Raw genomic sequence first — 72,089 nt, 5'->3', positions numbered from 1 at the left:
TATCAGAGACATTCAATAAATATATCAAAAATAAACATACAAGAAGGAACACGGATAATTATTTTTGTTGGTTTTATAAATAAAAAGGATTCCTGTTTTGGGTTTTTTTGCAAGTCAATAGTAAGTTCCAGTTGCCTTCAGTTTTGCCAAGGTTTCGTTCAAGGGCTGTGTACTAATGAAAACATTGTGAAAATGCATGAATAATATTTTTCACATACTCAACACTTCCCATCTTGCCGAATTAGAAAGTAGCCATGATTTTCTTGGTTTATTCTAAATGTTCCTCTTTATATGTGTCTATGAACATCTGTTCCGATTTTATTATTCTGGTATCAACACAAGTTCTCTTTGTTCAAACAGAATTTTACTGTATTCCACCAGAAATCACTACTGTCATCAAATCTCACAATGCCTTCACATATTTCACAAATTATATTGTTGGTCTGACTTGGCATACTCTAGAGTATGGGTTTATGCTTAGAAAAAGAATTCTGTTTTTAATTTGAAGAATTTAAAATAAAGAACCTGTCAAAAATTAAAAATACAGCATTTTAAGGATTCTTAATATATTTAGCATTCTTATTTTTGAAGTATATCTGAATGTATTAAAAGCATCAAAGGATTGTTTCAGAGCTGTTTAGATATATTTTCTGGGTCTAGTTTTATCTTATGGCACTGGCAGACTTCATATTAGTAATGCAGAGCGTAGCAGTAGGTAAAACTCTGTGTCATGATCTTTCAGATGACTAGATATAATTTAGATCTATAGATATAGTTTAAATGAATAATGTGTGTGAAGTAAGATGAAGTTGCAACAAATTTAATGAGTTTATTATCCTTTCCCGGAATCTGGAGATTTGATTCATGTAATGTAGTTCAATTCATGTAACGTAGTTACAGAAATCAAACAGAATTTTCAAAAATTTCAAATAAGCATTCTGTTGCAATCTAAGCCTTCTCTAAACATTGTGACAAGTCAGTGACAGACTTAAATATGAAAGCATGGTTTAGAGGTTCTTCTCCATTACATTTTGTTCATGAACAGGTTGCCTTATTAGTGATAACTCTCTTCCATACCTGGTTGCTATTTCAAGCATGTATTCATCTTCTGATCAGTCAGAAATGCTAAGGATTAACAAGTCTGAGGAAGCCATTTAGTGCTTAGGGAGTTGTCCTGGTGTGAGCAGTAGCAATCATTTTTCTCCTTCTTGGTAGCTGGTGCAGTGCTGTGTTTTGACTTTTGGACTGAGAACGGTTGCTGATAGCAAGCATGTTTTGAGTTACTGCTCAAATGTTTGGTTTGTCCAAGGCCTTTTCTGAGCACGTGCTCTGCCAGGGAGGAGGGGAGGACAGGAAGAAGGAGAGACAGGACACCTTACCCAGGCTAGCCAAAGAGGTATTCCATACCATAGCACGTCATACCCAGGATGTAACCGGGGGAGACCCAGAAGGGCTGGAGCTCTGAGGAGATGGAGGAGTCTAACAGTATGTCTGGGAAAGCAGGACAAAATAACAAAGCTACTTTTTACGTTTTGGGATTAGAGTTGTAGAGAAAAGCAGAACCTGGGTTTGTGGCAAGTATTTAAACGAATATATTCACAAGTTTATACTGAATGGTGCTACACTTATCATCATTAACTCTCTAGAAGTACAGTATATTTTGCTAACAGGAGTTCTGATAGATGTTAGGACTTCTTCATTAGAAGACAGTTTCCTGCCTTTGATTTTATTTTATTTTTATTACCCCTCTGTAGAAGCCTACCATTGATTTCAGTAGGAACTTCAGCACATGCAAATTAATGTTAGGGTGTGTACTGGTGATGTAGCTGCTAAGAGCAACAGTAAGTACTTTTGTGTGAGCATTTTCAATTTACAGAGGCTTTAGAAAAGAAAACAAATAAATTACTTTGAAAAAAGCCATAATTGTTTGCATAGGGAGCCATGAGAAAGAAGCAATAAAGAAAAATAATACTTCTGGGGAAGGATTCTTGGATGGCATGGTTTAGTGTGAGGTGTCCCTGCCCATGGCATGGGGGTTGGAACTAGATGATCTTAAGGTCCTTTCCAATCCTAACTATTCTATGATTCTAATATAATAATTTTTCTGATAAGAAGAAAATATACTAGTGATTTCCTGAAGTGCATTATTCTTAGAGGACATGCCAAATTTGTTGTTTGTTTCCTAACTTGTGATAATCTTGCTGTAATCTTACATTAAACTGCCATAAATGCCTCTACTAGGCATAAAAGTTTCTGTAACGAAGGGATTGTTGTATGCATTAGACCAGCTTGGGAAAACTGATCCTTACAGAACAGTTTCCCAAACTGAGAAAATAAAATTATTGTTGTTATAAAGAGCTTAACAAATAAAAAAAATTGCATATGGATGTTTTTGATATTGTAACTATTGCTACATTATGTCAAAGCTATATAAGATGGAGATGTGAAATTCTAAACATGTAAACTCATACCTATAGAACCTCTAAAGGAAATGTTAATATGTATTGCCATAGATCTACTGAGACAAAAATTAGTTCTCTTTTCAGCTTTGTAACATTCAGTGCTTTTGTGGTAATATGGATTTAATTTTAAGTATGTCTTCAGTTTCCTATTTTTGTGCTCACTTTAGATGCACAGAATCACATATTTAACCAAAATTCCTATTGAAATCATGTTGCCATTCATAAAAGGCAAGTAGTCCTTTCTCACAGAAAGGTACCTGTGCATATAGGACACAGTTTCTTTTAAGGAGGTTATCTCTTCATTGAATAAGTAATCACATTTGGCCTCAATTAAAAGACTGAACTGAAAGTTTATTAAGGTAGTTCAGATCAAGATAATATCTGGCTGCATTAGAGCAACTATACAGGGTGGAAGGGAAATGATTACTTACTATTTTCCTAGCTGTGCAAATTTTGGATTCCATCTCCAATGTGGATTTGTCCTTGAACCAGCAGAATAAATCAGGCACAGGTAATGCTGGTAACCCAACAAGGCTTCTCATCAGCTCTTCCTGTGGTTGTTAATAGAATATCTAGTTTTTCCAAAAGACGTTGTAATGGAAGTCTCATGTGAACAATTGCTAAGTGACACTGTTATTGACATAAAGTATTTCACCTTGACTGGCAACTGGGGATTGCTGATGACAGAAGGTTTTCAAATACATTTTATAGCACTATCAAGCTATCATTTTCAGGCCAAGAATACAGTGGGACTTTTGTCGTTTCTATGCAATCTGTAAGTGAAGATGCCTGAAAGAAAACTAAATTCTCAATAGGTGAATATTTGGGAAAGTAAATCCATTTGATATTGCTGTTAGGGTCAAAGCCAATTGATATAGGTGGATTCTTTCTTCCGGATGTATTCCTTTTTCATTTTCTTTGGAAACACATCTAAATCTGTGAGCACTCATAGCTGCCAAATGAAAGATTTCTTATATTAGTAGTTCTTCTTACATTTAAAACTGCAACAAAATTTCTTAATGAAGAGCTAGTATCATGTTGCAAAGCATGATGTATTATCCAGATCACTTTCACTCAAGCATCACTGAGTGATAACTAAGCTTACACCTCAGTTTAGTTCTATAGGTATAACAGTACTGTGTTAATTGCAGTTTTGTGGTATTTTTACAGTTTGTCATTATTGTCCTAAAACACAGATGGTACTAACAAGCTACATACAGCTAAAATATTCCTGAAATTGTGTATTAAAATGAATAAATGACAGTAATGCAAGTACAGAGCCAGGTAGGCTGTTCTTCCCAGTTTAGTCATGATCCTGTGCCTGCATGTCTGGTTCAAGTCTGCCTCTTCTCAGCTCTGAGAGCTGGAAGCATTTGGAGAAATGAAAATGAACAGTCCAACAATTAAAAGTGGAAAATTGTTGTCACAAGAATCAGGCCAGAATAAACTGCTTTTTCCTGATCCTTGCTATAACAAAATTGACCTGCATGGCTGAAAAGACCTGATCTAGGTCAGGAATGGAATAATCATAAAGGTATGTGTGGTATTAATTGTTCTCTTATCTAAATCTCATTTATAGATTTAATTCATGGTGATCAATTTCCCATCTGTCTTTGGGACAGGTATGTGGGACTAATTCCTGCATGTCTTAAATCTGTATTAACCAGATGTCAAAAGCTATGCTCCAAATTTCTCTTCTGTGGTTGTAGCCTTCTATATTCCTGTGCATAACTTGACAAGGTACAGATAAAACTGCTTTTATACATATTTATTTTTTATGTTTTCTGTTGAGTAAATATTATCTATACTATATCCAAAACAAGGGAAAGAGATGTTAATAGGAAGGCCAGTAAATATAATTTAGTTTTAATATGTAGTTTCAAAAGCCAAGAAGTTTCTAAATTAACATTATAATAATTTTTAGGATATATAGGATGCCAGGGCTAAGAAGCTATCATACTGAAAATAATCGTATTTGTAATGCTGAGGAACAGATGAAGGAGTAGAAATGATATTTTTTTGTTCAGAGGAGAAATGTGATGTGCTCACACTCAGAAAAGTAGCCTTGAGGGTAGAAGAGGATTTGAAGGAAATAAAAAAAAAAAATAAAAAAAATCTTGGACTACTTGAACTATAATTAATAAAAGTTTCTCCTGCATATTTTCTGATTTAAAAATTAGAATACCTAAGAATTCCAGTGTCATCTAAATGCTGAAATATTTGACAATGAGAATTTTTGTTCATTGATGACCAGCACGTCCAAACTAACATTAATCATCTAAGGTCATCTGAGTGAGTGTCAGAGGCTAATTTACACCAAAAGGCCTGCATCAGAAAGTGTCTGTTTCGGTACCTATCTGACCTGGATAAAGTCAGTCAGTTACTGAGTTCCACTTGAAAATGCAAGTAGAAAAATCAAATGAGGTATGTTATATCTTCTGCTGAAGTCAATGGAACTGTCTGCAGTCTCTTCTCTGATGCAATAGAGCTTGTCCTATAAAGATGCTATTAGGTTTTGCTGGGGAGCAACACATATCGTAAACCATGGCTTCATCATTGATTAAGAAGATGAAGATATCATAAGAAAACTGAAGCTGTTAAAAATGCAAGACAGCTAAATAATTCATAAATTGCCGTCTCTGTAGCCTTTATTAGGCAATTAAATTCATAACAATATTACTTTCATCTGAGATATCACATTTGGCTTCAAAAAGTCTAGCCCTGTCATCACGTGATAGAATTTTTAACTACTTCTGCCTGTTCTCTGTTACTATTTAGGTACTCTTAATTCGTTGTCTTACTTTCATGATTTGACAGTGTAAGTTACATCTCTGTTGCTCAGCTGTTAAGTGACTCTCCATACTAGAAATTATTTATTATACTGGCACATTGTATATCATCTGTCATGTCTAAGTAGAGGAAATATCTTCTTACAATGTCTTTTCTGCTCTTTAATCTTTTTATGGAAATCTCCAACTTTCCCTTCAGACTACTAAAGAGAACGCTTGAACATTTCTTTCAAGCTGAAGAGTTTCCCCCACAGATGTATTGGGCCCACATTTCATTCTCTGGGGCTGCAGCAGCAGAAGTTAATCACATAATAAATACATTTTCAAGTGTTTTGAGGTTAAATATAGTTACTAAAATTTGAGCTGAATATTTGTACATGAAAGGCATTTCAGTTCAAAATTTTCAAGAGTTCTATGGAAATTAAAAATAAAATTATTGTAAATGTATGATGTTTTAGAGGGAACACAGGCTCTCTACTTTGCTACCGATAGTATAAACCTTAATGTTTTGCTAATGAACATATTTCAGTTGGTTTGAAGACATGTTTTATTTCCTTTATCTTCACTAAATGAACGGAAGATTATTTTGTCCAAAGGCAAAGGGTTTCACAGAGATCTGCTTAATTTGTTGGGTGAAGTTTAACTTGATAATCTCTTTTCAGCATTAGAGTTTTCTCCATAATACTTGTTAAAACCTCCTTTTACTGCCAGACTGTATACTGTAATATTACTTTTTGTGCCCATTCTGCCTTACTAAAGATACAAATATATTCAGTATATTCCTTATGAATATTATAATTCAAATTGTACTAACTTTCTGTAAAAGGGTTTTGGGTTTGGTTGCATTTCCTGCCCCTTTGTGTGTCCCATTATGCCCCGCAGTTCTACTTTTAAATTGCTAATAACATGGGAATTGTTTCAATTTTTTAATGAAATATTATCTAGGGTAACCAATTTGTAGTATTCTATAATTTAAGTGTACTATACATAGGTCAGAGACTACCAGGGTTTTATAGCTGCAGTTACTCATAATGGATTATATTCTTCCAGTCACTGTTTTCCTTTTTAGCAAATTTCTAAAATCTCTAACAGATTAGTAAATGTTAAAACAACTGGAAAGGAAAAAAAAAAAGTCAAGTTCATGGATATTTCACAAGGTTTTTATCTTTGCTCTATTTTGGTCAAGTGTGTTGACACAAATGAGCACATGCTCTGCTTTATGCAATTATTTTTTTTTTATTTCTGATTGTGTATGGCTTAAGCCAAACATGTTGCTTCTCTGTTGATTGCAGAAGTTGTTTGTTATGTAGGAGGTATTTTACATAATCTTCATTCATTCTCAGAGTGGAAATCTGTTACTGCAGTATTTATGTCAATATCTCTGCATTAGATAAGCATATATTCTCCCTCCTGTTTACATCCTCAGGTACAAACTGCAGTGCACTAATTAGGTCCTGCATGCTCCTACTATCCAGATACTTGCACACATGGAAAAAAAAAGAAAAAAATAATATTGGTTTCTATAACCAATTACGATCAACAGTGCTTATCCAGATCAAAAAATTATTGTATTATTGTATGCTTGCTATGCTTGCTAATTTTGCATGAACAAAGAGAACTAAAACAGTCCAGAAATTAAAGATTTTATATCCCAGTAATTACTTCTCATATTTCCTTAATGTTTTTAAACTACCACCAGCTTATTTGAGCATCTCATTCCAACAGAAGGTACTCCTGGATTTTTAGGAAAGATGCCTAGGGTCATGTTTTTCCAGCTTCCAGGAAATGCTTCTATCTTGAACAAGAAGGGTGCATGGGTATTTTTGTTTGATAGCAAATACTAAACCTAGGTTCCTTGAACTTTTCTCATCCCTCTTTGAACCCATATAACCTTTTACCTTCATAAATTTTTGTGTCAAATGCATTGGTTACATGAGAGAATACTCTTTGGTTTAAAGCCACTGTCTGATGGTGTCACTGAATGAACCCAAATTCTTGTGCTTTGGGAAAGAGCACAGCCATTTGCTGCTTGCATCCATAGCAGCTTTCAGATCTCTATCATATTCCTTTCCCAGTCTTTTCTTAGTGACAGGGAAGTTATCTGTAGCCTATGCAATTTCCTCTTCCATGCTTCTGATCTTACTAGCTGCATTTGTCCATACTTATTTTAGCTGTTAAACTCATTTGAAAGCTAATGAAAATAAAGGAAAAGTCACTAAGCAATTCAGTGACAAAGCCATGCACAGTATAAATCTCCAAACCATTCTTTCTAAATGGATTATATATTTGGAAGAACTGCAAAGTAAGCATCAGATAGGGATTTGCCTGCAGTCTTCAATCTTTAATTATGCCTTGGTGATGTAGATTAGTTATCTAATTTGTATTCTGGTGACTGAAGTAGACATACATTTCACCAGATTTTGGTATTGCTGTGGCTTGGCATCTGGTTCCTCAGTGAGAAAATAAAGCAATGAAAGTTAGAATACCCCTAGGAGGATCAGCAACATCTGCTGAAGTGAGATAGGTATGTAGCCCAGGTGAAAATTCACGAGGTGTCCCATTATAAGTAAGAAGACACATTTCTAAGATTAGTATTTACACTGGCCTAATTATTTCTTGGGGATATTTTTATGTTCTGCAAAGCAATGTCATAGTACGAACAAAACTAAATAAAAGAAATATCAAGGCCCTTAAGGAAAAGTAGATCACAGAGTGAATCGCAAACACCAAAGCAATATATTTTGAGAAGACTGTATTGAGATCAAGTTTTTCAGATGTACTAGTTATGTATTTTTCCATAAGACATAAGCAGACAATAAAACAGCAGCCTTCTGTAAACCATAAACTGAGTTAATAGCTTTAACCCATGTAGCGTTTCTTCATTTGAGTAAGTGTCTAGAACAAATTGCACCAAGCAATATCACATAACTTGGGGACATCAAGACTTGTGATCTATGAGATGAAAATATTGGTAAATGAAGAAAATATGTTTTAGACAGACTTTAGATTGTTGAGTTCTCCACCAGCCAGCATAAAGGGAGGTGAATATAGTATCTTTCACTTTTTACTGATGCTTCTGTGCTTGCAGCACCTTGCATGCAAAACAACACAAACACTGTAACACCTACATGTGATACTGGAGCTCCCAACGCAAGATACTCCCAGGTAAGCTAATCAGACACTGGTGAGTATCCACCTCCAGTCCTGAGCAATTCCCTGAATTCCACTGCTCTGTTTGTTAGAAAAGGGTGAAAATAATTATATTTGAAAATTTGTATATCAATAGAAGACCTTTATATATTAACAAGCTGTAATTTGCTGTTCTGTACCTTAGTTGTAACTTTGCTGTTCTGTACCTTAGTTGTAATTTAGGCATGGGTGGATTTAAGAAAGTATTGTAAAACCTTATCCAAGCAGAACATACAGACTGACCAGATGCAGCCAAGTGAAAGCAAGAGAATACTGGCATCCACATAATGGTTGGGGCTTGTCCAAAGAACGAACAGGTGAAAAGGACAAAGCGAGGAAGACTTCTTACTTCATGAGGATGACTCCTTACTTCATCAGGACGACCACCAGAGGGCGACTACACAAGCACAGAAGAGGCTGATGTCGTAATAGACTGATGAGGCAATCCCTGATGCATATGTATTAGTTACGGTAGCAATTTAGGTTTAATATGCATTAATTGCGAAACTTTTGATGTATAAATTGCGAGCGCGATGTGACGGGGTAGAAGTCAGATTTGGGCGAGTGCCCCTGGTTTCCCAGTGCTGCAATAAAGCACCTGATATAACCATTCCAGTGGTTATGTGTGCATTCTTACGCTAACATGTTCATCTTCCTGTCTATTTTATATCAACAAGGACTTTCATAGTCTAATTTTGTAATACCTGACAGGTTTTCAGTATTGAACATGACTTGGGCAAAGAGTTGGTTTTATGTTCCCCAAAGTGCTCAGATACCACCTAGGCATCTGCAAGACTGGATTGCTTAGTACTGTTTGTAGGCTGCCAGTTTGCCTGTACACATTGGTTGTACCCACATCCAAGCAGTCTATTCAGATATCACACAAACGTGGCTCCCATGACTTCAGAATGTCTCCATTTGAATGGTAACTTCCCTACTGAATGACAGTGTGCTAAGCATTTTGTGTTTTAGTCTTGGTTATTTTCTTTTTTTTTTTTCATGTGGCTGTGGCTGCAACAAGTAGTGGCCTGACAACCACCTGTAAGTGACAAAAATCAAGTAAGCTTTATTGGAGCACTAAGTACTTGTCATGGTTTAAACCAAGTCCCCCAACTGCTGGAGAGTTAGGAAGGAAAATCCAAAGAATGTAGCCCACACGGATTGAGATAAGAACGGTTTAATAGCTAAGGCATAACACAAAATCACTACTGCCATTACTACTATAAATAATAATGATACAGCCAATAACAAGTGAAGAGAATACAACACCCCACCAGCCACCGACCCATAACTCACTCCACCCTGCCCGGCTGAGCACTGCGTGCTACCTCCTCCATTTCTCCCCAGAGCTCCACCCTTCCAGCTCTCTGTCCCAGTTCCATCCTGGGCATCACGTGCTATGGTATGGAATACCTCATTGGCTAGCCTGGGTCAGGTGTCCTGTCTCTCCTTCCTCCCAGCTTCCCCTCCTCCCTGGCAGAGCACGTGCTCAGAAAAGGCCCTGAACAAAAAACACCCCCAAGACATGCTTGCTACCAAGCAACTGCTCCCAGCCCAGAACTCAAAACACAACACTGCACCAGCTACAAGAAGGAGGAAAAATGACTGCTACGGCTCAACCCATGACAGTACTCTGTGCCATACTGGAGGAAACTAGTCAAATATAAGAATGATCTACATTTATAGGAATTGTAAATTTGCTTTCTAAAGAAAATTAAAGATAAGAATGCCTCCATCATTTACTATGAAATCACTCTGAAAAGGATTAGTATACACTGTGGTGATTACCAAGTTCATCTTGCAAAGACAGGGGATGTTGACAATATCATTATTTTTATTTAGATAAGATGATTAACAAGGTAATATTGTAGACAATTCTTATTATAGGAAAAACAGGCCTGTATGTATCTGGAAGAACAAGCAATTTGCTCAGTATCAGGAAACGTATAATTGGTTACTGCAGGTATGTAGTATTAGTGCTCTGCTGTCAGAGGAACTGAAAAAAAATCAACCTAAACCCAAACCAGAATTTGTTTATATTATGATATAAACTTATATAAATTTATATTATTATATAAACATTATTTAAACTACTTTTGTTTTCCTATAATTATTTATCATGTCTTCCGACAGTTACCGAATTTCACCTGTCTTACATCATTCTACTTTACATCAGTGGAGTTTGTGTATGGCAGATATTAAATAGTGCCATGAAAACTTATTGCATGTAAAGCATTTTAAGAAAAGGGCTAAATTTGGGTAGTTTTTGAAAAAAAAGAGAGTTTCATGTGAGTTTTTCAGCCTAAGTTATGACAAATTTTTGGGAAATACGTCATCTACTGCATTATTTTCTCCACTAAGTTAACATGGTCTAACACTTCGGCCTGTCTTTCTCTTCATATTGATACTTATACCTGGAACTGAATTTTTGTGTTCTGCTATTGTAAATACAGTTCCCAACATGCAAGTCTCTGGTGATAGCAGATTTGTAGGGGAAAGACGGATGGAGAACTAGTAATTGTATTCTATGCATGATAAGTCTAAATGTGTCAGCAGCTTAATTCTGACATGAAAGCTTATGACTGGTTTATCATTGATTTCTTAAGGATTAAGAGTTAGACCGAGACTGAATCTTTGAAATCACAAACTCTATCTAATTACTTCTATATGGTAGACATCTACAGCAAAATTCTGCCATTGGATTAACTCTGACTTAACTCAGTACTATCACAGAAGTGTCACTGAATTTGGACCCAGTTAATATTGCAACTAAAATTTCATCTTTTTTGGTGACACTAGTTTTTATTTTACAGTTCCGACATATAATTCATTCAAAAAACCTCATTTTTAATTAAGTATTGAAGTCACATTAATGAAAACAAGTGCTTTCAAAGCAAAATATTATTGCTTCAAGGAAAATAGATTATTTTTTCTTTAAAGGAAATGAGAAGATAAATATTTAATAATAAGTTGAATATGTTGCTCAGCATTTAATCTTTAACATCTGTTGAAACCTAAGGGATTACTAGGAGATGTGTCTCTCTCCAGTTTGCTACTGTAAATATTTTGTACCATGAAAGTGTAGTCTGTTTATTGATTTTTTTATTGTGCTGCTTCATTCTGTTATGCTGAATTATATATAATGCAAAAATATATGTGGATTTTAACTAGTGCTTACTATGTTGCCATTGGAGTTTCAATATTTAGAGATTCCTTTCTGATATTACTTGTCCAATTTTCCAAATAAAATGTGTTACACAGGCATGTAATTATATGTACTCAACTGTACCTGTATGCAGCATGGGAAACAAATAGGATGAACACAGAACTTCAGTTGCAGTGTTGCAATCTCACAGGGGTCACAGAGATGTGATGGGATATTTCACAGCTGGAAAGTGGTAGTGGCTGGATACAAGCTCAGTAAGGAGGGCAGTCTGGGACAGCTGCATGCCCTGCATGTGAGAGAGCAGTGGAAATGTATAGAGCTCTGCCTTCGGATAGGTGGTGGGCCAGCTTATAAATTATGGGTAAGGATTAGAGCACAGACCAGTGAAGACGCTGTTATGATGGGTATCTGCTATAGATGCCTGATCAAGAAGCAGTAAATGTGGCCTTCTTCAGAAAGTGGTTTCATTGTTCAGAAATAGAGAAAATAGATTTAATGGCTTTAAACTGTACTTCAGGAGCAGTAAAGAGATTGAATTGTTAGAAGTGAGACTGAACGATGAAAGATTCAGAATAATAATCTTTAAAACTCTAATTGTATTAATTGTGTTGTTGGATTTGAACTGATGAAGTTTTTCATAATCTTTTTTTGTAGGCTGTCTTTAAAAACTTTTTAAACATATTTTTTCCTCTCTTCCTTCTCTGGTGAGAACCCCATATGCTCTCTCCCTGTCTTTTCTGTGAAGATGCCTTCCATATGTTTGGTCTGCCATGTGGTGGGCTGATGAACACAGAGCATGAGGAGCTATGAAACTTCAATGTAACAGTGCTGAGGAGTGTCATATCTTACCTACTTATATACTCATATTAAGGACCAGAAAAGGCACAAGTGAGCTGCTTGTTCTTCTAATGAAACAAGAGGTTTTTAACCAATGGACTGCCTGCCTTGTAAAATTTCTGCATTTTGAAAAGCAGCTGATGTAAACCTGCTATGTTTGACAGTCTTTCTAGGTGGAATCACCAATTCTATTTCTTTACAGGGGCAGAATCACAAGATAGATTCAATGCTACTTCGCATCATTCAGCTACGCAACCTGAGCAAAAATGGTTCAACTGTTTGAAGTCGATGCAGAGAAATATTTTTTCCCCTTTTCACCCTCCATCAGTCTGTATCAGCAGGTAAACCAATATGTAACAATACAACAAAAAGAGAAAATATTTTCAATTGTTGTAGGAAGGTCTTTCATTTAATAGTAAGCTAGTGCTTTTAGATGCATGTCAGCCTGACAGCCCTCTTATTTTCTGTCTTCCAGTGAGACAGATAATATCACAGCCTGCCATAAAGATAAGGGATTCAGGGGCAACAAAGGACCAAAAAATGGTGCTTAGATTATTGATGCATTTAGAAATTACTTTTTTTTTTCCTATTACTGTGAAGTTGAAATGGATAAGTTTCATAGGGAAGGGGCATCCTGGACTTGGTAACTTCTTTTTCCCCATACCTACACGCCTTGTTTCTCCCTGACTGATTGGTGTTATTGCAAAAGAAGTGGAAATAAAAGTCTTAAAATACTTATTATATTAAATCAATGTTAACATGGAAAAGGGATGTGTTTTCAATGAAACAACATCTCATTAATTGTCTTTATTGTTATTATGCTGTGTTTCAGGTATTAACACATTCTTATTTAGAAATCAAAGTTCCTAATTATGCATAACTACAAACAGGATCATTTTGTCAAGGGCTTACCAAGTGGGTCTGTTCAAGCTTTTTTCATATCCAATAGCTTGCAAGCCCAAATCAAGCGGAACTTACACTACTATTTGCAAATGCTTAGGGTATTTCCATTATATAGAATTCTTTGGCACTTCAGGAAGAACGGATTCTGTTAGTTAACATGAGCCCTGAGATCTAAGCTTCACATGAAAAGGTGATACTTTTTGGTGCAGCACATCCAAGCAAAACTGAGCAGAAGCATATGGGTGTGTATGAAATTATTGCAATTTAATTCAGTGGAGAATAGAAATAGGACTGAAACGGCTCAGGCCTGTATATGTCACAGTAACTTGCATTGCTAACAGTCCTTCATAAAAAAAAAAGAGAAAATACACAGCAAAAAAACCTACCCCAAAACAAAAATAAAACCCCACAAATCACAAAAAAAAAATCAAAAAGACCACAAACCCATAGCTTTTCCTATATTCTTGTCCAGCTTCAGAGTATAAATTTTGCAGGTTTCAAGTAGTGATAGAACTCATTTTGTGTCACATGGCTTCTCTGATCTGTCAAATCCCCTCAGACAGAAATCCAATGGGAAAAGTGTGATTTTACTTAAATCAATTCACTGCCTTGATAGAGGTGTTCACCTTCTGCCATGATACTGTTCTCCACATTCAGACCCAGCCACAATGTCAGTGAAGGTCACCAAGTATGTAGAAAGATGAAAACAGAACTTTCTTGGTTTCAATTCAGAACTTCCACATGAAGTACACTCCACTACAAATAGGTAACAATATAATGCAAATCGATTTTAGCCTTAACTAATGCCTAAGAAGAAAAATCTAGCTTTCCATAAAACCAAAAAGAAGTACATTTTTAATACCATTATACTCTGAACATTGTGGCCCAGCATTATTTAGAAATTATGTGGAATTATTTAAGCAATTCGGATCTCACTTATCATCTGTTGTGTTTAGAAGACTAATAAACAGTTTACTTCGAAGTTTCAGTTTTACAGTGTCTGAGAAAAAAATGCCATGGCAACCTATGTGTCATGGTTTAAATCCAACTGGCAGTTAAGCACCACACAGGCTCTTGCTTGCTTCCCCCAAGTGGGATGGGGAGAGAATCAGAAGAGTAAAAGTGAGAAAATTTGTGGGTTGAGATAATGACAGTTTAATGGGTAAAGCAAAAGCTGTGCACACAAGCAAAGCAAAACAAGAAATTTATTCGCTGCTCTCTGTGTTCAGAAACTGTTCACTCATCTCCAGGACAGCAGGGCTCCAAGTGTAACAGTGTTTTGGAAGACAAATGACATCCCTCTGAATCCCTTTGCTTCTTGTTCCCCCAGCTTTCTACGCTGAGCCTGACACCACATGATATGGGACATTTCTTGGGTCCGCTGGGCTCAGCTGTCCTGGCTGTGTCCCCTCCAACTCCTTGTACACTCCAAGCCTCCTTGCTGGTGAGGTAGGGAGAGGAGCAGAAAAGGCCTTGACTCCCTGTAAGTACTGCTCAGCAATAACTAAAACATCCCTGAATTGCAACACTGTTTTCAGCAGGAATCCAAACCACAGCCCCATACCAGCTACTGTGGAGAAAATTAACTCTATCCCAGCCAAAACAAGCAAACTAGAGATATGAAAGAAGCATATGGTAGCTTCAGAGTCTATGCACTAAAATTCATAAATCCTTCATTGCTCTTAAATAGCTAATTCGGTGTAATGGCAACCAAGAGAGCTATTCTCAGAGGTTGCAAAAAATCATAGTGATTATGTTTTGGTTCCTAATATCTTCAAATAATAAGTTATGGACACCAATATTTATTTAAGGGAGGTATGCATTATGTTATCCATTGTCTTTCATTGGAAAACATGTTAATGCTGTTCACAGTAATGAAGTGCAAATAATGATTATGGAAATCAGACAAGGTATTCAAAAGACAGATAGAAGTTCATACAACCAGAGAGATTTATGAGTATTTCCTGAATTTCTCTTGATGGTCATAACTCAAATAATCATAACTAGTCATCTCAGATACAGATTAAACTTTCATTTAGGCCTGTGTATTTATTGCCTCTTTCTTGCTGTCTTCTGTCACAGAAGATACTTTCAAATTTTATGCAAGGGATGCAGTTTAGCCCATTGAACGCTAAGCTCATGAGCTGATAAAATGTTTTCTGTTTTGGAGAGATGATGAAAAAGTAATTAAAAATATAAACAGGGATAGAAACACTTGTTAATGTATCTAAAGAGATACTTATTTCTTTCCTTATCTCCAGCCCATATCAATTTTTTTGAGCTTAACCAAAGTCAGAACACCACTGATGAAGGTAAGTACCTGATAAATGAGAATAGTTTCAAACAGGAAATAAACTCATAGCATATAAATACAAATTTTGATTTGTAGGCTCTTGTGCCATGATTTAGTACCATACAGCCTTTCACCCATTCCCCCTCCCACATTATAATTCCTCTTCCTCTGTGAGCTTTTGGAATGCTGCTTGTATTTGAAAAGTTCCATTGTCTGTGAAAACTCTGAACTCCAATACTAGAAGCAAAAAGCAAAATGCTGAAGCTTTTTCAAAGAAAGCTTCGTATGTTTAAAGCTGCTCGTGCCCTCTTCTAATACGTCTTAAAGCTTTAATTAAGAACACATAGCTAACACCAGCTTTATTATGAACACAGGAGATAAAGTTCTCATCATTAGTGTTAGACTCTGAAAAAGATCAAAAGTAAGCAGATACACTTCAAGTCTCTCTCTAAATCAGTGCATTAATCTGTTTTACTGGGTAAGACAAAGATCCTTACCACAGAAGTTTAGATTTTTTTTTACAAAACTATACACCTTGATTTTAGCAAGATTGTTTTCAGAAACAAGGCTTGTAAGTAGCAGAGGAAGTTCTGATTTGCCAGCTGAGTGTATTATTAGCTTTATTAATTGACATTATAATGTGTAATGTTTATGTAATTTATGTGCAGAGGTGTCTGTTCTGAGTATCCCAAGCCTAGTTTTACCATGATTCATGCTGTGCTTTGTGGAATTTCTCATCCAGTGTTTCTGTCTAAAGTATGTCTCAGTCTGACGTTTAATATATTTTAACACTTGTTTGTAGGTGATTAATTAATGTCTTTCTTCTGAGATGCTAGGCCAAGTATGTTTATATGCTAATGTATTCTTCATAGATATTGCTGATCTATGCCATACCTACGGCAAGGTATATTACAGTACTTATTTTAAATGAGTTTCTCAAGGATTAAAAAACTGAGTCTAAGGATTTTCTCAGTGATGTATCTTCTTTTAGGTGAAAGACTATTCCTAACTCATCTGAAACTGAATGCACATCAGTGTGCCATACCTAATACTTGAATAGGAATTGCTTCAGCTTGCCTGACCATTGGATGCTATTTGCAGAGTTACACATAGTTCCAATTCTGCATTAATGTTATGAAGAGATTAGAAATGTGATTTTTCATTTGAAAGGTAATCTAGTTATATATGTGAAAGCTTGACTGAACCTATTCTATAAAAGGTTTGCCAGTCTTTGAAATGTTAGTTTCAAGAACTTTCTTAGCCTTTGACAGACTATGAACGGTCTCTGAAGTCTCTAAAACCCGTAGAACTTGTGATGATGCACACAGCATCTTGGAATTCAATTTCCAAAATTTTGTTTTATTTTTAAGACATTTTGACTTCTTTTGAAACTTCCTTTGTTTCAATTACTGTATAAACATAATAAGCAACTCCCATCTACTCACATCTCTGTGAATAAAAAACACTCATGCTCTTTATTCTTTGTGTGCCCTTTGGTAGTTTCCCCCACTTAGCTATACTCATATCACCAGCTGTGATCGTAAGCATATTCAGTTCTTTGCTGCAACGCTCCTTCTGGCTTGTACTTAAATGATTTGAATATGAAATCCATCAAACTTCCTCTCAGAAGCTGCTCAGCACTGGTTAGATGAAGTTTCTTGTGCATAATGGGGCACTTAAAAAGTTAAGCTTAAATGCATTTTTTCATCAATAAACAGAAAACAAGAACCAACCTGATATATTTTCCTTATACCCTTAAACCTGCCTCCAAACCTATGAAAAACATTTCAATGACTATTTCTTATTGCTCAAACCATTTGTACTGTACTAAGAGCCATGGCATTTTACAGTTAGTTTATTCCCCCATTTGTGTGAGGCTACATGTTTGATCAGATAGAATGGTAAGTATATATATATATACCTGATATATATGCTTTAAACAGTTGAATGGTGGAACATTTAGCAAGAAGAGTTTTACAGTTCTATTTATGATCACTGTATGGACAAAAGGAACGAGATCTAGATGTAGCCCTTTTGCAAGAAATTACTTGTGTTCTGACTTTGAGGTTTTCTTTTCACATTACTACCCTTTTAGCAATGAGATCTTTCTTATCTGACTTGGAAGTTGGCCTTGGTGTGAGCACGAGTTTGAACTGACCACCAAAGATCTGTTTTAACCAAAATAATTGTGTGATTCTGTCAAATAAAATAATCACCTTTCCTGAAATACTGAGAACAATAGAGCGGTTTTCAGAATAGGGTAACTTTCTTTAAAGCTATTTCTTTAAACACATTCACCTTATAAAACAATGAAGTAAAAACCAATATTCATTGACAATTTTAATGGAAAACACATGCTGCTTTTCTTAATGTACAGGAATAATCTGAGAGAAACTGACCTGGAATGACAAAATCGCTTGGTATGAGGTCATGCAAATTATTTCCTAGCCATTTGAGAGATATGTGTGTATGAATATATATGCAAACATGTATATATGCACATACATGCATACATATACATGTACATATATCTCTCTTTCATAAAGTTAACTTTTTAAATACTTTTGTTTTTTGGAAACAATTGTTGACTTTAAGTATTATTCTGTTTTTTTCTAGAAGCCATTGTTAACTGAAAGACAAAGTTAACACAATGAGAATTTGGTGACCAGGAAATAAAAGTAAAACCAGTGTGGGCTGAGCCATTGTGCTTAGGGAAGTAAAATGATTCCCAAGGTTACTGCTCTTAATATTTTGTTTTATTATTCTCTGTGTAGAGAGTTCAAACTCTGTTGATTTGCTGCAAACAGTGTTTTTGCCATTTCAGCAGCTGCAAGCCTGGTTGTCAAATCATCAGCATATATTATTAAATATGGAGAAGTATTTACTAAACTTTCATAGGATATTTGCCTGATGTACCTTAGAAATCTCTTTGTTAATGAAAACTCCCTGTTCTGTTTTTCAAAGTTGTTCAAAGTATTTGAACAGAGGAAAGGGACAGAAGAGACATTTCCAGTTCCAAACATCTTGAAGTTAGCCAGACATAATAAATACTGCTGAACAGGTAAAAAGCCTTGAAATTAGCATAAGACATTATGATGTACCACTCCTCATATTGTTCAACACTTTCTTATCAAAAGAACAGTCATTTTGAGGATTGATCCAGTGCCAACCGAAGCCCATGGGAAAAATCCTGTTTTCTTTTCTGAGGAGTACAGACTTGTAAGCATTCAATTTTAATTCCAAGATATACTGAGTGGTTCTGGGTTTCTTCTCTATTCTTGCTGTAGATTAGCAAACTGTTTATATCTTTGTAGATGCAATCTGATGTTTCATAGGCTGGTATTATAAGACTTGCTATTCCTTCAAGTTTCACAACTCAAGTGTAATATTTAAACTTTTAATCTTTACTATTTGATGGTAGAGGTTTTATTGTGTTTTTTTGTTGTTGTTGTGGGGTTTTTGTTGTTGTTGGCGGTGTTTGGGTTTTTTTCTGTTGCATAAAAAGATTGTGTTTCTTAAAGCTAAAAAAAAAAAAAAAAGAAAAAATATCATATTCCAGACATTGTCTCTCAGGCATAGATTGACAACTTTTTATTATCACACAAATACTAACCTTGGCTTCTGCAAAACCTTATTTCAAAGAATGTTCATGATGAGTGCAAAATCAGGGCTTGATTTTAATTATAGGCTTTTTGATGGTGGTTACTTTAGCTTATGGAAAACCACTTTTGACTTCAAGTTTCTCTCCTTGTCTCTTATTATAGTTACATGAAAAAGAGTTATTTCCTATACATAGGTACAGATTTGTTCAAGATATAAATTTTTAATGTATGTGAGTTAACACGTAGACTTCCATAATTTATGCGATATGGTGCTGAAACTCCTTAAGAATCCCATTTTTACCCCTAAATAAAGGTAATTTAGATAATTAAAGTGCAGAGTGACATAGAATAGATTGCACATGTGGAATTCTCAGACAAGTTCCTTATTTAACCAGCACCTTTCAGTCCATCATTGTGAAGCCAGTTTTCTCTTATTTTTCTACCTCATTCAGATAGAGTTATCCTGTGCTGTTATCTGGCAATATATGAACAATAGTACTTTAAGGAATTAATTGAAGACAGAGCTCATTGAAGTGTGAGGAATACTGGTGTTTTAATGCTGAATGTTGAAGAAAACCACCAACTGATTTTTTGCTTAATGTTTTTTTGGAGGAGAGGAAGAAGCAAACTGATTTCTTGACATTTCTCCAGGATAAGCATGAGAAGATCTAGTGGGAAAAGGTTTTTGTCGTTCAGCACATTAAATCTAGCCTGTTAGTGCATATGCACATGGGAATCAGGTTGTCTGCATGGTCTCCAAACAAGCACATTTGTAGAACCTTATTACAGCCAAACCATAGAGAGATAGCACTGTAAAGAGCCAGACAATCTTGCTAAATGCCTGAGTGACAGACAAGGCTGACATCACCTCCTGACACATGCTTTGACTTCTCTTTGCAACAAGGGAATTTTTAAGGTGCAGAATGTGGCATTTGCTATAAATCGCAGAGAGAGAAGGTCAGAAGTGTGTGATTGTGCATTTACTAAAAATCCAAAAGCTTTAGAAAGTTTACAGAAATATGAAACTTTAAGAGTTTTACTGACTGCAGTAATCAAGATACCCTCTAAGTCAGTCTTGCAGAACTGTCATAAAAGTTAGAAGCTGAAGCATAAATTTTGCCCACCTATGCTGTATTATGGTAGTTGATAGGTTTTGAAGGAGAAAATCCCTGATGATATTTTATTTAGCTCTTAAAAGGAAATCAATTATTCAGTTCGGTTGTGAGCTTAAAGTATTTTACAATGCCCTTCTATGCATCTATGAAGAAAGAGAAGAGGAAGAATTCACACTGGTTTAGTTGGGTATTTATCTTGTCTTTACATGTGACCAGTGGAAGTAATTTTCTTCAGAATCAAGGTTTGGACCAAGAAGGTCAGTTGGGACTCTATAAAACCACATCTTGAATTGTAAAATTTTAGCAAATGCTCTCCATGGATGGAGAACATGATTACTGGGGAGTAATTTTACAGTTTTTTTTTTTCTTCAAACGTCTCACTATAGGAGCATTTGCCGCCTTCTTTCTGAGCCACAAGGGTAGAACACATAGTTCTTAGCCTAAATCCTCTAGTTGCAGTCTTCTCTTTTAAAACTGCGCTTACATGACAATCCCAGTTGAATTTGCCATGAGTAGGAAAATTTCCTTAGGGAGCTTTTGTTAATTCAAGTGACTCAGAACAGCTCATTCAAAACAATTGTACTGTTTGTTCACCCAGAAGAACATACAAAGTCCTGCTCCTCTGAGACTTACGTTAACTTTCCTGGTTTTCTCAAAGTTTAGGAAGCTTTTGTTTGACCCAGATACCTTGAGTTCAGAGCCAGAAGACATAGTAGGATTTCTCTCTATCCATAAAGTTTACTGGAAAAAGGCCGTACTTCCCACTCTTCCCAGTTTTGGATTTTTCTGTCTAAAAGTCTGCTATTCCTACACAATGTACCACAATCAGTTTCTGCCAGTTTTGTCAGAAATGGGATAATATAATTTAGGAAAATAAATAATGGTTGAAAAATAACTGGTGGATTTTAATTTCTTATCAGGATATTTGCTAGCAACCTGAATCTAGAATTGGGAGTTTAAGCATATGATAGAACACTGAAAAAAGTCTTAGGTACAGGATTTAATCTACTATGATTACTGCAACAATGTTTATTTTAGGGAAGAGAATGCAGAGGCACATGTCAGATATTTTTCAAATATTTTAATTAAAAACTGGTAAAATATATCTAGGCATTTTTATTGCACCTTTCTCTAATGTAAGGGCTAAAGTTCAAAAATAATATTCTATTTTTCCAGGGTTCACTGAATTTAAAACTGATTTGCCATATTCACTGAGGAAAATTAACAACTGTTTTCTCATGTAGAATTGATTTAAGCTTCTAAGTGGATTTCTAGATTTGCTGCTTGTTGTATTGCCTTCTACTTGCATCTTTTCTATTTTGTTTTCTTTCAGAAAGCCAGCTAAGCATTGCACATGATATCAAGCTGTTGGCAGGATTTTTACCTACCAACTTTCCCTTTTGTCTGTCTTTAACACCCAAATCAAGAGCTACATATAGACAAGGAAATGGGATTTCAAGGACATATCTAAAATGACTTTACTGAAAACAGTATTTCCTATTTCAAGTAGTGAATTTGTTTGACTTGATAAAAGGTAGAATTGGTGACAAGATGACTTAATACAACTCTTGCTAACAAGTTGCAGACATTATTAGTGTGTCAAAACAGCATTGCTAGAGGCGTTCTGCGTCAGGCTGGACTGATAACTACAATATAAAGAAACAGCTTTTTAAAGGCTATTTTATTCTTGAATGTTACTGATTAAAGGAAGCTTGAGTTAGTGTTTTTTGGTTTGTTTTTTTTTTTCTCTCCAGATATTTTAATTCATGTACACTTTTATTTTTGCTCACAGATAGAAAGAAAAATATTTAAAAATTAAAACCTAGAAGTCTTCATCTCCACTAGATGTGAAATGGAATTTTAGATATTTTTCTTCTACTGTTAGGCTTCTACCTCTCTTTTGTGATCTGCAGCTGAGGTATACTTTTCAATATTACAGTAATTTTTACATGTTTACCCTGTGTCTTTGGCCACCTTCTTTAGGAGATCTGTAATGGAACAAAAAGCCTCGAATCTATATGGGAATAATTATTTTTGTCATTTCAATAGCTATAGAGTGGCATTTAGTGAATTAAAAAATATGTTTTTCATAGATTATGTGGGACTTGAGTCTTATTCTCTTTATTTTAGAAACCTGTTTCACTTAACTACAAATGCTATGTAAAACCTTCAATTTTGATCTGAAATATAAATGCAAATTGAATTTTAAACTGTACTTTATCTTTTCTCAGTTAATGTCAAATAATTCCTTCTGTAAGCAAATAACTTCAATCTGACTAAAACTTTTACCTGTACTTTGAATCAAGTGTTCACAGAGATTACATTCTGGAAAAGTTGCTGTTTAGTTTGTGTGTTTTCATTAGGTTTTCAACTTATAGTAGCATTATACATCAGAAGTGTGATGTTGAATTTTACACATCAAAAGTGCCATGTTATTTTTTTTTAGGCAAACAAGAAGGAGACATTTGCGTAAAATGAAATTTAAATTTTCTGTCTGCCAGAGAAGCTTGAAGCCCTGAGATTCTGAAGAGGACTTGTTCTTTGACTTCTTCTATTCCCCAGAATGGCATAGGCAGGTTAACAGTCAATTGCAGGAGTGTGTCTTTGTGCTTATGTAGACATCTGTTATTCATGGTGATACAGCCCATGCTCCTGCTGAGCTGGAACAGTAGGCAATACAGGTCCACTGTTGTTCTACATATATTAGGCTGTTTGAAGTGTTGCTTCAACATGCTAGAGCTGCTTGCTGAAACTGAGTGTAATTGCTTTTGACCAGTGCTGAGTATGCATACTTTATGATTCAGATGCCTAAGCATAGATAACTGTTGCTGTTTCAGATGCATGAGTGTAACCTTGATATCCATAGTAGCCATGGCAGACACAGTGTAGGTGAGCCATACTATTCTAGAGCAATGACTATTCTAGAGAACAGACAGATTATTTAGGCATCTAAGGTGCCATTAGATGCTTACCTTAGTAATCTGAATTATTTCCCAAAACTCACTCAGAACTAACTCAGGGGTCTGCATTAGACAGGTCTATAAAGTATAACACTTTACCAGTCTCCTCAGTGAAGAGAAATGTAAAAATTACTTAATATTGATGTAGGGCAATGGTTGGTAATCCATGTATGAGGAAAGTCTGTGAAGAATTTAAGTTAGAGAAGAAATGTTGCAGATAACACATGACAACTTTGACGTTGGTGTGCCTCATTTCCAAGTGGGTAAGGCCTTATAAGTTGTAGAGACATCAGCAATAGCAGTTTATATGGTACCAGAGATTGCGTCAGTAGTCAGAAGATTTAGAGATAACTGTTGATATTGTCAAAGAGTTTAATCATTTTCCTTTTCCATTCTCATTAGTATTTATATATATATGTAAAATACCCCGTTTCAATATAGTACTACACATTTAGTGTAAAGAAAGAAATTAAATGGGCTCTTCACATGTACTCTTGACTTATCCATTCAAGCATTTTAACCAGCAGACTCCTAATCCCCTGACAGCACATGGAGGGATACTGGTAGAACACCAAAAGGATGGTGGGAGGATGTGATGGTAGGGCAAGATCTGAACTCAGACGAATGAAACCTGTCAGCCAGCTCCTCAAAGGCTGCCACAGTTCTTATCCCTGCTTGGTTGAGCTGGCTTGATACACAGACTTATTGTATTATTCAGCTGGTTTGATTTTCCTTTTTATGACAACCTTACCCTGGAGACCATCCATCTCTTTGCAGTGTTGGAGTATGACTAGCTGAATGATATTTCAATATAATTTATAATCCTATACTGTAAACAGAAGTGATGGTTGCTTCTAACCACTGTGAAGAATTCTAATGCGTGAATTTGGACTCTTATTTTCTTGGAGGGTTGGAAATACTCTGGAATTGGGAGATTTTTCATAGCTTTGGTTAATAAGTCTTACAGGAGAAAAGCTATGAAAAACCCTGAAAAAGACAGGATTTTTTTCCAAATGTGTCCAGGCAGTTAATGATGCATGTGAACAGCTATAGCTGCAACAAATTATTTGCCAAAAATTTAAATAGTAGTTATTATTACTAGCTTTCTGGATAATGTAGCGGAATGAAGGGCTTGGCTGTAAAGAGCTGGGCTCAAGTAATAAGGCATTAATGGCATGAAATGAGGTCATTCAGGTGCCAGTTAATATAGCATTATTTCATACTTGTTTGAATACTTTTTTTTCTTAACAATGAAGCACTGTAATATCTGTGCATGAGCTTGATGAGGATTTATTTTCACATCACATGTAACACCTGGTTCTGTTTACTCATTTTGTGTTCTAGCTCCTTGGTATATTACTGCTTCTCAAGTTACCATCAAAGAGCTGGCTTCAGAACTCACTTTCATGTAGGTTATATTGTATCTTTCTGTCATCTAAAACAGATGACTTGCTTATGGGATTGACAATTACATATTATGGTCACTTGGATACATAAACCCACAGTTATTTGGTACACACACATATATACTAACTGGAATTAAACGTGTTCTTTATGAGATATTTTTCACAGTTTTGCTTTGAGAGAGCATGTCCAAATATGCCTTAATTTCCCACTACTTAAAGCTTTACCATATTGTAGTAAAAAAAATAATGATTCATCCTGGACTCAGTCAAGCTTTTCTTAAATTTGGTTTGTACCATAAATGCTATGTTCTTTCAATGGCTAAAGATATCTTGGAAAAGTAAAGTTTTGTATTTTCCACCAAACTTTAGATTTTTTCCTCTTAAAAATTCCAGAAATGCTCTAAATAAACTTTTTAATTTCTTAGTGCCTTCTGGAAAAATTATTTTCTCTGGAGTGTCCTCAGTAAATATTCACATCATAAGTTCTTTGAGTCTGTAAACCCAGGGAGTCCCAGGTCACTGAGCACAAGGCAGTACAGATCGGTTTAACTGAGACCAGAATTGGCTCCACTTGACATGAAGTGACTGATCTCAAGAACATACCAATACATATATAACTGCCATGCAATAAATATTTAATGTCATGGAGACTGGAAAAGACGGTAGCACTATCCACTTCTAATTAGAAGAAACTAACAATATTATATTACTGATACATTTACCTGACACCTTTCTAGATCATGAAAAATAAGAAAAATAGAAGCCTCTTTCACTCATATTTCTGTTCAATTTAGAGCTTACCAGGCTGCATCTGGGTAAGGAGTAGAGTAGGAGTGTTGTGTGAGAGAAGGGGATGCTGTAAAGATTAACTTAGAATAATGTAACAGAATGAATTAATTGGTGTGGAGTGTCAAGCAATGGAAGACAGCATCATTCATCTGTTGTGATGTAGTTTGCTGCTTAAGAGACTTCTTTAGAAATGACAGTGTCAAGATCTATTGAATTGATCCACTTCCCTTTTTTCTTCCCCTCTGCACCTAAAGCATATCCCTAGTAAAGAATAGCAGCAGAGCAACAGTCCAAAGAATACCTTGAAAAAATCAGACTATGGCTTTAAAGAAAAGCAGAGGCCTAAGGGAAATATTACAGAACTAACTGGGAGAAACAAATGCAATGTATCTTCGGAACAGGGTGTTTGTCTTAAGGAAATGCGGTGTGAAGGAACTGAACATTGATCAAGATGCACAATATATGTGGATTTCTTCTATTTTTTTTTTTTTTTTTCAAAGAAAGGTTGTCTTATGTAACATAAGCGTCATAGCACACAAATGTGCTCACTCTAGGTTGGGACAGATTGCCCAGAAGGGCTTCATTAGGAAAGACAAGATGCTACCATAACACTTGTTTCAGCAACTGTCAGCACTATCTTCCGTTCTTCTGTCCAAAAGAACACTTCATTTCAGAGCAGGATGTGCATCAGCTTAAAAACACAGCTATCATCAGATGCTGTAAGTCACCTCCCCCAGAATGCACCCGCTAGTTTTCACCGCTGCAAGTGAGCACCATCTTATTTTTGCTGTTAAGTCTGGGTCAGACACATCAAAATGGCGATCTTAAACTTTAATTCAGTTGATTCATCCTTTTTAACCAGATAGCATAAATAATAGATGCCAGATTTAGTGTTTATATAATGTTAATCATCACATAATTAAAAATAAATTTTATTGTGATTAAGTGGAGTTTTGTTTTACGATCATTGGTTGTTTAACATTTTTGAAATATACCATATAAAATTCTTTAATGAAGCAGCCTGTTCTTCAATGCTTTATTTTTCTTTTTAATAACATAGTTACATGTGTAAAGTACAAAGAATGGCAATGTACAAAGGCTGTAACTGAAATAGAAGTGTACAATATAGCTCAATAGTAATCCTATTAAGCAGTTCTATTTGTTGATGCAATACAAGGCAAGTCAGGAATACATCTCTTTTGTACACATGTCAAATGGCTCTATAATGATTCAAATGCTGACAGTTGGCATTGTTCTCTGGTAAACAAAGCAACTATTTCAGTGTTTGATTCATTTTTTATTGTGACTGTGTAAAATGACATACTGCATCAAACATTTACAAAAAATAACAGGGGAAAACTTTTTTCCAGTTCTCTGTTCAAATGGGCTAACAACTGCTGCACATTCACATTTAAGACAAGCTAATAAGCAAACAACATTAAAAGAACTAGAATATCCCCTCTTGCCAGGATTTGATATTTTTTGCTGACTAGAAGTGAGAGGTGCATGTATTTTTCTTGTTCTGCTGCTTGATCTGCTTTTATTAACTTAAGCAACCTGTAAAGCAATGTATTTCTTTGAAGACCTTATTTTAAGCTTTTTGCCATTGGGCTGTTCTCATACATTACAGCACTCCTATGTCACTTAGTTCATGCTGTAATTGAGGAAGTATTAGTGAAGTTCTTAAAAGTTTGTTTCTCTGATTTTAAAAGAGTAAAATGTTAGTAACAGAGATTCCTGGAGAAAAGAAGGTCATTGAATGTTACAAGGTGATATTTCAAGGTCAGTCAGAGTATATTATACTCTGATGCTAGTCAGGCTCTGAAGTTAACTCACGGAGGTAAAGTTGACAGATCTCTTGATTATTTGACATTTATACATATTAATATGGCAAAGCTCAGCTAGTAGCAACTGGCGTATGTTCAGGCATTTGTCTGAAGTGAGTGTAAATATTCTTTACAGTTTTTTCACAAGCATTTGCTTAGTTTTATGCTGGTTTGTTTTTGGTTTTGGTTTTTTTTTTTTTTTTTTTTTTGGGGTTTCAGTCAGTCCCAAACACCTGTAGAGTTCAGCAAAATCAGTTTCAGACTTAAAGCAATGAATTGGCAAACAGAAAAATATCAACAAGACTGACAATTCCCTAAAAAAGGTGGTTTGGATTCTATGTTTTAATCTGCCTTAGACAAACTTCTGAATCGACAAGAAAATGCAACCAGTATTTCCTCCACCAGTAGTTTGAGAATTCAGACTTTCTTTTTTGTTTTTCTTTTCAAATAGATCCCTGAAACAACGTCTCATTTCAGGTTACAAATCAAAATAGAGTTTCTGAAGTTCTATAGCTGATAAGGAAAAAGTGGGAAGCTTTAGTTTGAAATGTATATTTTTTCCTTAGTTTTTATCGCCTGGTTCAGTAGCTGAATAAAAACTAAATTATTCAAACAACACTAATAATATTCTCCTTCAGGACAAAGACTAAGCCATACTGTTCACTGAAGAGGTACTAATTGTTGTACTGATCTGGAATGGAAGTAAACCTGTCAGCACAGAAGCAAAAAATAAGTGTATATTATATGTTACTAGATAAAATAATATGCTAAAAGGACTCACCTCCCTGGGTAATTAGTCTGATAAAGAAGGAAATCTGTACTAAAAAAAAAAAAAAAAAAAGTATTTTTATTGCTTATCTACCAGCACTTGGCAAATTGAAAGCTTGTGTATTTAGACTTTTGATAAAAATCCCTGTATCATAAAGCATCTTTTCTGAGGAAAATTGTTTCCACCTTGTCTAGAAGGGCTAAGTCCATTCCTGCATGAGCATTCTATACCTGTGCATGAGCAGAAGCTGCTGTAGCCTGGAGTGGCATTATAGTATGTGTGCAGAATATAGTAAATTAATCCAAATTTATGTCAGATTTTGGGAGCCTTTTTCTATGTCCTTTTAATGATATGATATGCTAGCTTTATCTCTGAAACATATCCGAAACAAATCTTTTTGTATGGATGGAATACTGTGATGTAAAAGGCTGTTCTTGTATAGTTTGTTGTAAGGGGAGCATTGAACATGTCAGCTATATTTAAGACAAGGACAGGAGTGTAGTTACAAGACCGTCTATTCCAGGAAAGAGAGAGAGCGGCAGATACTCTTAGAAATATGGCAGTTAACTGGGCCTCTGTACTGGTGGTAGTCTAAAGTATGGCTATGAAATACAGATATGTGGATTGTGGGAAGTGTGGTCAAACATACCAGTTCCTAACCCCTTTCCCTGAGAAAACTGTGAAAACCATTTTGTGTTCATAATTCCTGCTAGCATCCTTCAGTGTTACAGTGTAAGGGAATGCTGCAGATAAGCTGGTATTCTAAACTGTGAAAGAGGAGTGACTGCTGCTCTTGACAGCAGCAAGATACTGGTGATCTCCACACACAAACACTTCTATCTCTTGCTATCACAAAAAGCACTGCCTTAGAAACAGACATGTAGTATCTTGCTGGTCCTGCGGCTACTCAACCACTATCGGAACCTACAGCCTGAGAATGCAAGAGTGGGCCAAGGAAGAGAAAGCTAGTGGAAAGTGGAGTGTTATAGGATGAGAATGGAGTAGTAGTAAAGCATGGGATTAGCTTCTTAATTTGAGAAAGAAGAGAGGTATCATACAATAGCATAGACATAAGGCATTAATTAAAAGAGCAATCTTGCTAAAAATAGACCAGTACACCCACTTCCTCTTTTATGTACTTGGTTTAGTTTTTATCTGTATTGCTGTATTAAGTGAGGTAAATACCAAAAGCCATGTTGTTGAGGCAATACAGATTTAAGGAGAAAAAAAAAAAGCCAAACCAGCAAAGTATGCTTACCTAATGCTGTGGTTCCACCTTTGATTGCCATGTAGAAAATGCTCACTTACGGGTTTCAGTTTCCCTCACCAACGAACATTTCCTTTCTTAATGTGTAAGCATGCAGCCTTTCCATTTTAATTTTCTCCTACAGAACTCTGTGTAATACAACACCAAGCAGCTTTTCACAGTTGAAAAACCTTAGAAAATTCATACAGCTACACTCAGCATAGGGCACTACCATGAACAGTAGCTGAGGATCCAAGAAAGGCAGCAAAGGGAGTGCATTCTGTAAACCTATGCTCTTGCAGACCTTTGCTGTTTACAGATCTGAAGACAGACATAAGTAATCTAGGACATCACAGCTCAAGATAAAGTTGGACTGATAAGCAGCCAACAGGTTTTCCTTCTTCCTTACCCCAGCATAAAATTGTCTCTGCCCCCTGAGACCACCAGTTAGATCTGTCTTCTTTTTCTCTCCTCACATTCTATATCCTTGGGGCAGGGATCATCCCTTTCTCTAAACCTCTTCTCCTCTTCCCTTCCCTGCCCTCCCCAAAAAAATGAGAATGCTGTCAGATATAGGAAAAAGAAGAAAAAAAAGTAAGAAGAAAGAATGCAGTAGCAAATACTCCCTTTTCAAATAGAATCATTACCATAGCACAGTTATCCTTCAGCTACTAGCAGCTGCAAACGGAACAGGGAGATGTTAGTGTTCACTTCTACTGATCTCATTATGCGAACCACTAAGAGGAGCAAGGGAATACATTTGGAGAGCTTTCATGTGGTTAAAGTGACAGTGGAAATTCATTCTTTGATATCCCCTTGTTCAGTGTGTCTGCTGCACTTTGTGCCTATCCCTCAAAAGGCAAGACTGTAAAAATATTAGAGGATTGTTGAAAGGGATTGGAGAAATGAAAAAAAAAGAAAAGGCTCTTAATTAAAAGGACAGAAATATACTTGGAAAGTGTTTCTCAATGTTTTTAAGTTCAAAACCAGACCACCTATCCAAATCTCCTCCTTAAAAGTCAGATTCAGTTTTCATGCAGAGAGCTTGATACCAGGTTTCTACTTACCTAGGCAAATACTTATAACTTTGATTTCTGTATTAACAGTGATTGATACATATGTTTGTGACCTGATGATCTTGGCGGGGAAAAGTCTGCATCCCTAGTTGTTCAATTGCTAATGAAAGCTCTGAGACAAAAAGAGATTTGTCCACACATACTCCTGAAATGAAAGGGACAGTACTGACTCACTCCTCTGTTGGCAGAACCAGAATGTTACACAAGAACTGTAGAAAATTTAGGATAGAAAGCAAGGATGACACTAGCCAAGCTCTTTTTGAGTAGATATGGCAGATAAAGCCATTGTAAGGCTTGTAAAATCCTGACAGAATCTATATGGAGTCCAGCTAAACAGGTGTCAACACCCTGCCCCCCAGAGGCTGTGAATAATTTTTTCTTTTGGAGCATGACACTGTATATACCATTGCATATAAAGATGAAATGTGGCCCTTTACATTTCAGGCTGCTAGAGAAACATATTTCCTTTTGGTTTTTCTTTCTGTGGTAGAAACTGTAGTTTTTTAAGTCCCTGTACAGCTGAATCTTGCTCTCCAGAGATTTCATCTGCATAGTCCTCACTTCCATAGTGTTTCCAACCTAGGGGGATCTCTTTTAATCTGACAGTAGAAAGAGATATGTGCATGGCCACTTTGATGGAAACTCCAAGTTATCATCATAAATAGCTATGTGGTTCCCTTAAGAATTTAATTAGTCATTTCATTTGAATTATTCACTTGGAAAAAGACAGTACTCTGGGTAGCTTTTAATCTAATTAGGCTATTAGCTACTAGTAAAGATGAACATCTCCAGATAGAAAGTGAACATTATATTTTAGTCAATGGCAGTACTAATCTTCAAGATACTGCACATGGTTTCATAGTGCTTTTCAAACCCATTAAAAGAGAGTAATCCTAAAAAACCAAACTGAAACACCTGACACAAATCACATGCCATTAGGTTAAGCTATGCTTTGGTGAAATTAGCCATAAGTTATAAAACTAAGTGAAAAACTTTACAAAGGGAGGGACTGGCCTGTAAAGATAAGGATTACATATATATATATATACATATATAGAGAGAGAGAGAGAAAGAGAGGGAATATAAATAAAAAATATATTTGTTTATACACTGCCTGAAAAAGAAGTCCTTTAAATGAAGCATAGTTGCCAGCTATCACATCTCAAGAATAAGAACACCTGCTTGAAAATTTTGTAATGAATAGAATAATGAGACTATATTTTAATTTTGCTAAATTACTGGGAATAGATGTAAAGATTCATTTCACCGAAGAAAAGCATTTAAGCAGGACTTTATATTACTGTTATGCGTCAGTGATAGTAACACTGGGACTTCAGTCTGCATTACTACAATGATTAATTAAAGGCCTTGTTCAGGATGAGTGAACATCATTATTGTTTTTAAATAGGAAAGGCAGATAACCATTACTGATTACTCCTTAATTCCCAGTCTCACTTGTTAAAGACTAAAGAATACTGAAGTAGGCTGTATAGTTTTCATGAAGCTATAAATGGAGCCAAGAATAATATGATTAATATGCAACACATACAAAGGTAAATGTGAGAGTTGGATTAGTTTAAAAATTAAAGTTACAAAAATGCTGCACTGTTCTATGTGCAAATAATACTGACATTTTTATGAATAACATAAAAAAAATTAGGCTATAACTTTCATTTAAGCTGCTTTTTTGTAACTTTACAAAAATATTTAGAATGCATTCCCAGATGCAGCATTATCTAAAGCATGTAAACAGATGTTAACTGCATTGCCTTAAGAAAACATACACACAAATTCTGTAACTTGGATAGTTTAAAAGGACCAGCATGAATACTAAAATGCAAATGTATCTGTTAATCAACCAACCATTAGAAATAACACATATTGTTAAAAATAAAAATTAATGAGAAATTCTATTGTTGACTTGGTTGAAATCAGGAATGACAGTCATCACAAATTTACCCTACGGCTTCCAGGAGGTACAATAATTTCTAGGATGGATTTCTAGAGAGATATGCAAGCAGAGCTCCAGTATTTTTTTTTTATATTTGTCTGTTAGAGGCCACTTTGCATGTCTGAGTGGTTAGCTTTGGTTTCCAGCTAGGAGAACAGAAAGATTTCTTATCTCAGCCAGCTGTATAAGCAGGTGCAAATTGTGCTAACCTTACAATACAGCAAAAAACATCTGTTAAACATAAAATCTCATGATGCCAAGAATGGAACTGGAAACTAGGAAGTATTTGTATAAGCACCCATGCAATTGTAGTGATTAGAAATCAATGTTATGGAATAGGATTCAAGTCAGTCAAGACAAAGCTGATAGATTTAAACATTAGAGAAACCAGAAAGCTAGGAAAATTACATTCTTTGCCATGACAGGTTTCATGCAAGGCTGTAGGGTCTTGCTCGGAATCTGTAGTCTCAACTGATTTACTGAAGGTATTTATCCCATTCTCTTTCAGGGAATGAATGACGAATGTGGAGAAGTAATAGTCTGAACTTAATCAGAGCATCAGATAACTTATATATGGTCACTAAGAATGAATAATTGTAATCTTCAGTTCTTCTCTGGTAGTTCATTGATAGCAGGCCTTAGAACAACGATCTCATTGTTCAGGGTCTCAGCCTTGTAAATATTCTGATCCAGTAAGAGAATCAAGCATATGACAAGTGTGCTTCCTGCTTTATCCGTGCATGGATGTTGCATCATGTTCTTCCCCTACAAAATCATTATTTCTTTCTGGCACAGAAACTGTGAACAAGCCAGGGAGGGGTGGTATAGCTGTGTGTAACAGCTACAGAGGAAATAGCCTCCAACCGAGGTTGGAGTGAAAGAAATGACAGTAAAAGAAACACTTTGCTTGGCTTCAGCCATTTTTGCATTATGAAAAGGAATGGAAGGAATATATGTCCTTGTAGCATAACAAGAGGAAAGAGCACAGCTCTGCTCTTCACACTGTCCGCTATGGACAGCCTTCCAGACAAATAACAAAAGCAGGGAGGTCAGAGTTATTTCTGCTTATTATAGCATTAGTTTAGAGACATCTGTAGGTCAGAAAAACGCCTTCTGAATGAATAAATTTAAAGCATACATGGCCTGAAAGAACAAAATCTTTATTATGGGAAATGCATATAGCAAAACCAAAACATCTTAAATAATCTCTTAAACAAAGAAGTGTTTTAAGAAGACTTTTTGGGCACATGTTACAAAGAACAGAAAATAACCTTTGTGGTTCTCACTGGACCATTATATCCTGTTATCTAACCTTCAGAGAAAAAAAGTTCAGCTGGGGTGAAGCTACTTGCATAACACTCTCAGTGACTAAGAATTCAAATTCAAAAGGAAATGCAAGCAAACAAAAACTCCCCAGAAGACATAAGTTCAAAAATAAGTAGAAAATAGGCAAGTAATAGAGATAATGTGTTCTCTCCTAAACAAAAGATATCAGGAAACATGCAATGAAGAAAAATTGAGGATTCTGGTAATAAAATGATTCTTCTAATACATCAAAACGAATCATTAAAATGTTTGTAAATCAGAACAACCAATAATTGGTACAAGATACAATTTTCCAAAACCCCTTAGCATTCAAGATCCCACTTGGGTACTGGAAACTTCTACAAATGTAGTTGCAAATGAAACCATGAGGTTGCCATTTTGGCATACGGTCTTCTTCCTTCAAATGGAAAAGACTTGCTTTCTTCAGCAACACTGAACAGCTCCCAGAAAACCCTGGCATCCATGATCTATGGAGAATATTGAATCTGGAGAAAAATAGAGAAATGTATCACTATAGAAGCATGAAATATCTGAAGTATGTGCTGTGAATTCTTTTGTGCTCATGAAGGACATTAATTATAAGTTTTATACAATAGCTAGAGGGTCATCTCAGAAAATAAGCTACTCTTCTGTTGGCTACAAGTTTGGCAGGTAGATACAACCACCATTTAGTTCTATGATAACAGAACTGGAATGAAAATTGATATTGAGAGCAGTTTTAGGTGAAAGATAGAGGCCTATTTTCTGGGTGTTTTTTATGATGGTGTGCCTTACTACAGACCTGTGAGATAAAAATGGGTCTTGAACCTTCTCCAAGTTTTGAGAGAAGCTCAATATTTTATCGGTTTTGTGTATAGTCTGTGGGCTTTCTGAGAAGAGTTGGGTATTACATTTGTCTTGTGTCTGATGTGACTCAAAAAATAACCCTGATATTTAAATGCTTAATAGCAATGTGTTTTTCTGACTTGTCTCCTAATTTAGAAGATCCACATTTAGATTTCACAGCTGCTCTCTCAAGACTTCCTTGCAATGAGCAGGTTCCTAATTCTTTATTATACATAATTTTTTGAATCTTTATGAAAATCTATCAATGGCTTTTTATTAGAAAAACTGTGCAGTTGCGTGTAAGTAGACTATTCCATGAAGTCACTGAGAGCCATTATGTTTATTTTTCCATGCATAGAATCAGGTTCTCTTTTTTTGTTTATTTTCCCAGGTGTTTTGTAATATATGACTTGAGCCTGTTTTCTGTTATGATACTGTTGCTCTCTCCAAGGTGAATTTTCATTGCCATCATAGTAGAAATCTTTAAAATTTGGAGATATTATACATGCTCTATCTTATCTCCTGACACATTGTTTTTGCATACCACAAGTATATTATTTTTAACCAGCGAAGAAATTGCAGACTTTAAGCCTGAAGGGGTATGTCCACTCTTTACGTGTGCAAAACTGCTGTTTTAGGTAGCTTACTTGAATTGGCAAGAAAGTTAGGTCTATATCATTGTCATAGTTAGAATTGTCATACTAGCTAGATGTATTTTCTGAACACTTAAATATACTGTTGTGTAACACACAGGATTGTGTTAAACCGGATAACTAGGAATGAGAATTCTGTGCCTTTGAAGAAATCATGAGAATAGCAAGGTAATTCTTGCTAACTCTAGATTTCTCACAGCAGTTTTCTTTTGAATATCTTGGCATGACAAAAAATTCTCTCTTCGTTATTTTTATTTTTTTTATTTTTGTTTTTATTTAGCATCATGGGTTTATGAATTAAATCATCTTTGATTTAAAAAAAAGGGTTTTTTTACGTGAGATGGAAAGTGCACATCAATCAGTTATATAAGAAAAAGTAAAATACAATGGATCAAATAGCTGAAAAATGTAAACTCAAAGACAGTCATATCAATTACATCAGTAAATTATATATTTTAGATTTTCCTATTTTTATAACATACATAACCTTTATCGTCCACGTGTATACTTTATATATATATGTAACTCCTGTGATGTCCTCACTCTTCCCAATTCTTCCTGCTCTTACACAAGAAGAGTCTTCTTGATTTCACTGGAAAAACAACTGAAATGTTTAATGCCTTTATATCAAAATTAGTTAATCTCTCTAGCAATATGAAAGTGGTTAGTACTTATTATTGTCAATTTCAAAGTGAAATACCATATAAAATAAAAAGTGAAGTAACCATCACTATTATGCAAGCATTTCTTAACTATTTCCTCAAACAGCATTTTTCAGTGTTTCTGTACAGTGCTTTTGCATTAAATATTTATTTTTGGGGTAGGTGCTGCGTTTCTGGATGACCAGTGTGGTGGTTTTTTCCTTTATTGTTTTCTCTCTCTGTATTCCATCTAGAAGTTCTGTTAAAAGTCGACAAAACCACTCTCTATATTTGAGCATTTAGATACAAAACTAAAACATCCATTGTTTTTCCACCTGTAGTTATGCTCGCTCTGGTAAGCTAAATTAGAGCTGTAGAAAAATAAGTTCACTAAATGTCATTTCCACCATAATGCACTGTTAACAACTTATTATTCTATATTTTCATTAATCTAAAATTTAGAAGAGATAGGATTAAATTGTTTCAGAACAGCTGACTGGAATTATTTCAGATCTGTATTCAGGATGACAAAATGAGGTATTTCACTAACTTCAGGCTGTACAGTTGCGCTTTTTAACAGCGAGGAAGGTTTATGTGATACTGCTACCATCTTGAGGCAAGTTAGCGCATAACAGTTTAATTTCTGTTTAAACAAGAGGTCAGATTGCAAATGAGCCTGATTATCATTCATTTCACCTTGTTCAGCCGTCATACCATGTTATAGTTAATAATTTTGTATTCTATCTACGATTGATCCTACAAATAATTGCACAAGAGTAGCAGTTTTTTAAATACAGTTGTATAACCTTAAGAGTGAAAAAGATTCATCTTTTACAAGTGCAGACTGAATGCAGATGGGACAGCAATGAAAATCTGTAGCCCATATTCATGTTTTGACATAAAATATCATACTGTTTATAAAATTTACCTTGTTAAGCAGAGACACTCCTCACTACAGAATGTACAGAAGCCAATAATTTATTGGATTTTGACATGACTCAAAATTGTGGAGAAGAAATCCATTAGGAATTGTAAAGTAAGAGAACACATCTGGCTGAGGAAACTCCTTAATGTCCATTGCTGAGAGAGAAGTTCGCAGGTACTTGCCTTTTTTTCTATATTCTCTTTCTTAAGCAACAGTTTGGAGCTATGATAGTTGAACAACCAAAGTAAATAGGCCTTTTAACTGAGTCAGCACAGGTATTTGTATGGAAGGATTGTTGATAGCCAGACTTTTGGAAAACAATGTGGTTATTTTTGTCTTATTAGAAGAATAATTCAGCAAAGTGTTAGTAGGCTTCTCCCTACACATGTGATTGGAAAACTGCCCTACCTAATTTTTCTGACAACACACCAGGTTTAATTCTGTCAATTCAAATGTTTTTGATCAATTGCAGGATCAACACTGCAGAATTAACAGGAAAGAATCACAATGAAGTAATTAATATTAGAGTAATTACATTCACATATTCTATTTTTTCCTAGAATAAGATGGGTAGTCATTCCCATATAACACAATCTGTAGCTAAATATCAAAGCCACATGCTTTCCATGATGATCGTCAGTACAGTCTCCCACACTTCCAAGTTATGTTATTGATTGTTGTCTGGCTTCTGTACTTTAGTTTTGAGAGCTTCAGTTGCTGGATCTCAGTGTCTCCTTAGCCTTTCTTTGCCCTCCCTGGCACCTGAGCTTGTCTGCAACAGATCCACCTGACACGCGGTACATCACAGTGGTTGGCTCTGTTGTATATTGTAGGAGCTTGGCACTCTTACAGTGCACTCTGAAGATTCTGGTGTTGTTTCCAGTAACTGCACATCTAGGACTTTTACCTCCTGTTTTTACATTCAGTTGTTTTTGTTTTTTTTTTTTTTAATATTGGATTTTGTTGGTTATACATTGCTAATTACCTAAGTGGATTTCTATTTTTGTTTCTGTCTTCTCAGTGAGGAAAATCTTTTACCATGTAGGATTTCTCTCTTGCTATCTCTTTACCTTTTTCCGTTTTTCTCTCTCTCCTTGTCAGTCTGTCTTTCTGTCTGTCTGTCTTTCATGTTGCTCCTTGACTTGAAACTTTTTTTCATGTTTCACTAAAATCAGTGTTTAAATGCTGCTTTTAGAAATAGTCTGACTTTGCCAATCACTTTTTGTTGTTGTATAATGTGTGAAACCTTCCAGCCTCTACTTCTTATGTGTCTTTGAAATGGTCAGTGGATAGGGTTTACTTCAAACTTTTGTCTTCCACCCCTTAAATTCAACATTTAGCATCAACATATTGTAAGGTTTAGAGCATTTAATGTTTTGTGTATGTTAGAACAGCAATTTTTAAATATACTTTTTTGAAGATCACAGTAAAGTTAAGCAAGGTTGCACATAAAATGCATTCTTTCATGTACAGCTAAGGCTGTATTTTAATGAAGAACTATAGTTATGAAGGGTGTGACAGCTCTACAGAACTGCATGGTGATTCCTAGGAGATTTAGGCAAGCTTTTCAACAGTTGGATCCTGAAGTTTAATTTTCCATTTCAGAAAGGGAAAACTCATTTGAAGCTTTCAAGGTTCAGTGATTTTGAAATTAAGCCACTATAGAGAACTATCACAGCACTTCTTGCCCATGTGGAAGCCCAGGCAAGATGATCCAAACTAGAATTGTATGTCTATAGGTCTCATTTCTTAAGTTATTGGTATGTGAATTATTATGTCAGAGAGAAAGTGCAGCATCAATATGGAAATACTTCTGTAAAAATATTTGCCAGCCCTTCAAACTTTCCACTGCAAAGAAGGCTGTTTCTTGAAATCCTGATTAAGTTTTCCTGTGCACCAGAGAATGCCCATGTTTTGAAGCAGTTCCATGCAGGCAGATTGTGAGATTTTCTTAAAAGTTTTAAGGTGCCAGCCCTCTGTGCTGAGTCTTGCCAAAGGCAGATTCTGTTTCTACTTGTTTACCAGGTTTTATACCTGAGCTTTAGTGAGTAAGAAGAGGAAGCTTGCTGCCTATGTAATCCTTTTGCATTTATTGGGCTTTGGCAGCCTGCTGATCTCCTTTTGCTTGCCAGCACTACTTCTCCTTAAATAGGAATTTGATGTAAATATGCTACATCTCAACAGGCTATTGTGGATACAGTTGCAGTCAATTCAGTTCGCAGAGTAATCCTGTGCCTAAACAATCATAAAAATTACATATGACAATGGACAAGGAGCCTGTCAGCTCCTACAAAGGTCTTGGACTTGCCTAAATCCTGTAGATATTTAGGTAGTTAGTTAAAAGAAGGAGTATGTACTTTCATTAAATGTATGCTGGACTTTCAAAGACTTTTATCTGTATACACTCGCCCTAATTAAAAATTCACTCCAAACTCAGAATGAATCTGGCTAACCTGTACCAATTGTGTCCAGCCTACTACCTTTTGATATGAACAGCTTGAACAGGCCATACTCTTCATGTTTCTGATATATGCTAAAAATGTCTCTTGTGCTACTTTCTGTATAAAGAAAAACATGTCTGATGATGTCTGTGTTCTAGGCTCCCCTGGTGTTTCTTCAGGCAGTAATGTTTAGGTTGTGGCATTTTCCATGCTGCTACAATAGAGGAAAGACAGTGGAAGGGGCAGTTGGAGTAGAGCAGACATGTAAGGATCAGCCAATATTGGCCACAGCTAAGTGGGTAGGTGATGGCTTTTTGTGCCAAAATGTGGACTTCTCGTGCTTTTGTGAGAGCAAAATATCCTGACATTAGCAGATTTTCCCCTTCCGTTTTTTTTTTTTTTAAGAGAAGTCATTTCAAGCTCTTTAGGAATTTATCTTAAACAAAAAAATTTACAATTCACAACTGTGTAGGAAAGTGTTTAATGAATTCCAAATTTACAATAATTCACAATAATTTCCATCACTATTTTTTTTTTTGGTACAAGCCACTGTATTCTTCATGTAAAAAAGGGCTAAGCAGTAGTCTTACTTAAAGCTAACTAAGAAAGATGAAGGAAAGTGGATAATAGAGTTTGTATCAAGAAGACAGTGCTGGGAGCAAGTTCCATGCAAAGTTGTGCTTGAGGAATCCATAGAGACATTTCTGTGGGAAACTGGGTGCATGAATCAGCAAGAGTTCACTGCTTTTTGTCTCAGAAATAACTTCCCACAGGGCTTTTCTCTGTGTGATCCCCAGGCATGACACCCCAGTGGCTTCATCCCTCCTCTGGACAGGCATTTCCATCACATTCTTTCAAAGGTGAATTGTAGTGGCTGAAACCAAGCTTTTAAGAGTAAAAATACAAAACAAGATCGAGACCTAAATATATGTTGTTACTTACTAGTTAAAGTAAGCATCATCACAATTTGTCATAGGATGTTGATGACAATTTCTTGAATTTAGATTATGTTAAACACAGTTCAAATAGAACAAGTCATAGAATCATAGAATCATAAAATAGTTAGGGTTGTAAATGACCTTAAGGTCATCAAGTTCCAACCCCCCTGCCATGGGCAGCAACAACTCATGCTAAATCATGTCAGCCCAGGCTCTGTCCAACCTGGCCTTGAACAACACCAGGGATGGAGCATTCACAAGTCCCTTGGGCAACCCATTCCAGTGCCTCACCACCCTCACAGGAAAGAACATCCTACTTATATCCAATCTAAATCCCTTGTTTAAGTGTGAAGCCGTTACCTCTTGTCTTATTACCACAGCCTCTAATGAAGAGTCCCTCTCCAGCATCCTTACAGTCTCCTTTCAGATACTGCAAGGCTACTATGAGGTCTCCATACAGCCTTCTCTTCTTCAGGCTGAACAGCCCCAGCTTTCTCAGTCTGTCTTCATATGGGAGGTGCTTCAGTCCCCTGATCATCCTCATGGCCCTCCTTTGCACTTGTTCCAACAGTTCCATGTCCTTTTTTTGTTAAGGAAACCAGAACTGAACACAATACTCCAAGTGAGGTCTCACAAAAGCAGAGTAGAGGGCCAGGGTCACCTCCTTCAACCTGCTGGTCACACTCGTTTTGATGCAGCCCAGGATACAGTTGGTTTTCTGGGTTGTGAAAGCACAATGCAGCTGACTCATGCTCATTTTCTCTTTGACCAACACCCCCAAGTCTTTTTCCACAGAGCTGTTCTGAATCTCTTCTCTGCCCAGCCTGTACCAGAGAGTAATATAAAATTATTCTAATATATAATAATAATTAATTCTCATTTTTTGCTTTTCTGTTTTGATTGCATTTCCCTTCTGTAGAGAGGAACAGTAATAGTTGAACTTGCAGGTTTATTTTAATACAGACTTTTTACTGATAAATTAATGAAGATTAGTATATTCTATTCATAGTCCAAATTCTGTTCTTCTCTCACACCGCAGCAGTGCAATTAAATGGAGAGGAGTGCAGTGCAATTTTATCTTGAAAAACATTCCCAAACATGCATATGAATACAGCAGAACTCTACCCTTCTAGGGCTGTACTGTGATCTGAACTTGTATAAATATTGGAAAAAGTAAGAAAACCCTGTCTTTTGCATTAGGTCAGTTGCAGTGACTGTCAAGTGCTGAATGTACTTCAAAGCTTTGAGGAAACATATGTATGACAGTCAGAATAGATGTACAGCAATGGCTGTCATAATTTGCCAGCAACAGTTTGTATTGCCTTGGATCAGTAAGACAGGAGAGGACAAATTACAGCTCTAAGTGGTATTCTGGTTTAAACAGGGCTATAAACATGTCCCTTTACCACAGATTTACATAAGGACTGTCTTTCATCTAATAAAAAGAGTTCAGGCATTAAGCCTTCTTTGATGGAAACTAGTGCAAAGAATGAAGGTGTGGACGGATACAAACCATGAATTTTTCTTTTCCTCTGTACATTTAAAGTTAGCAAGAGTACCCTAATTCTGGAGAATGATTACTCATTCAACAGTATGCATTTCTTCCCCATGGGAACTGGTAGCAATTTAATTCACAGCCTCTCTGACTACTTTTAATATTTCACAGTTGTCTCTTGGATTTCTGGACTTAAGACTTGGCTTAATATTGTGTATGGGCAGAGGCCATTTGTGCTCTTGAAAGAGTCAGTTGTAGAATTCAGTTTAATGATCAGATCTATTATCATCATAAATATTGATTTGAAATATAAAAGTTGGAGTTTAAATTAGTAGATCTAATGCTGAATATGTTTTTTGTGATAGGTTTGTCTTACAGAAGTCTAATGCAAAGCTCTTTGAAGTCTCTTGAGTTTTCTGTTGATGTTAAGAATCTTTGGCCGAAGCCTTTAGTGTCAATCACACTTGCACTCATTTGTGTAAAGGCAAAATAAGTCCATGTTCATGGATAAGTAAAACAGATTGTATGACAACTGCATGGTTTCCATGTTGATATATCTCCCCATGACTTTACATGTCTTTACGTTAATCTATATCTTCCTTAACACTGATTCAAATCTAGCCAGCAAGAGTTGCAGTAATGTCTACACACAGAGAAAAGCAGTCAAGTATATGGTCATTTAACTATAGTCTATTACAGCCCTTGAACAGGAAAGTATCTTAGTTAAAACCAGACTTAATTCAATCAAATATTCTGTGAAAATATTATGAAAGTTCTGATTAATCTAACAATTTAATGTTTATTTAATCAAGATATTGAAGATATACTTTTGTGAAGCCTGATAAATTGCACTGAAATCCAATGTGACAGAAGATACAAATGACAGATAACAAAATATTGAAAGCTTTTTTAAGAGATGTGCATACAGAAAATAGGTGGAGTAGTTTACTTTGCAAAGTCACTAAAACTGTCATTCAATAGAAATTAAATATACAGGGTCCCCAAATGTGAAACTATTTTATGAATATACATTTATAACCATGAGAAGATACTGTCTAGACTGAAATTCATTGTGATGAGTACAGATGATACAGAGAGCAGAAGTCATGATGCTTGCTATAAATGCTCTCTAAATATTCATAGAATTATTTTCTGTTATATGTGTGAGTGCCTTTGAAGAAATGCTGAAATTCGAAGTTTTAGTGCATGTGCCAGAGTGGTGATTTTTTCCTTTCAGTCTTCTAAAATGCATACATGCACTTGAACTTTAATTCATTATGTGAAATCTTCAGGATTTCAGACACAAACATTCTACACTCTTTGCAGACTGTATAATATAGCTGTCTGGTAATTATTGCTCTTACCCTGTTTTTTCTAATAACCCTATGCTGTTACGTTTCTGCAAAACAAACATGACAAATAAACTTATCAGAAGATTTAAAGAAAATAATGTTATTAAGTAGCTAAGGATTCTGTCAATCACACAATTTTCCAGGCTGAATTTGTAGTATGAAGTGTATATTCTTTTTATTATCCACCGAGATCCTACCTGCATAAGAGGAGGAAGAGGTTTATGACAAGAGATTAAAATGGAAAATGAAGCTAAAACCCATAAGTGATTCTCTTTTCAGTATCAACTCTGATAAAAAGCATTGAAACAGAGTAGAAAAACTCCCTTGCTTCTCCAAAAAAATTAAGGTAGCAGCAATTTTAGTCAGCCTCCTGCAAAGAGAAGAGAAAACTTAAGCACTTTCTTAATTTTTAAACTCAAAAGGATAAATATTTTAAAACTTGTGGTATCATGACCTGCCCCAAAACATAAACCCCAATGTATGTCTTAGCTGTTGTCATATTATTTCTACTTCTAGAGATAAATGCTGGCTAGAATTTGGTTTATGCACTTAAATAGCCTTATGTGCTTTACAAGAGAGGAGTCAGATGCTTTGAATGTGGTCAGCCACAATAAGTTCTCTAGTAATTCACATCAGCTCTGAGGCTTTAGAAACTAGTATGTTATATTCTTCATAACTATGGAGAAACAAGAAGCAGCAGGAAGAAAGACTTACCTTATGTCAACCCACTGTGCCACGTATTTCCTCAGTGAAGGGACTTAGGGTAATCTGGGAAGAAGCAAGAGGTGAGAAGAGGCAACTGAAGTGAAGATGAGCCTGGGAAAAGGGCAGAATAGGTGTTTTAAATATTTATCACCTTTTTTTTTGAATTCTAAATACAATAATCAGTAATTTTTTATTTTAACAGGCAAAAAGGTATTCTCTAAGTTGAATTTGGTTTGCTTGCAACAGAACTCAGTAAGTGATTTCCATTTCTTTATTTGGACACACGAGTTTTCTCACTGTTGCTCTTCCTGTTCTCTCCCTCATCCCATGCAGACAGTATTACTATTAAACCTTATTGAATAAGAATCATTAAAAAAAACAATTGAACAGTAAGATGCTAAGGCAACTGAAATGTCAGTTACTTTTTCTTTTTTTTTTGTTTCAGTTTATACACTGCTAATGGTAATTGTTAAGATTACAGCAGTATGTAAATACCTGAAGGGGGTTAGTACAGATAATGGAGACAAACTCTTCTCAGTGGTATGTACTGAAAGAAAAGGAGGTAATGTCAACAAATTGAAATGCAGGAAATAACATTTAAACATAAGAAAAAAACTTTTCTCTGTAAGGATAGTTAAGCCTTGGAATGGATTGTCCAAAGGGGTTGTGGGTTCTATATCCCTGGGTGTATTGAAAACCTGTCTTGAGGGCAGCTGTGAGTGATCTACTATAGCTGATCTTGTTTTGGGCAGGGGGGTGGATTAGACTATGTCCCAACATCTCTTTCAGCCTTATCCACTCTGTGATTCTGAGTTGACACTTCCAGCAGGTACTTTTCTAACCATGAATAGCAGCACAGAAATAAAAAAGGTAAATGCAATACCTGCAGTTAACACAGGACAATGCCAATAATGTCCACAGAAATCCATCTGAAACTACCTGATATGGTGGCCTTTGAAAATAAATTGCACTTAGCTGTAGACAATTTTAGGAAAAACACTGCTGAGCTGATATGTGGGTTGATGATGTTTCCACTGGCTACAGTTTGCAAACCTCCTATTAATTTTTCCACTGAAGGTCCATAGTGATTCATCTTTAGAAAAGCTATACGAAAGATTTATGAAAGAATGGTATGAAAATAAAACTAATGTAGTGTCTGAAAAGGACATTAATGTTCATGCTACCAACAGCATACATCAGAGGTCAAATGGTCATTCACATCAGAATTGGTAAGGATCCCTGCAGAACTCCCTTAAATTCATGTTCACTAGCATGCAATTTTTGTGACCAGTGTGAAGAAATGAGCCAAAGTACATATATTCCTGCTAACTGGGTATAAGAATATTATTAAAAATAATACCACACAGAAAGACAGGAACAGAGGAAGGCAAATAGACTAAAGAGAACGCCTACTGTTGGCTTGATCATTTGGTGTTACGTGCTTTTCTGATACACAACAGAGTTTTCTTGAAAGCTAAGAGATTTTTTTTTTTCTGAGACAGCAAAGCAGCAAGAGCTTTTATACAGTGGCTACTAAAAATGCCTTGCATTTCTTCAAAGCAGTTAAAATAGAAAACACCACTGATAGGAGTGCCACAGTTGTAGCAATGGGATTAAACACTCCAAATTCCACTTAGGTGAACAAGAAATTCTTGAAGCAGAGTTCATTAGAACAGTAAACAATTATAATTATGCCAGTTTTGTCCTTCATACATTTAAATCTTGTCATATAGACAAGAATTAAATACTTTAAGTACGCATTTTCAAGGGCTAAAAACCTGCCTTCTAATTTTACGTCTGTTTTCCTTTTAAGATTTTGAGGGGGGTTATATTTTATGAATGCACTAGGGGAAGACTGTTTCCAGCATTACTCTGAGGTGAAATACAGTCATGAGAGCAGAGATCAGCATGGCTACAAAATGATTGCTGATAGGAATGTTCAGAGTATCATTAAAAACTTGTAGGTGAGAAATGGCTTTCAATGGTCTCAATTGGACTGAGACCCAGGAGATCACAGGAGTCAGACACTTACTGAACATGTTTCAGTTTTCATTTTTTGAACACTGAGAAAATGCCTTTATAAAGAATCTTTTAGATTTGAGTCTTTCTTCCAGGGAAAGAAGAGTCAAGTTAACATAGACTCTGTGTGGTGATTTTACCAGTGTACCAACATCACTAACTTTATATGAAAAATGCTGTGTGTATTTTAATGACTGCAAGCAACAGTACATTCCAGAGCTAGTTCAGAAATTATCTCTCTTGACTTCAGCTTGACAAGCAACTCTTCATGGCCCTTTTAGTTAAACTATTAAACTATTAGTTAAAAGTATTAGATTGCTCCTTGGAAAATAATGTAGCTTAGTGAATAAATACTGGTTGTTTCTATTTCCAGAAATTTACTTGGAGATTTTATTTAAATGTTCTGGAAGTTTCAGATTACTTCGTTCATTAGGTATAAAAAAAAAAACAAACCCTCATATCCAGAGCTATTCTAGTTTCAGGATTTGTATTTTGAATTTTTGGTTGTTTTAATAACAGGACTAGTATCTCACCAAACTGAAGCTGGTAGCTTATTCTTTTGAATGTCATATACGGATTTCAAAAGCCTTTGACATTGCTGTTACTATAGGTTACAACAGGTCCTTTTATGAACAGCCTTGAAAGTTTAAAGATGTAAGTCTACAAAGGACTATGATACTTATGCAAGTTGGCATGGATCTGTAATTTTACATGTTTACAATTTTCATTAAATATTCTTCAAGTGTGATTCGAAAAATGTCCTGAAATTATAATTTCCACTGGTAAGGTTAAACTCCTTAACCTTTCATTAAGTGAAAAGAAACTTTAAAAATATTAATTAGGCACTAGCCTTAATATGTAAATATTCTTTCTGTATCAATTTCTCCATACATTTTTCCATGTCTGTAAAGGCAGAAGAAATAGAAAGTTTCCATTTCAACTACATTTCCTTTTCAACTATATTTATGGTCTGTCTAGACCCAGTTTTGATGCTAGCCAGTATCAGGTGCTCTTAAAACAGTGCAAAAACTCCTAAGCAACGTGCCTTGTCCTCACAGAGCACTTCATTTTAACAGCAAAGGCTGATACATGCATCGTCTACTAGTTGTGTTGTATATGATTTGGCATATTTCAAAATAATATTTCCTATAATATTGCACAATGGACAAATACAAAATTTATGTCTGTATGTGTGTACCCTGCTGCATTATCAGGATCATTCAGGCATATCAGGTCATCAGGATTATTCCTGGTATTTTGCTTGAGATGTTCAATTTCTAGCTAATCTAGCCTGTGGCACACCAAGTTCCAATACAGGCAGCCCTGTTTTGAACACTGCCTGCGGATATTGAATCAAGAATTGGCAAGAAGATGGATGGATGTTTGGGAGAAGTGACAAATTCAGTTTCATGGAGAAAGTTGCTGATTGCACTGTTCCAAATAGAGCTTCTTATCTGCCATTCCAGATGTTGTAATGATGACAGCTCTTTGTGGGACCTTGTAGAGGTGAGGGAGTGAATGAATTTACTGGAGAATCCCACTTGCTTGTAAGGATCAGAAAAATCAACACTCACCATGACCAATGTTCATATTCTGTGATTCATGTCTATATTCTGAGCAGTTTCATTGCACAGATTTCCAAGTGGCAAGAACATGTACATTAATAAAAAAACAATTGTTCGCATGTGTTTTCAACACTAGAAAATTATAACTACATGCAGGCAGAATAAAGAAGTGGTGTTCCAAAAAGGAACATTTCCTTCTGTATGAAATTTTCTCATGTCCATGCAAGTTTTTTGAGGCTAAAACAGGTGTTCAAACTCCAAAATACAGCTCTCCTTTGGAGCAGTTGAACAATTCTGCTGGATATGCTGCACTCAGTCTGACACAACTTTGTTCCATAGAATCATAGAATCATAGAATAGCTAGGGCTCGAAAGGACCTTAGGATTCTCAAGTTCCAGCATCCCTGCCATGGGCAGGGACACCTCACACTAAACCATGCCACCCAAGGCTCTGTCTAACCTGGACTTGAACACTGCCAGAAATGGAGCATTCGCAACTTCCCTGGGCAACCCATTCCAGTGCCTCACCACCCTCACAGGAAAGAACTTCTTCCATAGATCCAATCTAAACTTTCCCTGTTTAAGTTTTAACCCATTACCCATTGTCTTATCACTACCGTCCCTAATGAAGAGTCATTCCCCACCATCATTATAGGCCCCCTTCAGATACTGGAAAGCTGCTATGAGGTCTCCACACAGCCTTCTCTTCTCCAGGCTGAACAGCCCCAGCTTTCTCAGCCTATCTTCACACGCGAGCTGCTGCAGTCCCGTGATCATCCTCATGGCCCTCCTCTGGACTTGTTCCAACAGACACCAGAACTGCACACAATACTCCAAGTGAGGACCCACGAGAGTAGAGTAGAGATATCATCTCCCAGTTGTTATTTGCAGTGCAGTATTTTTCATAGGTACTAGGTGGCATGCTCAATATTTAACTAAATGCAGATTAATTTAAATTTTGGATACTTATTTTATGGCCAACAAAACCAGCAGCAATCAACAGAAAAACATATTTGCCCCTCCTTCTACCTATTCAAAAGGTATAAACTAAAAATATTTGCCTTCTGAGCAGAATATTGTTAGATTCGTGCTCTACTTAGAGCTTTGGAGATAAGAGTGTTGAGGGGAGGGAAGAAGAAAAAGAAAGATATAAAAGCAATTTAAGCAGTGGAATTCTAGATTGAGAAAGAACTAGGGTAAATGCAGACAGTAACAAAGTACAGCTGCAGCCCCAGGATGTGATACTGTAAGCCAAAAGCTTCAGTTTGCATGCTTATAATTTCCTGAATTATCACAGAAGTCTGCACTGATTCTGAAAGCTTCTTATGTGATTGAAGTTCTGACATACATGCTCAGTTTCTACAAGGACAGATTGAAATTACTTAAATTTTTGTTAATCTTCTATATTTTAACTAGCTTTATCTTAATTTCTATAACTATATATGGAGACATTTTAAAATGTTATAGATTAGGTACAAAATCTTTATTGTACTGATGTTTCTAGCAAGATTATTATTCTGATGCAATCATTTTTGTTCTGGGAATATCACTTAGTGGTGAATCCTAGGCTATTTTAATAATCATAAATCTTTTGAGAAAATAATTACAATATAATGATTTCTACAGAGGACAATTTAAATTTTGATCAGAGGTTAGAGAGGTCAAACATTATATATTGCCTATCAGCATTTTTCTGACATTCCCAATCAGTAGGGATTTCTTGCTCCATTTTCTAATTTTCTTTATTTTTTGAAACTTTTCCATTTAAGATTAAGATAACTTCTTAAGTAGAACTGCAGTTCTTTGTCAAAATGTGACAGATATATGGGAGTGGTTGTTTACTTTTTAAGAAAGTACTATAATGCTTTTTTTCTAATATTGACATGGATTTTGTCAGTGGTTTCTAAAAGTATCTAATTTTTATTGTCAATGTTTTTTTTTTCTCCATTCTTAATACCTGCCCTTCTGAAATTCAGTTACTAGTCAAATTCTTACGAGTGCAATAATTAATCTCTTATTTGGTCAACAAATGCATAAGAGATACTTCAGGAAGTGTGAATGTAATGCATAATGTTGATCTTGTATTTGTCTCTGTAGTCAGATACTTCCATCAATGTGAATCAGATTTAAGGCTTATATTTCTCTAAAGTCAGTAGAATTTATGGGCATATGTTTAAAGCTAAGCAGTCTATTATTTGATCTGTGAATGAAGGACAAATATGCATATTTAACTGGTTTCGGATGTTAATTTTTCCCTACCCTATTTTTAGGAAAAATGTATACACCATAAGTTTTCTTCTATTTGCTAAAGGTGTAGCAAGATTTTAGCACATAAAGGCACTAGAGGCTGATTTTTATGACTGTGCAAATCCAAGCAGATTGCAAAATTTCCTTTATCTTGCCCGAACAAGTCTGACCTGTGCAGCTTTTGTGTCCAAGAGGTACTATGGTCCTGAAAGATCAGTAAAGGAGACAGAGAGTACTCATATAATGTGATTTGCCAAATACCAGTGCATTTACCTATTCAGCAAACAAATGTGAAGCACAAGTATTACTTCAGAAGAAGAGGAAAATTAATGTTTTTTTGTATACTGAGGCATTCAGTACACTTTGGGATTGTGTGTAATGCCTTACAATACTTGCTTGTGCAATTACCTTGTGCATTTGTGTGATTTTTGTCTTAACCAGCAAGTATACTATAGTCTGGATAGACAATCTGTGTGTGACCTAAAAGAATTGTGTTTTTAAAAATGCTATATGCCAATGTACCATTATGTTCCAAAAAACTTACACAAAATACCTATTAGTTCTTGATTTAGGTAGGCACCTTTGGTCAACTAATAGATATTTTCTCATCATTCATTTCTTTTCAGTCCTGAGTTTCTCACAAGAAAAACACAAATCCCCCCCAAAAGCATATGAATAGGAAATATTAAGTAAATTTTTTATTTTGACTGAAATCACAAACCAGCTTGTGCTAGTCTGCCTTTTGAACAGATCATGAGTGTAACTTTAAATGTTACGTTTATTAAAGTTGGTATTTATTGTTAAAAACCCCACAAAAAAAAAAAAAACACAAGAATGATGGATTTCCTGAAAGATCAATAATATGTTCACGTTAAATTAGTGGAAATTTTACATGGTTTTAATGGAAAGATATTCCTTTGGTTCTGGGTATCAAAATTATTTTTACTTTTTGGCTACTCACAATTCTTAATTATCTGATAACTACTGGATTTATATTTTGTGTCCATTGATTCATTAAAGCAGCTACTCACATTTAGACATGGACAGACTATTCAGATGTATATTTTATGGGTTAGCAGACCTGTCTTGCCTGAAATTACCTTTTATAATTCATCATATTCTTATCCTAATGACTTTATCTTGATCATATGAATTTATGCATGGCTGAATTCCTATATGGAATGCAATCTTTATTCTCAGAGATGGATGACAATCAGTATTCCTCAATATTCTGCTTAAGCTATTGTATCACAGTCATTGTTAAAGGCAATTGTTTTTAACTTTCATGTTATGCTGTTCTTTGACTAGTTATAAAGCCCTTTTGTAACTGATATTTTTTCCTTATGAATGTGCTTATACAGTAATCTTTTTAATTGCTTTCAATCTCCTTTTTGGTAAGTTAAATAGAATGAACTCTGTAAGTCTTTCACTACAAGTATTTTTCTGCAGCCTTCATATAATATTATGTCTTAGTCTGAACCTACTCCACTCTTTAAGTGTAATTTTTAGCATATGTACACCCAATCTGCATAAAGTATTCCTAGGTAAAGGATTAAATCTATTTACTGTCATCCATTTTTTGGGGGTTTTCACTATAAATTATCTCATCAGTGTAACATTAACTTCCTATTCAGAGTGTGTCTTTTCCAGGATAGTTTCCTGTTCTGTTTGTTTGGCTTATACTTAGCACCCATGGAAGCTTAGTTGTATTAAAATGCAGCTTGTATGAATTGATACATTTTTCCAGACATCAGGATTATCCTGTAGAAAAACACTGCCATAGTTATTCACCACCCCGCTTTTCTTTGTGTGGCCTACTAGTTCTGCCAGTGGTGTTTTATGCATGTTTCCATGTGGTAGCAACATCGTAAGTTGGCCCACCTCTTAACCTGTTAAAAAGGACATAGAATGAAATAATACTGGAAGAAACTGTATTCCTATTTCTAGATCTGCAAAGCACAATGATGGATGAGAATTAGTATGGGTAAGATTAGCTTCAAAAACCTGGGCAGCCTAGAGGGTTATACCTTCTAAGGCAGGCTCTCAAAAAAAAATCAAAAATACTAAAAAGAAGTAATTCTGATATCAAGAACTCTTCCAATCAAAGGCAGAAAAACTTGAGTTACTGCTTTTAGTTCTGCTAAAGTAATGTTTCTTCCTCTAGCTTCTTCATAAGATCAATTTTCTGAAGGCTTCCTATCAGTTTTCTTAGTCAAATACACATCTATATTTCCTATTGTACTGTCGTGGTTTAAACCAAAATCCGCACAGTTCGCTCACTCCCTTGTTTCCCTCCCCATCCACCTTCCCACTCTCGGAGGGATGGGGAGGAGAGCCGGAGGAATACAACTCCCACGGATTGAGGTAAAATCAGTCCAGCAATTAAGGTATAACACAAAATCACTACTGCTACCACTAATAAATCAGTGTTAGAGGAAATAAACAGGGAGAGAGAATACGATACCAGCCGCCAACACGAGCCCAGCCCGGGAGAGCTAACCCCTCCCCTCCTGGCCAGCTTCCAGTTCCTTCTCCGAGCCCAGCCCCGGAGAAGAGAGCTCACCCCTCCCCTCCTGGCCAGCTTCCAGTCCCCTCCCCGAGCAGGACGTGCTGTGGTATGCAATACATCCCCGACTAGCCCAGACCAGGCGCCCTATCTCTCCCTCCTCCCTGGCAGAGCATGAGCTACTGCTGAACCCATGACATGTACTCTTATCTGTAACTTATTTTTCTCCTACAGGATGTCTTTTTTTTTTTTTTTTTTTTTTTTTTTTTTTTTTGCCTGGGGCAATTAATTTTCTGATATGCAAATATTGTAAAAAATGAAAAATTTGGGAAGTTATTTTTCCTTAATCCACTCAATAGTTGGTAGTTTTTATTTTGAAAATCCTTTGCTGAATAAACCTCTATAGGGCAAATTCCATCCCTAGGCTACAACATTTACAGGTGAGTGATGAATCAAGAAGCTCAGCAAGTACTGAAATCTGAGGAAATCTTTGGTCCGGTGGGATTACTCCATCAATGCTCTGTAGGTGTTTCAGCCTCCTCCATTCTCTTTCCCTAAACATACACTTAGTTATTGATCTGCTGACTACACAAGCCTACTGAAACATTTCCATCTTCTGCTGCAGAACTTGTATGTGCTGGCCAAATAAGCATTTTGTGGATATAGAAAAGTGAAACAGCAAAGCTGCTATAAATGTCAGAAAAGCCTACAAAAAAGAAAAAAAAAAAAACAAAAAAAAAAAAAAAAAAAAACCCCAAATCTATAGAGAATGAACGTTTTCCTGAACAATCAAGCCTTCAGAAGTGGGAACGATTCTCCATCTAGAGAATGGAAATACTATTCTTCATTTAGAAGAACAAGACAAGGTTAGTCATTTTAATACACAATGCAGTTGTTCTAATTTGGGTTTGAAAAGACATTTTTTTAAAAAAGTGTTCTAAGTACTTGACAGAATTTTGCTAATCTCTGTTCTTGTTTTATGAGTTTCCTTGGGTCGTTTCTGATCAATACAGCTTCAGAACTTTTTTGTGACCAGAGAAGGTCATTCATTGGGGTTCTTGATTTACAGGGTCACATAAACCCGCTTATTCACATTATATAAGTAAAAAATATAATCTGGGTTTTTTTCCCTCTGGTTGGTCCTCTTGCACTGCAACATTTTTGTGTGGCAGGTTGAACAACCACCCTGAAACAATGTTTCAGTCTTTTTTATTGTTGCTTTTAGGCAAGCGTTGTGGCTTCCTTCAGTGTGGTAAGTACCATGTTATCCTTACTTACATGTAAATATTCAGTACTGCTTTAGTTTATAAGGTCAGTTTAAAATCCTGTGACATTCAAATATTTGGTCTGACTATAAATGAGGAGCACACTGATAATTTGACCTGATAATTTATCTGTAAGAAACTGGATTTCATCCGTTAAATTAGCTGAGATTGTGTTAGTAGCAGATTATAGGCACATGACATGTAGTGTAAATAACCTAAAGGAGAATCCATTGAAAGCCATTTGGTCTTCCTTCAGGCTTTCAGCAGGAGTTTCAACCTTGCAGTCTATCTCCAATGATACAGTGTCTGTAATGAGTCAATTTCTTTATTAAAATGCAAATCAGTTTTCTCAACACAAAAAAAAAAAAAAAAGAAAAAGTATGGTATGCCCTAAACCACAGTTCTATAGATGTACATATATTTATATATACACACGCAGAATCATATATTAAAATTTAAAGGTAATGTATATATGAACTGTTCCTTTAGCTTGAAAAGATATGTTGCATAAATAACTTTTTATTTTTTAAGTGAATGATAATTAGAATGATTGGACTGATTCATTGATGAAAAGAAAATGAATATGAAGCCAAGTTTTGTTTTGGGATGAATAATTGGTATTGACAACTGTTATTTTTTGTCAACGTAAGTTCCATCTTTTGAAAAAAATCGCTTATGGCTGGTGGTTATGAAACAGTTGGCACTTTGATAGCCTTACTTAAAGGGAGCTTTTTTCTTTGTAATATCTCCAAGAGTAAGGTAAGTAACTTGTTTTTAGGCTAGTTCCTACATTATATTACATAAGATACTGATGTGTAGTAGGATTTCATACATAGCTTGTAAACACCGTATTATCTAGATTGAGTTCTCTGCAGACTTCACTATAAAAAGATAACCTTTTTGACTTAAAAACATTCTGAACCTCTGTTTCATTATTACTTGTCCCATTCTAGAGATTGGTAAAATTGCATTACCAAGATTTTATTTGAATACTTTCCAGTTGAAAGACAAAGCTGCTAATTCTTTCTTTCTGCATCTTCTACTTTTAATTTTCATCCTTTCATGATACTCTTTCTTTTCCTCTGCATCACACACAACCCTTGTTTCTAGTGCTCTCGTTTCATTTTTATTATCCAGTAAGAGGCAGACAGAACAAATGGAACTGTGTCTGTGTAGCTTCCAGTTTTCATAACATTTGTAGTAATTTATTTTCTGTAAAACAGTAGCCTGTTTCTCAAATTTAACTGAACTGCTGAATGGACAAATAAATGATGCAATTACATAGAAAACAGAATGTGATACCACTTTCCTACTGGCTGGGTAGGAAATCATATTGGCTTTTGTTTTCCTTCACCTCTTTTCATTATAAAATCAGAAAACTAGAAAAGTGTAGATCCTTTGGCAGCTTTTGAGATCCCAGTTTGGTTTCCCCAATTCCTTGCTGGTCTTTTAAATCAAGACAGCTCAAATCCTGTTTCCTACTTTCTCTCACTGGAGCTTATCAGATTCTCAAGACAAAAGTGTGAAATTGCAGAGATTTAACAGCTTTTTTTATGCTTCCTACTCTGTACTAAAGTGCAAATACTAAACCTGTTGATTTGCTCATGAGAGCTCTAAGTGTAAACTTGTTTTCTATTATGCTCAGCTCTGTGTTAATTTTTGGTCAAGTTGGTACTAAGCAAAAGAGGTATCTATTGGAAATATTCTGCCTCCTTAGCAATATTGAACTATCTTATATAAGTAAATAGGAATGAACAGTCTGAATATTTTCCATATTGTTACTAATTTGGCAGTTTTATTCCAGAAACTACTATATGTTACCGTAATGAAAACATAAACAGAAATCCCTATTCCTCCCTTCCATCCCCCTCTTGATAGTTTTTAATCTTTTAGTAGTATTCAGGGCATCACCTTTTGTATCAGCATGCAGTAAACAGAAGTAAAATTAGTAACTTCTTAAAATTTACAGATTGCTTAAGCTTGAGACTTTTAAATGTTACAGTGCTATATCATCATTCCTCAAAGAACTGATCGGAAAGGCTGTCCAGAGCTTCCAATAAGAGAGTGTGGACTGTAGTATCTGTGAATTAGTCTAGAACTGGCAGATTTAATACACTGCTGTACTCACTTGCAATAACAGAATGATCAAGTCAGGCATTTAGACTGTAAGCTAGACTATAGCCTATGTCCAGCATGGAAAGAACGATTCCCAGGATGAAACAGTTATATTTCCAAACAAAAAAATTCAATATTTGATGAGTTTTCTGACAAAGATTGAGAATATTTTTAATACTATGCTAATGATTATAGCAGAGTAGGCTATATAATATATCAAAATGTAACAGAATGGAAGTCCTGCAGGTTGGTATAATGAGAACTATTATTGTCACTTAGAAGATTGAACTGCTTCATTTAAGCAGTTCTGAATGCCAAAATGCTGAAAGTAAAATATCAGTAGTTGTTAACTGTAACGATTTTTAAATCAGGATCATTAAACAGAAGGATTACTGCAGGAGCTGGTGGTGAAAGCTGTAGCAATAATGCATCCATTTAGCAGGCAGTCAAGATGAAGCAAAGAACATGACTGTTAAAGTTAACAGTTCATGATTTAAAAAGTTTTACTTGAGTCTTGCGCATTTTCCCATAAACCAAACATATTTAAAGTAATGTTTTGTATATGTTTCTGTTACCTAGCAGTCTTCATGTGTGCTTAATATATCATGAAGGGCTGCAAACTATAATGCAGGTGGGAGGAATTTTTATATTCTCACAGGTCCAACCTTTTTCTGAATATGGAAAAAAAGCAAATCAAAACAAAACCAAAACTAAAATGACCAATACACCACTGTTGTAGTACTCTAACTTTGTTGTAAGTACACAGAGTTCTCAAAATGAGGCAAGGTACATAGAGTTTATAGTTTTATTGCCATTTGGCCCTGTTGTGCTGAGTTTGGGCTCTAGTGGCTATGACTTGAGGTATTTGCCTCCAATATTTAGAGAGCTGCTTTTGTAATTAAAGGAAAGCTTCGTTTCTTGATGAGGAATTTCTACTTTTGGGTGTCATGATTCCTGTTCAGTTCCATGCCACATACCATATAGTTCCACATCACTCTGGGAGGAAAGTGATAAAAAGAGCACACAACCTGCACAACCAATGACATAAAAGTCTAGTTTTAAAACAATAGTATTCTAGAAGCTTTCTTAATGATATAATTTCTCCATCCTTTCTCCTTTCTCTTCCCTCTGCCTCTCATTTGTGAAATATCTCTTTCTGGAAGAAAATCCAGGAAATAGTCTACGTACAGTGAAAGCATCGCACTGTGTTCAAGACATTCATGCCTTCTAGTATGCTAGGAATTCTGATATTGGAAGTAGGCATGAAAGTGCAACAGAAACATCATATATTATAGAAGCTTCTGCATAGGAAGTAAGATGTGATCTTAAAAATCAGAATAAAAAAATTAAAAAAAAGGCAAAAATGCTGATTGTGATACACTAAGACAGTAAAAGGTCCGTTAGAGGTTATTATGTATACTAAGAGAAATAAAAATATAAAGAAGGAAGAGAGTCAGGATATTTTTTTGGGACATATAATGCGTATTCTCAGGAGATTTAGCAACCTGTCTCTAATTATTTTCTGTGTATCACAGAAGCATCTAGCTGTCTCAGGACTCCACTGCCTTAAGCAAATAACAAAATCCCCAGGAAAGATAGCCATCTTGTTACATAGCCAGAAAAACTCATGAGCTGGTTAAAAAAAAAAAATCAAAGGAGCCAATTAAGTTTGCTGTTGGCACTATTACAACCTATGAAAAGGAAAATTTCCATGAAGCAGTAGATTTCAAGCAATGCAGACAGCACACAGGTACACATGTTGTAAAGGTGAGGTAGGGTATGTTGCTGGAGGTAAAAATTGTTCTGCTGTCCTTAGTATTTACTTACTTAGGATATTTATTTTTTTTTTTAGAATAATTATACATAACATATGTAAATCAAATGTTGTTGAATACACATAGATTTGAGAAGCAACCAAGTACACTTTCAAGTAAGGTTTCAACTTCTATTCTTCATACTCTAATTAAGAATCTTTATAGAATTTGGACCATATAAAGCATATAAGCTTGGAAAGTGAAGTATGAACACAGTCTGTAGCGTTTGTTTCTTTTTTCATTAAAAGAATGACATCTTGTCAGTACCATTTATATAAGAATGTGCATCTGGTGCTTTCGAGAAGAATATGCAAATGATGGGTTCTTTACAGGTTCAGTATTAGCATAGAATCATAGAATGGTTAGGGTTGGAAAGAACTTTAAGATCATCTAGTTCCAACCCCCCTGCAGTATCAAGCATATGCAAGCTGCTACAGCATTATCCTATTTGATGCTGCTGAAAAGAACTAATTAAATAATCCATAAATATCTTTAATATACTTTTGTTTCTGAGAAAGCAACTTACTTTCTGTGAAACACATTTTCATGTGTATGGGCTAAACAGTTATCAACAACTCTTCTTTCAAATGCATTGTATATGGTGGAAAAATTTTGCATTACACAAGTTTTGCACTATTGTAATTTAACATGGATATAAATTTATAAATAGTGAGGTAAATGGCCATCCGTTCTTGATCATGACAATGAAGTGTTCGGCTTCTTATCCCATTGGACAGCTGCAGTGAAAGGAAGTGAAGACCGGAAATATAACCAGTCTGTATGGTTGACCCTGCTGCCATTCCTGTAAATCTTTGAATCTGTCTTCCTCTTTTACAGAATGATATTCCTGGAATACCCATGGGCACAAGTCTTAAGAACCAGTAAGTCTTAAAATACAACCAACCTTCTTAAGCTCAGCAGGCCAAAAGGTAAGTTCCTTTAGTGTTTTGTTTTCTGCAGATGTGTTTGTTACAGAACAATGGAACTGGTACTGTGGGCTGACCAAGAGGTAGGAAAAAATGGGTCCACTTTTAGTTACTGTGCTTTCTGTCCTGGATTCCAACATATTCTAAAAGTTTTCATTAGACTTTTGATATCTGAGAAAGCAGTGTCTTTTTTGACCAAATATTATAGTTCTTAGCTATGTTTTCTGTCCTATACTTGTACTGACCTTTTCATCAGGAAGGGCACTGATGGTATTCTTTCTTCTTTTCTATTTTCACAAATATTTAGTAACAAAATTCTTTGAGTTACCTGTTTCTCTCATCGGATTTTTCTGAAATGGAAAGCTTCAAGAACTGCTGTGTTTGAAGAAAGGCATATTCACACATCATGTAAAAGTATCTTAGAGAATCACGTTTAAAAATTATGTGTCAGTGGTGGTTTGAGGCAAAGAACAGAGATCTAATATATGATTGAAAAACTGAACCAACCAAAACCAATTCAGAGTAGTTTTTCTTCTGTGCTGACTGAAGCCTAAGTCAAGTAATGTCAGGGGATGAGCCACCTGCTTTGTAGCAGTAAGCACTGAAGAGAATAGCTAGTGAATATACATTCTAGCTCTGTTTTCCAGATCTTTAAATTCACTCACTTTGGATTCCCAGTAGCCACTAGCTTATCTTACCCTGGACTATGGATATAAACCTCAAATTAATTTCTTTAACACTTGAGTTGCCAGTAATAGTAATTTAATTTGCAGTCCACTTTGAACTTGAAGAGACTGCAAAAGAGAATTTACTCCCATATCATGTATGTTCTAAGCATTTGGATTTACAGTTAATTTTAAAAACCTGCAGAGACAGTTCATTCTATTCTAATTTAACCCTATACATTTTACAAATTCTCTTTTAGACCCCTATTCTTTCATGCGAAAGTATCCTATTACCCAACAAAACCTTATGAATTATTAGAAGATTAGACTTCAGAATTGCAATGTTGACAACCAATCTATGGATAAATTTCTCTAAATGTTTAATATTGTTATGTAGCATTTTATTGTTTATATTTTTGATAGGTACTCTTGCTTTTGCAATGATATTCACCAGGTATCTTCTGCTAATTTCACAGCTTACTTTTTAAATGTAGTTTATTGTCATTCAGGTGTAAGTTACGTGGCTGGTCAACTAAAACGTGTTTGTAGTTTAACTCTAGCAGTGATGAATTGCTAGAGTGAATTCATGTAAACAGGGAAATTGAAATTAAATTCATCACACTAAGAAAACCATTCCTCCCCATGTAAATTAGTAGCTTTTCTGCTAAAATCAATTTGTTTCAGTAAATTATGCAAAAAATTCTCAAAGGACTTAGGTAGATGATTTATTATACTCTCATCTGTTTCATAATATTAGAAAATGAAATTTATTCACACAATATTCGATGGCATAAACTGAGAGTTTTTTGTGACAATTTCTGTTTATTACAATTAATCTAGGTTCTCTATGGTGACAGAATTCCCACAATATGTAAGACATAATCTTTATGAGAGATACTTTTTATTAAACTACAAGCAAGTGTTATTTGATTGAATAGAATAGATCAATTACCTTTCAATTGTTCTAATAATCTCTAATGAAATTCGGTTTTCTATGAAAGCTCTTTCTATTCTGATTTCTTGGAACATCAGAACTTAAAATCTTTTCAGAAAATAAACAACTCCTGCACATGGGAGCTATTTAGAAGCAGTTTAGGCATCTTTAGAGTTCTAAGAGGCATTTTTGTAGTTCACTCATGCCAAAAGAATCCTACAGCTGAAATCATCTATATTTATATTAAGTTCATGTTTCTAACATTCTTCAGGGCTCTAAAACCCCGAAGAAATGAAAAAAATAGTGTGATAGAGTTACTGGGGGATGAAGGATAGGGGTGCAGAATAGGACTCAATCAACTAACGTCTCCACAATGAAGCATATAGCCAAGGGAATACATTAAATTTAATAAATATAAATTTGTTATTTCTTAATTATGGAGTGTTCAGCTTGGCAATATAAATTGTACATATGTTTTTCAAAGATTTTTTTCTTTTGACTCCCTGGAAAGTAACCAGTTCCAGTAAGTACAGCAGGCTTTGTCCTCTGCCAGTTTCCTCTGCCCATTTTGCTACACAGGTTTAACTGCTTGTTGTGGTTTAAACCAGGTCCACACAGCTCGTCAACTCACTCCCCCCCCTTGCTCCCCCAACTCCCAGAGAGTTAGGAAGGAGAATCCAAAGAATGTAGCCCCCACGAGTTGAGATAAGAACATCTTAATAGCTAAGGTATAACACAAATCACTACTGCTACTACTACCACAAATAATAATGATAAAGCCAATAACAAGTGAAGAGAATACAACACCTCACCAGCCACCGACCCATAACTCACCCCACCCTGCCCGACTGAGCACTGACTAATATTTCCTCCATCCCCTCAGAGCTCCAGCCCTTCTGGGTCTCCCCTGGTTACATCTTGGGTATGATGTGCTATGGTATGGAATACCTCTTTGGCTAGCCTGGGTCAGGTGCCCTGTCTCTCCTTCCTCCCAGCCTCCCTCCTCCCTGGCAGAGCATGAGATCAGAAAAGGCCTTGGACAAACCAAACATTTGAGCAGTAACTCAAAACATACTTGCTATCAGCAGCTGTTCTCAGCCCAAAAGTCAAAACACAGCACTGCACCAGCTACCAAGAAGGAGAAAAAATTACTGCTACTGCTCAAACCAGGACACTGCTTTACGTGGCAACAAAACAAAAAAGCCATTAGCCCAAAAAGGCAAATAGCATAGAACTCAGTTTAACCAGAGTGTGGCAACAAAAAGACACCTTTCTAAAGCAAGATATTGTTGCCTGCTGTATTTTAAAGGTCTATTGTGAAGAGAGATCTTTGTTACTTTGTTACTTTCTTACTTTGTTACTTTGTTACTTTAAAATGTAATCCTAATAAATTATATTTTTTATAGAAGGAAGCATGAAACAACTTCAAAAGTTGCTACAAGTTCTCCCTTTAATAATTTCTTTCCAGAAGACAAAATAGATTTTGACATGAAATAAAATACATCATGCAAATCACTCTGAACTTGAACTTTCATATCAGTTTTAAGCATCATACAGCTTGCCTGTGTTATCTCAGAAGTCTCTAAACATCTTTATGCAAAACCAATTAACTTCGTATTTTCAGACAAAGTTTAAATATTTGTTTCAACTAACAGTTTCATTTAAAAGATTAATCTTCTATCACAGAGCTATTTTACATTCACTAACTTATGTCAAGGCATGTTGCTTACACACTGAGTCAGTGAAATGTAGCAGCAGGCCTGAAGGGCAAGTGAAGCTTTGTGAATATTAATTGCAATGTCAATGGACTAGCAAGACCTCCAAACCCCCAAGGATAATGTTATATAGTGCCAGGTGACAAAATGGCCACATTAATTGACCATTGAATCTGGTAGTTTACAGTATGGTTTACAAGGATATTCCTAAACCTTGAGCTTCAGGAACTTTATTCTGTGAGGTTTTGCACACCAGAAGTTTTTGACCATGATTCCTTTACTAATAGAAGGCAGGTCAATTGCGCTTTTTCGTAAAGTACATTTGAGAGGCTCCTAATACTTAGAGAAATCTTAAACATTCTAATTCTGACAGCAGTGTTATAGTATACTTTCCAAATAAGTAGAGGCTTTTTTGGATTCTATATTAGCTCTCCTTTTCATGAATAGAGTTTTGCAAGCTCACAGATTTTGTGTTGATAGGCACTGACTAATCATGGACTTAACAGTTCAAAATTTAGACATGACTGTCTAGAGAAAATCATATGGAAGAAATTATATGTGCCATTTATATTTAATGATGGAATCTCTTTTTTATAATCAGAAAATGCTTGACAAAATATAAATCTGACTCCTTAAAAGCGTTTGGCTTTTTTATTTTATTTTTTTTTAACTTGAATTTTTTCTAATGTCCTATTTTTTTTTGTCCATTGACTCTTTTCATTGTCTGATTTCTGACAGGCTGTGGCTTAGGCTTTGTTGTAATATAATCTTTCATTTTGTACCATTGTGGTCCACTTGAAAAAGAATATGTTTTTCTCTGAAGTCAAAATTCTGCTGTGGTGTAAAAGCCAGAGGCTTGTTATCATAGCTATCGTCATAGAAATAATATTGTTTATAAGAAACCCCAAAACTAGGGAAAACTGACCAAAGTAGTAATTTTTCAGTGGAATATGATTTTTTCTCCAGTTACAGACTCTGGGACTTGCTTTCTAATCAAGCAGGCAAAATACACTGAATCCAGATAGAAACTCTTCAAAAATCTTACACTGAAGTGATGCTGAAACTGCATTTTAAGGAGGAGAAAAGAGTTCAAGAAATACAGAGGTATTATGCACAATACATAAAAGATGGTCCAAAAAATGTCATAGCAGCAAGGCAATATTTTGTGTATGTGGCAGGCATAACTGAAATTGGCCAAGGAGCCTTGATTCATCATTGGGCATCAAGGTCTGCAGGTTTTAGATTATGTTAACAGCATAAGTATTCACTCAAAGAAAAAAAGTTTTCAATACACTCTGTGTAGATGCCATAAATGTATGAGAGGGGCCATTGGGATGTTCATGTAAGCTTTTTATTGTCAGACATAGAATCATTCTTATCTGAAGAAAGTGTAACTGCAACAGCATAACAGCATATTTAAGCATACTTAACTGAACACAGTGCCAAAGTAATCACAGCTTCACTGTGGGTTGGAGGCAACTCGCGAAGCTGTCAGAATAAAGCAGACAGAATGCATTGGTGTCTGCTTCTAAAAAACTGTGCAATGGTATCTACGATATTTCCATTGCAGTTTTTGTCACAGTGGGAGAGTGAAAAGTTGTGTTCTGAAGACTGATTTGCCTTTAGTTAAGTTTTTTTTTTTTTTTTTTTTTTTTTGTTTTAGACTGGTGAAATGAAGCCTGAAAGCAAAGCCTTAACATCTTAAGTACACAAATCTTTTTGCACATGGGAATTCCATGGCTATGTCACATATTCCCTTGCCTCTGGGACACTTTTTTTTTTTTTCGAGGGGGATGCGGAGAGAGGGGAGATGGGGGAGAAATATGAAAAGTCTATCTGTATTTAATTTTTATATTAATATTATATGTGAGGAAAAAAAGTAAGCACATGATATTGCTAGAAAGCTTTTTTCCTTTACTTCCCCCCCCCCATATTATATAGTTCCTACAATCAGATGCCATGGTATCTGAGTTTTACACAATCTGGCATAAATTTATGTTTAAAACTATTATCTTCAAGTCTATGTAACACTGAATATTTATGTGATTTACATAAGCCTTATGCCTTCAACAACAGATCATTCTTCTCCTGAGAAATTCAGTTGTCCAATAAAAAAGGGAACTGTAAAAACTTATATATCAGTAGTGCTCAATATCTTGGAAAAAGTAACTCATCATTTATTGAAACAAGTTTCTGTTTCTTTAATCTCTTCATTTAAATTAATAAAGTCAACTCTTTTGACTTACAGGAACTTCCTTTTCCAACTTTTCCCATGTCAACCTGGAGTATCAGAAAACATTTCTCCACGAAGCAGGAGAGATGAAAAACGAGCAAGACATGCTGTGGGTCACCCACAAGATGGCAATAGCGGGATGAGTTCGTAAAAGTTCAAGCGCTTATGAAACTGCTTCTGATACTTGAAATTTAATTTGGATCTCAAAAAAATCTGAGACACAAGTTGGTTGCTGATCGTTCCCAGAAAAATAATACAATTATAAAATATAGAACACAAATTTGCATTCAAATCTTATTGACCTTATTTAAAAAGTGGTTTTTTTGGGTTTTTTTTTGTTTTTTTTTTTTTTTTAATAAACAGATCATTGATACAGCAGAATTTCTGCAATACAAAATTCTGCCAACTGCATATATCTTTCTTCCCCTCCATCTCAATTCTAATATCCACTGAGGGACCAAACTCAAATGCTTTGGACATTTGTATTTATCAAAGGCCTGTAAGAATATTTGCTTGGAACTTAACACTTGAATAATATCCAAGTTTTCTATGATGCTAAATATCTCCCAGTATCTGTACACTTGAATGAGATCTGATTGCAAGCAGGAGTTTCTCCAAAGATTTTAATTCTGAATTTGAAAATCCATTTAATACCTCTCACCTGTAAATACATATTTCTGAGAGATTATTCCTGTATGCTCCTACATTTTGAAGTGTTTTAATTGCCTCAAAAGCAAAGGAAAACAAAACAAAAAAGCAGGCCTGAACACCTTACACAAGACTGAAGTCCTGTATCTGACTGCTTTTATGCAATAGAATTTTATTCTGGAGATGATATTTTTGCTTCCTTTCCTGACATACGGAAAGTGTGCATGTGGTACATTTACTTGTAAATGTCTAACAAAACCTTAATCTTTTTTTTTTTTTTTTTTGAGGAAGCAAGCATATGATATGAAGAGTTACAGATGTGAATGAAGACTTACTCTTACATCATCTGACTAAAAACAGGTTCATTCTTTTGCTCTTGTTCGTAACCTGCTCAGTAATAGTCTGAAAGGTGACTGTCCAATGATTTTCCCCAAGGAATATCAAAAAGCATTCCTCTATTCACAAATACTGAGTGAAAGTATTTCAGACCTACAATGCCAGTTTTGACAAATTACATTTTGCTTATATTTTGGTAAATCCAACGTTATTAAAAGGTATTCTAATACAAATGAAGATGTAGAAATCTCAAGAGGCATAGGTCTTAATCTTTAATAAGACTTGCCGAAAGATTTTTAAAGAGTCTCAAAAAGGCAAAGTACTAAGACATGAGAAAACTGGTCTTGAGATATGCACTACAAAAATATGTTGTACAAATTCATCTGTGGTTTTGTATAAATTTCCATGGAGACTGAGTTATGCCAAAGGAAAGAACTAAAAATGGGTTACCCATAGCATCTTTCATTTAAATCTTCAGTCGTTTGTGAAGTTTCTGGGAGTAGTAATTTCCAAATTATGTGCACTGTCTTGCCACTTCCTGTTCAGTCCACTCTTCTGTTGGATGTTTTTTCAGTATTAGGAACTGATGTGGGAACATAGGCACTACCGACGTGTGTCATTTTTTTAGTTATTTTAGCTAGAGACCATGACAAGTAAATCTATTGAAGATGTTTTAAATCTATAATGCCTTTTGCTGCCACATGAAGGCAAAATGATACATCATTTTGTCTATAAAAAAATGGAATGAGTGACAGCAATTAACCTCTTTTGTTTACCTTCTTCTTTCTGGTGATCTATAGCTTATTAGCACTGGTTAACTTTTTTCTTTGTCTTGATTTTCATTAGATGGATTCAAAGGGGAGGGCATATGCTGGAGTTATCTGATTTTATCAGACTAAGTCTCAAATCCTAGTTTTCTATAATTATAAGCCAATTTGAGTATAAGACATTCCCAAGGAATTAGAACTTTAGATTACAGGTATTTCTTAAAGCCAGATTCATATTTTTGCCGTTATACTTGTGTATAATTTATGGCTCATATTTACCGAGTTTGTGTGATGATATGTCATTTTCTGAATTCATGTTATCTTATCCCTACTTTTTAAACTCATACTACCTTTCCCTGTAAGTTGTTGACATGAATGTCTTTGGAGATTTACTTTTTTACTTAACCTCGAATCAGTTCAGAAGCTTATTATAAATTAGTTACTTAAACTCCTATTCCCATTAAATTAGAGTAGATATTAGTTTTCACAATGTAGAAGCAGGTGAGATGAATTCTAGGTCTCACCTCCATGCCTGGCAAAATCTTGGAGCAGATTCTCCTGGAAGGCATGCTAGGGCACATGAAAAACAACAAGGTGCTTGGTAACAGTCAGAATGGCTTCACTAAGGGGAAATCCTCCCTGACCAATTTGGTGGCCTTCTATGGTGGGGCTATGGAACTGATAGACAGGGGTGGAACAGCTTATGTCATCTACCTGGACTTGTGCAAAGCGTTTGACACTGTCCCATACGACATCCTTGTCTCTGAATTGAAGAGACATCAATTTGATAGGTGGACCACTCGGTGGATAAAGAACTGACCGGATGGCCACACGCAAAGAGTTATGGTCAACAGCTCACTGTCTGCCTGGAGACCAGTAACGAGTGCTGTCCTTCAGGCATCAGTGTTGGGATCGGTCTTGTTCAACATCTTTGCAAGTGACATGGACAGTGGGATTGAGAGTGCCCTCAGCAAGTTTGCCGATAACACCAAGCTGTGTGGTTCAGCTGATACGCTGGAGGGAAGGAATGCCATTCAGAGGGATCTTGACACGCCTGTGAGGTGGGCTGATGCCAACCTCATGAAGTTTAACCATGCCAAGTACAAAGTCCTACACCTGGGTCAGAGAAATCCCAGGCACAGCTACAGGTTGGGCAAAAAGGAAATTCAGAGCAGCCCTCCGGAGAAGGACTTGGGGATGTTGGTTGATGAGAAAATGAACATGAGTCAGCTCCACTGTGCACTTTGCAGCCTAGAATGCCAACAGTATTCTGGGCTGCATCAAAAGGAGCGTGACCAGCAGGTCAAAGGAGGTGATCCTGCCCCTCTACTCTGCTCTCGTGAGACCTCACTTGGAGTATTGTGTGCATTTCTGGTGTCCTCAACATAAAGAGGACATGGAACTGTTGGAACAAGTCCAGAGGAGGGCCATGAGGATGATCAGGGACTGGAGCACCTCTCGTTTGAAGATAGGCTGAGAAAGCTGGGGCTGTGTAGTCTGGAGAAGAGAAGGCTGCATGGAGACCTCATAGCAACCTTCCACTATCTGAAGGGTGCTTATAACGACGCTAGAGAAGGCCTATTCATTAGAGATTGTAGTGATAAGACAAGGGGTAATGGATTAAAACTTAAACAGGGGAAGTTTAGATTGGATATAAGGAAGAAGTTCTTTCCTGTGAGGGTGGTGAGGCACTGGAATGGGTTGCCCAGGGAAGTTGTAAATGCTCCATCCCTGCCTGGAAGTGTTCAAGGCCAGGTTGGACCAGGTCTTGGGTGACAGGGTTTACAGGGAGGTGTTGCTGCCAATGGCAGGGGGGTTGTAACTAGATGATCTTAATGTCTTTTCCAACCCTAACTATTCTATGATTCTGTGATCCTGCTATCCCATTAGCTAAAGAACAAATAATGTACAATATGGCTTAGATGCAGTAAGTCTTTATATTAGTATGCAACTTTCAGGATTACTAGTAAAGTGCATGTACTTTTTATTTATACGAAGTATATACTCTTAGATCTGCTGGCTTCTTTAATTGATGGAAACATTCAAAAACCATTTATTATTCCAACGCACATTTTTTTCCTTCTCGTCTTTTTATCTTGGCAGAGAATATAGAAACAGCAGAATCCCAGGTGAGTAAAGACAATTAACTGTTAATCAAATATCCAGTATATTCTAATTTGACACTAATTACTTTGTTATAATTCATTAATAAATATTTAATTTGGCCTTGAGCATGTACTGCTTGTTTGTTTCTGTAAAGACCGGCATGAAAACATTGTTTCTTGTAACATTAGATCTACAACTGATTCAGCAGCAGGATTAGAATGTAAGGAGCACAGCTTAATGGATAATTTCACTATGGCCTAACACAAAAACATCAGGTTTTAAAAGCCTGTGACACTGACGGCTTTTCATTCGGCTTGGAATTTAGAAGAGTGTCTACTTTATATGTTATTGTCAAACTATAAGAAACATATTTTTTGTGTAAGCATCTCTTTAAAAGAATGCTATGTTTTGATGTTAATTTGGCTGAGTGAAATATGAGTTTCCCCAATAATTCCTTTACAAAGTGATTAAGTGTATTTTTTTTCATGTTTACATGTAGATAATCCAAAAAACTAATCTAAAGTGTGCCACTTCAGTTCAGTGTGCTACCTTCAGGCCTTTTAGTACGCTATAACCTGTAACAAGCGATTACAAATATTTCTGAAGCTGTGTGCATTGTTTGTTACAATTGATATTCACAATTTAAGGGACTCATTACCCCAGCACCCTTCAGAAAAAGCTTTTTTGGGGTCTTACTGAATGTTGCAACATGCAGTAACGCAACCGCAGGTATGGTAACTCTGGAGTGTGAAAAGGGAAAATAGTGGGAAATTTTCATAAAGAATATAGTATTTTTGCAGTATGTGTTTTTAACGTATGTTACCGTTTGTGTATGTGTGTTTTATTCTTATATCCTAAAAAAGACATAATGTTTTAAAGTCATAATTCTCAAGTACTATGGGGAAACATTCAAACCTGTTTCTATTTGTTCTACTTTTCACCTACACTAAAATGGGGTAAAAAAATCCATAAAATGTAGAAAGAACTAAATAGTCAGCAGAGGCAGTAAAAAACAGATGTCATAAGTTTTGCAGTGTCATAAAACCTTCACTTTTACAACTGTTTTAACAGCTAGGTAGTAATCAATCTGAATTTATAAGATATTAGTTTCAGACTTAACTGTGAAATGTAAACAGACACCCCTGAAAAGGCTTAATGTATGAACTCGTGGAATCAGTAAGATCTTCTTAGTCTGAATGTGATCTTTTAAAAACTTCCTCTGAATATTGAAAACAGTCAAAGCTTGTGGTTAAAGTTTGTCAACATGCTGTATTGTTGTTAAATACATAAAGATTATCACCTAGAATACTTATATACATTTCGTATTGTAAATTTTCAGCATTCGGGATTTCTTTATAGGTTGATGCAGGAAAATAGTTTGAAGATAGAGTCATAGAATTCTGGTGTTTATAGATAGATTAATTTTGTCTTAAATTGGTGTCTCTGTAGATACACACAGGTCAAGGTACACCACCCCTATTTGCTAAACAGATTCTTTCTGCCTATGGTTAGAAGTATCTGAATGAATTAATGTTAGGAAACAAAGAAATGGAAGAACATTTGTTTTGTGCATGTAAATCTTGAAGACTGAAACTTCTTTTAATCCCAAGCAGTCCGTGCAAGGACTGTAGACTTGTGCAGACATGTTGGACAGGAAGGTCTGCATGGACAGTTCCTCAAATACTACATTGTGTAGCAATTGACACATGGAAGCTTTCATGATTGCCTTTCTTATAAAGTTCATAATTTTTGAAATAAGAATATCAATCCAGGTGTGAACAAGCATTTCTGGATCAGAGACTGAGTGCATTCCTGGCAAAGATCATTGTTTTTATACTTGTCTACAGGCCCTATATTTTGAAAATATCTTAAGTTCCATCATCTAAATACTTTCAAAGATTTGGGTTATGATACAATCAATCTGTGGGTAGTTCTTGCCAGGAGAGTTGTTTTACCAGATACAGTGATGAGTACTGATACAGGTATATGCTCAGTTGTAATCAGTCAGTAGACATTTCTGCTTTTTTGGTGCCCTTCACATTATTTTCTTTCTCATCAGAGAGATAAAATGTGATTCCCACAGTATCACCATTACCCACATTTAGATAGACTAGCAGCCATGAATAGGGATGATGAAAAATGTACAGAAGAGGTAATATCTAACAGTAGTAACCCAGGAACACAGGAAGCTCTGCATACGATTTTATCTTGTAAACCTGTATCAGTTGTTGGCATTTCTGATGAATGTTCCTAACCCTTAAAATCAGAAGACTGGCCTGTACAAGTCCTTTAACCAGCAGATAAATTCTCCTGGATGTTGAATATTCTTCTAAATGGTCATCCAAACACATATGAATTTTCAAAATGCCTATTTTTGTCCTATATTAATTTAACAATGTGTGCCCTTGATGTTAATAGCAGGAGTATGCATACGTTAATGGCAGGTATTCATTTTTTCCCTCTCTTCGCACTGCTAACATCTGAAAGCCCGATTCACCTCCTCTTTTTCTAATGATCAGATATTAAAATCAGATATGCACAATGAGCTTTCATACTGACTTGAAAGAAATAAAAGAAGTGAATTCAATAATATGTGGCTTTAAACTTAATTCCTTAGAGAATTATTTTTTCACTGATTCTGTAATATGAAGGTGGGGTGGAGTTCCTTGTAATTATTGAAGCTGTAACTGGAATAGTTTTCTTATCTAACACATTGAATATAATTCCTGCTGGTTTCCACTAGTGGTAAATGCAAGAAAAATCTGGAAAGAATGACTTAACCGAACAACTTGGGTCACATATCTGTTCCTGAATAGTGCTGTTCTGTTAATAGTACAGCAGTCATACATAAAACTGACTTTCTTTCTGAGGGTACCATCCATTTGCACCCTACTCCTATGTCCTGTTATGTGTATGTTTAAAAATAAAAAGAGAAAAAATAAAAGTAGAAATAGATGAATGAGCAAAAAGCATCTTCGCAATCTATGTTCTATGCCATTATATCAAAGGAGGAGAAATTACACTTGTACAGAGATTCAAGCATTAAACTGAAGCTTATTGCTTCTGTGTGAAGCAGTTTGACATGTGTGAACTATTGACATCTCATATCAAATATCAAATTCTGTGTTATTTTTCCCATTTCCTTTTGTCCTAGCTATAGAATCAACAGTCAAATTCAAATAGCACACGGTCTACTGTAGTTGATACTACTGTAGCTGTATAAACAATTTGTGTAAACAAGTTGTGTAAACTTTGTTTAAACAGGGCAACAGGAGCTTCATTTTGATTGTGCTGCTCTACCAGGTGGAAATAAATCACTTGATAGTGTAATTATAGTTTAGGTTGAAAGGGATCTCTGCAGGTCATTTGATCCGACACCCTGCTCAGAACAGGTTGAGTAGCACATTCTAATACTTCAGTAAGGGTTTATAAAGAAAGAAAAACTTGAAAAAAATCTTATTGAGAGGGTTTGTATAAAAAAGGATCGAGGGACACTTGAGCATTTATTTGCTGTAATATTAATTCATAACAGGCAAATGAAAAAGTTGCTTTATAAATAAAGCTTTGGTTCAATGACAATGAAAAATAAAACAGAGAAGGGTACTGAGTATGTACGCTGGTTGCCATATTAGTAGACAATCTCTGCTGTTCCTATTTTTCTGTGGGGAGGCAAATTTTGCATTTTGATATTGCTCTATAGTTTCAGTGGGAGGATGTTGGGGTATATTTTGGACAGCAGATAGAATAGGTACACAGTAATGAAGGGTAACTTAAAACATGCTGAGAGACTTTGTTTATTTTGAGAGGTGGTACATAGTCCTGGGATGGCTTATCCATAACAGAAATCAAAATTAATTGATTTTCAAACACAGCCAGTGCAATAGTTTTCCTTTGAAATCAATGCAGAATTTTGTCCAGCATGTTTGATAATACTTTTTTGTCTGAAATAGGATTTCTTAGTCTTCTATAACAACACTTAATTAACACTGAATTGCTCTAACATAATTCTGGCTTCTTAGAAAAATTCAGGTATTCCTTTGTTCTGTGGTAGAAGGCCCAGATTGCCCAGGATCTTTCTGTAGCCTTGCATAATATTTTTTTCTGAAATTTTTCAGGATGGGGCTTAGTTGTTAAGGTTTTCTTGCAGGAGAAGAGAAGAGCACTAGCAAACATTGTCTAAATATATAGGAAGTATGGAAAAACAGGAAGTAAACAGTTTGAAAAGACTGCAGAAAATGCTGTGTAGAACACGTGACCTCACAAGAGCAGAACTACATGCAATGTATTTTAGGCTAAGGTTTAAAAAAAGTATTAATAAACACCTAAAGCTAGAATTCTTTGTATTCAACCTCTTAACTGGGTGAGATTTCCCATCAAGAACCTGACTGAATTCAGTGGGGATTAGTTATGTCTGAAAGCCAGTTCGGGGTGGAGTATGGGATCTACCTCTAGATTGCAGTAGCAATCTTTTTTGTTGCTTTTTTATCATTTTTTTAAGTGCTGACCTGGACAAGTATTGTAGATTTGTATCAAAGGACTCAAAACATAT

Source organism: Melopsittacus undulatus, chromosome Z (assembly GCF_012275295.1).
Source record: "Melopsittacus undulatus isolate bMelUnd1 chromosome Z, bMelUnd1.mat.Z, whole genome shotgun sequence".
Classification (NCBI taxonomy): domain Eukaryota; kingdom Metazoa; phylum Chordata; class Aves; order Psittaciformes; family Psittaculidae; genus Melopsittacus; species Melopsittacus undulatus.
Note: the sequence above shows the minus strand (reverse complement) of the source record.